This window comes from Lutra lutra, chromosome 15, assembly GCF_902655055.1.
Source record: "Lutra lutra chromosome 15, mLutLut1.2, whole genome shotgun sequence".
NCBI lineage: Eukaryota > Metazoa > Chordata > Mammalia > Carnivora > Mustelidae > Lutra > Lutra lutra.
Window position 1 is genome coordinate 16,978,975 of NC_062292.1, and position 56,299 is coordinate 17,035,273.

General features: G+C 54.0%; 1 protein-coding gene across 10 annotated transcripts; it reads left to right on the forward strand.

Moving 5' to 3' along the window:
- The first annotated feature begins 2,941 nt into the window (after window positions 1-2,941).
- KIAA1614 (KIAA1614 ortholog) lies at window positions 2,942-52,255 on the forward strand. 10 transcript variants are annotated; one of them, XM_047705178.1, is made up of 10 exons: window positions 2,942-2,970; window positions 17,059-18,002; window positions 18,735-18,798; window positions 28,612-28,755; window positions 35,965-37,508; window positions 39,251-39,407; window positions 40,840-41,098; window positions 46,006-46,133; window positions 46,777-46,961; window positions 51,049-52,255. In XM_047705178.1, the coding sequence occupies exons 2-10, from the start codon at window positions 17,093-17,095 to the stop codon at window positions 51,240-51,242; spliced, it is 3,585 nt and encodes a 1,194-aa protein (XP_047561134.1). In that variant the 5' UTR covers window positions 2,942-2,970; window positions 17,059-17,092; the 3' UTR covers window positions 51,243-52,255. The 10 variants fall into 10 exon arrangements, 9 of the variants coding, with proteins under 9 accessions (XP_047561134.1, XP_047561129.1, XP_047561132.1 ...); XM_047705173.1 differs by lacking the exon at window positions 2,942-2,970 and adding an exon at window positions 8,255-8,327; XM_047705176.1 differs by lacking the exon at window positions 2,942-2,970 and adding an exon at window positions 13,191-13,291.
- Window positions 52,256-56,299: the final 4,044 nt, after the last annotated feature.

A 56,299-nucleotide genomic window follows, 5' to 3' on the forward strand; every position in this document is an offset into this window, starting at 1 on the left:
GGAATCTGAGCCATCTGCTAGTCCTCATCTCTGTCTGTCCTCAAAATGGAAGCACCAGGAAGGTTCCAGCATGAGGCTGATACTCCAGAGAATTCTCCCCTCTTGCTCTTCACCTGCACAGGCAGGGCCAGGAAGCATTACTTCCTCGCTCCTTCAAGAAGACTCAGACTAAGGCCACCAGTAACCCCCTCCACCTTTAGAGTTCTCCTCATCTCTTTTTTCTTCCTTTTTTAAATTGAAGTTTGGTCAACACACAACGTTGCGTTAGTTTCAAGTGTGTAACACAGTGATTCAGCAACTCTACACGTTATGCTAAGCTCCCTACCAGTGTAGCCGCCATCTGTCACCATACAATGTCATCACATTACCATTGGCTATATGCCTTATCTACACCTTTCATCCCTATGACTCATTGAGGCCATAACCGGAAGACTGTAGTTCCCACTCTCCTCCCCCATTTTGCCCATCTCCCTACCCCTTCTTCTCTGGCAACCATCCGTTTGTTCTCTGTATGTATGGGTCTGCTTCTACTTTTTTGTTTCTTCACTTTTTAATGTGTTTTATATTCCACACAGGAGAAAAGTCATGGTATTTTTTCTTTCTCTGACTTATTCCACTTAGTCTAATACCTTCTGGGTCCAACCGTGTTGTTGCAAATGGCAAGATCTCATCCTTTTTTAAATTGCTGAGTAATAGAGCACTCCTTATCTTTACTGAATCTGGTCACTTGTCATTTTACCCACCGCTGCTAATTCCCCACACTAGCCTGTTCTCAAGGGATAAAATGCTGTCTATTTTCCTATCTTGGGTGTCCAACCATAATGTCTGGTTTACATTAGGAAATATTAGTTGGACAAATTCATCAAAAGATCATTTTTTGTATATTCCTAACTGCCAAAAACAGAAAACAAGAAAATATCCACCAATAAGTGAATGGATGAACAAATTGGGTATACAGTCTTAGTCTGGTAAGGCTACCATAAAAAAATAGTACACACTATGTAGCTTAAACCACAGAAATTTATTCTTCCTTGTTCTGGAAGCTGGAAGTCCAGGATTAAAGTATCAGCAGATTAGGTGTCTGCAGAGGCCTTTCTCCTTGGCTTGCTGATGACTACCTTCTCACTCTCTCCTCACATGGCCCTTTCTCTGTGGATGTGTCAAAAGATAATTTTTAGGGGCACCTGGGTGGCTCAGTGGGTTAAGCCTCTGCCTTCGGCTCAGGTCATGATCTCAGGGTCCTGGGATCGAGCCCCTCATTGGGCTCTCTGCTCAGCAGGGAGCCTGCTCCCCCCCCACTCTCTCTGCCTGCCTCTCTGCCTACTTGTGATCTCTGTCTGTCAAATAAAATAAATAAAATCTTTAAAAAAAAAAGAATTTTTAAAAGAGGGCATGATCGTGCCTCTCATGTAGCTGTAATAGCTGTAAGAGGAACACATGTCAGAGATGTGATTTAAGTCATTAATGAAGGAGAGAACCAGTACCATGGTACCACCTAGGCAAAAGAGAATCCAAAACACAAATATACAGACATCTGGAAAGCTGAGAAACATTTACAAATAAATGCAAAATCAGCAATATCTTGCTGGTCAGTATCCATGGGAATATCCACTAAATACAACTGGCTTTTGGGTGGACAAAAGTCCTTTGCGTGACTATCCATTTTTCTACAACTTAGAGAATTATAAAATAGCTTAGACAATCTGGAAGGATGCAGTAGACAGTGCCCCCAATGATCTTCTTAGTCCAATGTCTTTCCCGTCTTCCCCTACAGTTTAATTAATGTCTAACTCTTCCACCCCAAATTATGCATTTAATTATGCAGTCATTTAACATAATTTAAAAAAAAACACACACACAGCATAATGCTTTGTTCTCAGATACGCTAGAGAACAATCCTTTCCGGCTTTAGTCAGTTAGCTAAAAGCCAGCAGTCTGGTTTGGGTCCTGGGGCAGATGGAATCCCCCGTCCCCTGTCCTCTCGTTTCCTCTAAATTTTCACAGATACGGCCCAATTCTTAGCAAGAGATATTATTAACAATATCAATTTTAGCCAGAGAAAGACTTTGTTGTCTTAGCTGCTCCGAAGAGTTAGAAAAAGCTAACCGCCTTTCTGGTGGTGTGTAGGGCTCTACCAACCGTGATTTTCACCATGGCTTTCCTGGGGGGGGGAGAGAAAAGTCACATGGGCCCAGCTCCCAAGGCAGGTACAGAAATGGAGCTGGATGCTGGGGGAGAAAGGCTGGGGGAAGGAGCCCAAGGGGAAGAAAGGAGAACAGGAGTCTAGTGAGGCTGTTCCGAGTGAACGGCATCTAGGAGGGAAGTTAACAGCCGTGAACCACACAGACTGCGTCTCTAGACGTAGCAGCTTGTGAAGAGGTGACTCAGGCGGCTCAAAGGGCAGGACTTTGCTCGTGTTCAGTCAGAACTTTCAAGTGCTTGAAAACCCTCAGACACCGGTGCTGGCAGAAGGCCTTCTAAGAAGCTGCATAGAGCCCACGTTGGCCGGACCCCTGAGCCCACCTGAATGGGCTCTGCTCCCTCCACTCAGGGAAGGGAGTGCTCCACGCCCTGTCTCGGCCCGCAGAGACCTCTCCCAGGATGCCCTGAAAAGCAACTGTGTGACAGGCATGTCACACCCTCGACACACACTCTCCCACACAACCCTGAGTCTCCCCCAGGGACTCCCTGGGGACGCCCTTACCTCCCCTGGGTCCCCTCCACCCCTTTGCTCTCCCCCATAGCGCTTTTAAACCTGTCGGGGGCCCACACTCTTGAGTCAGGAGCTCTTTACCTTTTCTTACCAGCTGATCTGTTTATTACTTTCAAGACACTAAGTTTGTTAAAGAAAAAAAAAATTGCCTAACAAACCAACCATTTCTATTGCATAATAATCCTTGTCCCCGTGACAACCGATGCTGCCATACTGAGTTGATACAATATCAGTCAAAAGCAAAGACACTTCTCATGGTAAATGTATAATTTCCATTCGGCTTCTTTAAATATTAGAAATAGCCTCTGCTTTTCTCCCCATTTGGTGTCTGGGGACCCCAGGTTGGGAACTTCTGAGGGCTAGTGTTGAGCGGGTGCCGATCAAGCTGCCCTAGCTCTCCCTTTTCACAGATGGGCAAACTGAGGCTGTTAATTTTAAGGTGAATTGGCATAATCAAATTGGCAAAGAATCAGAGTATAAACTGAGTTTGTTTTTTTTTTTAAGTCTCCCCTTTTTGGTCTCTGACTCCTAGCACTAAGTTTTCTTTCTTTTTTTTTTTTTAAGATTTTATTTATTTATTTGACAGACACAAGTAGGCAGAGGGGCAGGCAGAGAGAGAGGAGGAAGCAGGCTCCCTGCTGAGCAGAGAACCTGATGTGGGGCTTGATCCCAGAACTCTGGGATCATGACCTGAGCCGAAGGCAGAGGCTTTAACCCACTGAACCACCCAGGTGCCCCAGCATTAGGTTTTCTTAAAAACAAAAACAAAACAAAACAAAAACAATAAACAATAAAATAGAGCTGGGAGGGACTGCCACTTGCCCCCGAGGGAGACTTTTCTACTTGCAGATAGACCTCTCTGGGATCTTGGATTTTCTGTATAGCCGCTGCCTGCTCCTTCCCTGGGGTGGAGAGGTCTCGCCTACCCCGGGAAGAAGGAACTTGAGACATTATCTGGTTGGGTCGTCCCAAGTGGGTGTCCAGGATGTTGACTCTTATTTTGAGGGAAAGGGCTTCTGGGGTCAGTTACTTTTGAGAAAGGCAGGGTTAGACTAATGTAAGCTGGTTTAGTTCAGTCTAGTTTAGTTTTCACTGTGGGACTTCCTTCGAAATGATTCTGGGCCTAATGACCTGGCAGGAGAATGACATAGCATGTATTATCACCCAAACTTACAGGACCTGAATTCTCTTTTTCATAGGAGACCTATTAATACCTCATGGAACTCTGGGGTTCCAGGGAACATTAGTTTGGGACCTGTGAGCCCCATCCACCATTTCCAGAAGAAGAAACTGAACTCCATGGAGTGACCAGGCCAAGCTGCTCACAGGTTGCTAGAGTCCAATTCTGTGCTTTTCAAATCTGGGTCCATACCTCACCCACCATGTCCCTTAATTTAACCCCAGGAAAAAGTTAGCAGGAGATCACAGACATGGAGGGAATTCTGCTCAGAGAGAAGCTGCTTCTGAGGCTCATGGGTGTCCTCAGCAAAAGCGCCCAGGCTGGAGGGGGCAGGAGGGACCTGGGAGGCAGGGACCCCACAGGACCACAGGACGAGCAATTGCATGGCCAGGGGGTCTAGAAAGGGCTTCCCTCTGGAGGCCCCAGATAATCCTAGTTCTAAGGCAGCCCCCCGCAGCACAGAGGGAGACCCCAAAGGCAGCTGCCACTCGGGAAGCACAGGCTTCCCCAGGTCCCACAGGAAGCCTCTCCCCAGAGTGCCCCTGCAAGCCCGCATCTCCCGGCCAGGGTGGGAGAGACCCGGGCCAGGGACTCCCAGGGGCCTCCGGGGAGGGTGTCTCGGGGAGGAAGAGAGGAATCCGAGGCCAGGAGTGAGGGCTCCGAGGGGCTCCAGGCCGACTTGCCACTTGCCTGAGGCCGTGTTCCAGGAGCTGCAGGCACCAAGATAAACAGGCACTGGGCCCCTTCGAGAACAGGCTCGGGTACTCGCTCCAGACACTGGAGGCCACAATGAGCAATGACGAGCTGCAGCTTTCCGGGGGGCCGTGGTGCTGCCATGGCTCAGATGTCCCAAAGCAGCTTTTGAGATTCGGGGAGCCCTCTCCCACCCAACACCTGAGCCACTCTGCTTGGCCAGGTTAGACCTCCATTGGCCAAGCCAGGTCCTCTTCCCTCCCTGCCTACCCCCCCACCCAAGTGTGGGAGGGACGCACTGAGCAGCTGTCCTCATGCCTAGGTGACCACCCCCGTCGAGCCCTGGAGACGGGACTCTGATTCGAGAGGAAAGCATTCTTGGGGGGTGCTGATCTGAGAACAGCAGTCTGGTGGGGCCGGGGTGGGACTCTCCCTGATACACGACACAGCCAGGTGTGTGGTTTCCAAGCCTGGCTGGGGCTGGGGCGGGGTCGCTCCCCAGCCTTGTTAACTGTGGGCAAATTCCTAGGCCTCCTTGGGTCTTGGCATCCTCCTCTGCAAGATCAGATTTGGGAGTCTTGCTGGGGGGTGACTTATCGGCCCCGCAGTGCTGCCCCAGTGCACTTGCAGGCATCCGCCTTCCACAAGAGGAGGATGGAGGTGAAGGACAGTGTTTAACCCACATCCCTGTGGACGTGGGAGGGGCGATGTGGGGAGCGGCGCCCACAATCCAGGACCCGAGCCCATCAGCCCTGAGAACCTCCTTAGAAAGTCTCTTCAACAAGTACATGCATTTCCACCACCCTCATTGCCTTTGTCTCATTCGATCAAGCTTATTCCGAGACCTGAGCTTGACCCTCTGCCCAACTGGTCCCCAGACAATCTGTGACGTCTTGGGGCCACCACGTACCAGCTAGGGAACCTTGAGCAAAGTTGTTAGTCTCTTTGAGCCTTGATGTACTCATCTATAAAACGGGAATGATAATACCAGTTCCTGGGGTTGCCAGTGAATTAGACTAAGTGACAAAGGCAAAGTGGGCTGATTCCAAAGCTTAGGCCTTAGCCACTGCTTAGAGCTTAAGGACACACAGAAGTGACAAAAAGATGAACCCACCCAAAAGGCACCGCAATGAGAGGTGTTAGGACACAAGGAGGGGGTATTTACTCTGGCTGGGGCCCCCCAGGTTGGGCAGGAAGGACCCTCCAGGTGGGGAGTACGCAGACGTGTTCATGGAACGTGAACTCCAGGGTGACGTGAACGGTGTGTGGGGTGCGTACAGGAGTTGAGGATATGAGACGAGGTAGGAGAAGGTGGGTTGAGGGGCTATCAGGGGTGTGAGCCTGCTAGGGACCACTTTTCACTGGTCATGAGGACTCTGGTCACAAGGTTTTAGGATCAGCAGGTAGCTGTAGCAAGCCACGGTACTGGAGCAGGGGGGCCAGGCCGGAGGCAGGTTCAGGTCTGTGATGGCGATCCCAGTGCCCCAGACTGAGATAGAGGCAAGGGAGATGGGAGAGGAGATGCCTCCACGAGAAGGGAAAGGGGCAGCTTTGTTGTCTTGGAAGGTGAAGGAGAGAAAACTTCTCAGTTGCTGGCGTGGGTGACTGATGATGCCACTCTCCGCAGTAAGACTCAGGGAAGGGGAAGATGATCCGCTCAGATGCCACCGTGTCAAGTTAAAGTGTCTGAGCAGGTGGAGGTGTCCCCCGGCCGGTTGTGGAGCACGTGGTAGGAACGTGAGCATGGAGGCGCCCGGCAGAGGGGGCACCTCATGAGGGTGTGGAGTAGGGGTCTACAGCATGCAGAGGTGGATGCTTGGATGGCTTGGATTAAGATGATGTCCCTCTGGAAACCCAAACAACACAAGACTGGAGAGACGAGCTCCAGGGGACAGACCAGGGGCGGGAAGAAGAGTCAAGGAGGAGCAATTAGAAATGAGTGAGGAGGGGCGCTGGGGTGGCCCAGTGGGTTAAGCCTCTGCCTTCGGCTCAGGTCATGATCTCAGGGTCCTGGGATGGAGCCCAGCTCAGTGGGGAGCCTGCTTCTCCCTCTTTCTCTGCCCCTCACTCCCACCTCCTGGCTTGTGCTCCGTGCTCTCTGTCTCTATTGAAATAGTATCTTTTTAAAAAAAATGTTAACTACGGGGTGCCTGGGTGGCTCGGTGGGTTAGGCCTCTGCCTTCAGCTCGGGTCATGATCTCAGGGTCCTGGGATTGAGCCCCGCATCAGGCTCTCTGCTCGGCGGGGAGCCTGCTTCCCCCTCTCTCTGCCTGCCTCTCTGCCTACTTGTGATCTCTCTCTGTCAAATAGATAAATAAAATCTTTAAAAAAAATGTTAACTACAAAAATAACATAATAATAATTATTTTTAATCTGGTCAACAAATATTTATTGAGTGCTACTATGTGCCAGGCAATATGCTAGGAGAGAGCTGTCCAGCAGAAATACAATGCAAGTCCTAATGGTTATTAGCTGTTTGTACTTCCTCTTCTCCTGTAAACTCTTTACGTGCTTTGCTCATGTTTCCTCTGTTCTTCAATGCAGTGGTATTACATCATGACTTAAATTTGTACTGGTCTAATGACAAGTGATTTCGAACACCTAGTCACATATTTGTTGATCATTTGGATATCCTTTTTGGGAAATGCCTACTCAAGCCTTTTGTCCATTTTTAAACTTCATTTCTGTCTTCTCGTGATTTTAAGAATTTCAGGTATCTGTTTGGCAGACAGATATTGCAAACATCTTCTCCAAGTCTGTGATTTGCCTTTTCACTATCTTAAAGGTGTTTTCTGATAAACAGAGATTCCTAATTCTAACGAAGCCCAGTTTATCATTTCTGTCTTTTAAAGTTGGTACTTTTTGTCCCCCTTTAGGAAAGATTTCCCTAACCCAACATCATAAAGATCTTCTCCTGTTTTCTCCTAGGAGCTTGACTGGCTTTCATATTTTGTTCTATGATCAATCTCTCATTAGTTCTTGTGAATGGTAAGAGGTAGGGGTCAAGGGGTCAAGATTTACTTCCTTTCCAGGATGGATATACAATTGACCCAGCACTGGTTATTGAAAAGATCATCGTCTCTTGCACTGCCTTGCTGTGGAGCTTTGGTTGTAAATTGGGAGCTTGCACATGTGCGAGTCTGTTTCTGGACACTCTAGTCTATTCTATTTGTCTATACTTTTACTACTGCCACATTGTCTGAATTAGAGTCACTTTATTGTAAGTTTTGGTATTTACTAGCTAAGTCATCCAGCGCTGTTCTTTTTGAAAATTGTCTTAACTATTCTATATCCTTTACACGTCCATATAAACTTTAGAACCAGCTTGTCAATTGCTACCAGAAAGAAAAACTGTTGTAATATAGATCAGAATGCATTGAATACTATTATGGGTTGAGCTATGCCCCCCCTGCAAAAATTCATATGTTGGAAGTTCTAACCCTCAGTACCTCAGAACGTGACCTTGTTTGGAAATGGGATTGTTGCAGATGTAATTAGTTAAGATGAGGTCCTACTAGAGTAGGGTGAGTCCCTAATCCAATATGACTGATGTCCTTATAAGAAGAGGAAACTTGGACACAGACACGCACAGAGTGAGAACGCCACATGAAGACTGAAGTTGAATTGCCATAAGCCAACTACCAGAGCTGGAAGAGAGGCCTGAAACATCCTTCTCTAGAACCTTCAGATGGAACATGGCCCTGCTGAGACCTCAATTTTGGACTTCTGGCCTCCAGAACCGTGAGACAATACATTTTCATTGTGTCAGCCCCCCAGTTTGTAGTACTTCATCACCACAGCTCCATAGAACTGAAACAAATACATTGAACAATTCAGGAGAAATTGACATCTTAACGATAATTTTTCTGATCTATGAACATGGTATATTCCTCCGCTTATTCACATGATATTTAATTTCAGTAATGTTTTGCAGTTTTCTTTTTTTTTTAAGATTTATTTACTTATTTTAGAGAAAGAAAGAGAGAGTATGTGAGCAAGGGGAGGGACAGAGAGGGAGGGAGACAAGCAGACTCCCCACTGAGCAGGGAGCCTGACGTGGGGCTTGATCTCATGATCCTGAGTTCATGAACAGAGCTGAAATCAAGAGTCGGACACTTAACTGACTGAGCCACCCAGGCATTCCTGTTTTGTAGTTTTCAATGCAAAAGTCTTGCATTGATCTTTGTCAGATTTTATTCCTAGGCAAGTGATGTTTTTTGATGCTTTTCTTCATGGTACTTTTTATAAATATCACTTTCAACTTGTTCATTGCTAAGTATATAGAAATGCAATAGATTTTTATATATTGATATTGTAGCCAGAAGCCTTGTTAAATTTACTTCTTAATTTTAAGAGTTTGTAGTTTCTTTGGATCTTTCTATAATAATAGAATCAGCAAATAATTTTATATGTTTCATGATTTATGCTTTGTTTTCTTTTTCTAGTTGTATCATACTATTCCATTACAACACTGAATAGGATAGAATAGTCTATTGTACTGGATAGACTTTCCTTGTTTTCTCAGGAAAAATGTCCCATATTTCACTACTGAGCATCATATTAGTTATATATATTTTTTGTAAATATCCTTTATTAGAGAAAGAAAATGTAGGATCCATTTTTATACTATGTGTATATACTATGTATAGTAGGTACGTATACTAATACGTACTATATATATACTATATTCATTACGTTACATTACTCTGTTTATTTTGGCATCAGTTCCTCTCTATTTTAATTATTATAAACTTATAATACAATTCTGTATTTTGTAGAATAAACTTCCTCTCCTCCTTTTCTTCTTTCCTTTCTTTTATAATTTTTTTCTTAAATATTCTTGCCTAAATATAGAGTCTTGACTGAACTCACACTTGACTCTTTAAATTCAATGAATATTTTCATCTTTATAATATACAGTAAATGTTGTGAGCACTAAGTAAGTATTTCTCCATTCACCCAGATCTTCTTTGACATATATAGTAAAATGGGGGTTTTTTCATGTAGTTTCTATATTTTTAAAAATTATGAAATATGTTTATGTACATTATATATACTATATTATTACACACATTCTACATATGATACGATATGTGTATACATATAATGTTCATTGTAAAGAATAATAAACATCCATTATTCACCACCCAATTCAATAAAACATTACTCTGCCTCTGAAACTCTTCTCCCCAATTGTCATCCACCATTCTGTTCCCACACCGAGGAGGCCATTATATAATCATCTGTGTTAATAATTCTCTTGCTCCCCATTAGTGTGACCCCATAGGCATGGCATGTGTCCCTACAGAATGTATGGTTTAGTTTCATCTGTTTCTTTTCCTTGCTCTGTTTGCTCTACAACCCGTAAGAATCAGCCACGTTGTTCCACGTAGTTACCATTTTTCAATATCGTTGATCTCTAATGTTCCATTTTACAAATACACTAAATCATCCCTTCTACTATCGATAAACATGTGGATTATTTTCAGTTACCTTGTATTGTGAACAATGTTGCCATCAATGGGCTATTGCTCTTCTGGATTCTACTCCTATATTTCTTCATAGCCTCTCATATGTCTTAAGCAAATGACTACTCTATTTCTGAGCACTTTTCTGTCTTTTCTCAAGATGGAAAACTGTCACAAACATGACTTCAGGTCTCAGTCATGCTCCGGCACCTTTCTCCCTGAATCTGCTTTCATTCTGTAGGTGAGAAAAGTGACTCGGCCCAGATAGTAGTGATCACTGATAGGCAGGTGAAAGCCAGGTGTCCTCGCCTCATGCTGATGCCGCCCCCCGCAGAGCAGGCGTGGTAGAATAGGAGGGAGAGCACAAATAGTTTCCTAATCCCAGTCACTTCCTGTGATTAGGATTATGAAATGAAAAGTCGTGGTTTGGACTCGGGCATAGGAACAGATGCCTGGCAGTGAGGGCAGAGGTGGAGTGAGGGGCATCAAAGGCAGGGAAGTCTGAAGTCCTTATCTCCAGAGGAGGTCCTTGTCCCATCATCCTGGGGGACGCCCTGTCCAGCCGCCTGGGGGAGTGGTTCAGGCTAACGCCGGCAAGGTAAGAACCATGTTTCTCTTCTCCTTGGGACTTGGACAATTCAGGCAGGTGTGACATAGGAGAGCGTGTGTGCGTGTGTGTGTACGTGCATGTGCACGCCTGTGTGCTGGAGTGTGCAGAGACGCATAGCAAGGTGGCTGCTCCCTGGAGGTGCCCTGCTGTCCTGTTGCCTGAATAGGTGAGCCTCGGCCACCCTGCCTGTGCTAGTGCCTCGTTGTCTGCTCTCTCCTCCCCCATCCGTTTCTTCTTCTGAGAACTATGTTATCTCCTGATTTCCAGGCTCAAAATGGAAGCTTAATGCCCCTTCCACTGTCTGTGATGCGTGAGCACTGGGGGAGGCGGGAGGAAGGGCATGGCAAGCAGGTCTGGGCGTCAGGGGGAAACCAGAGGCAGTTAGGAAGCCTGGGTGCTGGGCCTGGCCCTGCCAGGGACCGACTTTCTCACAGACCCTGAGGCAGGACTGGCCATGTCAAGCGAATGAACCAAATCCTTCAGAAATGACCTTGATCCTTGTAGCAAGCAGTGGCCCCTCTTCTCCTGTCAGGCAGCCTTACTTGATAGGGACTTTTTCTTTCTTTCTTTGAGCTGCTTGGCATTTAGTCAATGCCTTTCATGCGGCAGGCACGTGGTAGGGGCCGGGGACACAGATCCAGATCAGGAAGTGCTCTGTGTCCATCAGTGTGATAAACGGTCTGGCCGCAGTGGTTAGGAGGCCTGTGGAAGGAACTGGGGAAGACGTCCCTGAGGGGGGCCATTTGAGCTGTGCGGAAGGTCTCCTCGGAGACAGCCAAACTGCATGTGAGGGGAAGCAGCGTGTTTCGGGCTGAAGGAAAGCCTGGGAAAGGCAAGGAGATCGGAATCAGCAAGGCCGGTCGGGGGAGCTGGAAGCAGTTCTGTGTGGCAGGTGTGCGGGACGGGCTGTCGGGCTGGGAGCTGAAGCCGGAGGTCCACAGGCCTTACGAAGGGGCTAGAGTCTGAACATAGGACACTTCTCCAACCTGTCTGGGCCTGAAAGCACTTGGGCCGCTAGAAGGCTGACTCCGGGCCTTACTCCAGCCGAGAGAGTCGGAATCTCCATGAGCAGGCCTTGGACTCAGCCGCTCACCAGTGTCCCAGGAGGGTCCACACAGGCCCTTGGCGAGTGGCAGGAGAGTAAGCAGGGGAGAGGCGGGCAGGGAAGAGGCAGGTCCCAGGGCTCTCTTGAGCCTCTGCTGGAAGGAAAAGGGAAGAGCCTGAGGGCAGACCCTGGAGCTATGAACAGCATCCCAAAGAGCTGACAGGCTCAGTGGCCTCTGCGTGCTCCTCAGATCATGTACCCCATGTCCAAGACAGGGGTGACCAGCTCCTCCAGGCGGTACAGTGGAGGGATGGCAGAGGCGCCCTCCCACCTCATTCCCACTCCACCCACCTCTAAGGGTGTGACCTGAAGGACCATCTCTCACCCATCCCTTTATCCTAAGTGAAACTTGATTTCCACATCCAACATGGCTCCTCGTTCAAAGCTGTGTGTTCAGAGCATGTTGAGGGAAGGCGGGGAGGAGGCGTGAGAGGCTGTGTTTCCATCCAAGCTAAGTGGAGGGAGGCTTCTTGGGATGGTGGGTTTCCCTCATTGTTCAAACGGAAGAAGAAGGCTATGTGATTGCTACTTACCCTGTATTTTTGTTCCTCCAAAACATGGTAATGAAGGATTCTGATACACAGGACATAAGGGGCCGTGCTCGAGGTAGCCCACCTTCCAGGGAGGGCCACTTCACAGGACAGCGTCCAAGCCCCTCACCCGGACCCCAGATGCCCTCCAGCAGGCCACGTCACCCCTGCTTTGCAGTGCCAGCCCTGCCCTTGCCTTCTCCAGTGTAACTTTTACACGTAGTAACAGGGGAACCAGTCAGTTTCACGCCGGCTGCCTGCGTTTATGCTAATTCTCCCCCTGCCCCAGCCCCGTCTGGCTGGCACCTGCTCTTTGTCCAAGACGCTGCGCTCCGTGATACCCCTCCCCACCCAACACACACCTCAGTCACACACCTCAGCTGCTCCTGCCAGCAGACCTTCACCACCACCCCTGTGCTAGCCTGACTGGGGAGAGCTTACATGGAAAGTTTCTGTTTCCCTCCCCTGCCCAGCTTGACCAGAAATTCCTCAAGGACAGGGCCTGTGGGTATTATATTTTGCCTTTCCTGTGCCTGGCATGTAGTAGAAACTCAATGCATGTTTGCTGAACCAAACAGAATCCAGATGAATGAGAAATACCTTCCCACGTGTGACTGTTGTGGTAGTTTAATAGCTTCTGAGGATAGGCTTCCTGGTACTTGTAGATGGCTTTTAAAACCTCTGTAGGGTTTAAAAACCCATCCCCCTATATTAAGTGTAAAGTAAGAAATGTAATGAGTAAACTGAAGGTGATTATTTACATCTCAAAAGGGGAGGCAGGTTTCCTTTAAACATTAAGCTTTTGCTGGAACTTTCAGAAACTTGCCTTACAGATCATTAACTTCTGGGGGTGGGGAATAGGAGTCCTGAAGTTACTTACCTCTTGGAGTCTGGGCTCTGAGATGCCTCTGAAAAGAGGAAAGAAGGCAGAAGATCTGGGAGCCCCACGGGACTGGATTCAGATTCTGAGTAGACTAGCCGTGTGGCCTCAGGCAAGTCCCTTAACCTCTCTATACCCCGATTCCCTTATCTCTAAAGAGACACACTACACTCACTTGGTGGGATTATTGTAAAGATCTAAGGGATCCTATATGGAATCTCTTAGAAGTTCCACAATAGGTAAGAGTATTGTTGTTGGGTTTGACATTGCCAATGGATGCGAGGAAGAGGTCTTAACAGGTTTCCAGAACTTTACCTTGGATTGCAGGAGTAAGGAAGGCAGAAAGTATCTAGACTGGAAAGGCTAGACCAGGGCGGCAAGCGTATTTTTGCTCTCACAGCACTTGACAATGTTTTGATTTTTCAGACTGACTCTTTCCATGCTCAACTCGCACAGGCACAGTGCCAGCCACACTCTGTGGTGTGGTTGAGGTTAAGGTCTCAAACGCTAGAAAGCCTACCACTTACGAGCTCCGTGATCTTGGGAAGATCACTTAACTCAGTTTCATAATCTGTAGAAAAGAGACAATAACAGTACCCATCTTTTACGGTTACTGTATGAGATAAAGAACATAAAGTGCTTAGCCCAATGCCAGGTGCACGGTGCCTCCATAAATCTCCATAAATGGCACATGACTGTGTTACGAAGGGATCCGTACTAATAAACGGCGGTTAAGTGCCCTGCTGGAAGAACAGCTTGATCTGGGAATATGGAAGGAAGTAGGGATTCACTTGCAAGATTGCAGACTTTGGAGACCACCCAACAGGAGAACTGTGTGACCTGGGGCCTGTTCTGTAACATAGAGGATTTGCCCTAGATAATCTCTCAGGTTCCTAAATCAGCCCAAGGCCAATATAGCCCATCTCCCCAGATAGCTGCTCTCGGTTCTGGGGCAGGGGTGGGGGGGGCTCGTGCCTTGCCCAGATGCCCCCACCTACTACAGGGTAAGGCCTCCTCACTCAATAGCCAGGCCTTGCCTGGAAACCATCCATCCCCTCCACCCCGGTTCAGGCACTTAGCCCATTGTGTGGTCTTGTTGCTGTGCCTGTCATCTAGAGGGTGACAGGACCACACAAGTACAAACAGGAGCGCAATCCATACTTGAGCGAGAAGCCTGTCTGGCTGAAGGAACAATGAATGAGCGCTTTTCCCTTTGCAAAGATTTCTGGAATCTCCTGGGTCCAAACTCTCTTACTATTTCCTGTCCTTTGTTGACAAATGTTTGGAAACAGGTGAGATTCGTTACCTCCCTCTGGGTGGAAAAAGACAGAAAGCTCCGTTGGCAGGTGAAGCCCTTTGCGGCTACTTCCTCCCAGGTGTGGAGAAAGTGGCAAAGTCCCTTCAGGAGTCCCCAGGGCTCTGAGAACCCGTCCCTATCCCTGGGGCTGGCAAGGCAGGTACCAGGCTCTCCCGCTGGCAGGGCAGGATGAGGGAACCCGCCTCCACTCCGGGTACCCTCGAGCCTCTGAAAGGCAGAAACGAATGACCTTGACCTCCGAGACAAGGGCACCTCGGAGAGAAGGGCCGGAGTTCTCTGGAAAAGTTGTCTAAACAAAGGGCATTCCTTAGCTTCCACCCGGACAGCCGAGCCTCCTCCCCAGCGCCGGGGGTAGAGTTACACGCACTGCCGCGGAGCCGGCAGGAACGCCGCGTTTCCTAGCCTTGGCTCGCCGGCGGCCGGGTCCCACGCCGCGCGCGCCCCGAAGCCTCGCCGGGCCAGCCCCGCGCGAAGGCGGTCGGTCCCGCGGGGTCCTCCGAGCGCCCCGAGTCCCCTCGGTCCCCGCGCCCCGGCCCAGCTCGTCCTCCTTTCCCCGGGACGGGGGAGCCCGCGGCCGCCCGCGCCGGGAGCAGGAGGGAGCGGAGGGCGGCGGAGGCCGGGGTGGGGGCCCGGCCCCGCTCCTCCAGCCCCTTCCGCTGCTCCGCCTTTCTGCCCTCCGCGCTCCCTCTCTCCGCTCCGGCCCGGGGCGCGCCGGGCTTGGCCTCTCCCGGCGCTGGCAGAGCCCATGCCGCTGCCTGCCAGCCCGGGCCGCGCCCGCTTCCCTCCGCGGACCCGCAGGCAGCCGGCGGCCCGCACCCCACCGCGCGGCCGGAGCGCAGGCCGCAGGGCCGGAGAAGGGCCGCGCCGCGCGGCGGGATGGAGGCGGTGCCCGAGGCGGCGGCGGCCCGGCCCGCGGGCGGCGGCCCCCAGTGAGTACGCGGGAGCGAGGCGCCGGGCCGGCCGGGGCGGCGGGGGACGGGGGGGCCTCGGGGAGCGGAGGGGAGGCCGGGAGGGGGAGCCCGGCCTCGGAGCGGGCCGGGGCTCGGGGACGCCGCCCTGCGCGTCCTTCCCGCGTCAGCCTGTGGGAGTCGGAGGCGACCCCGGGCTCGGCCGGCTGCCCGGGAGGCTCTGGTGCCCCGGGGAGCCCCGCGCAAGGCTCGCGGGCTCGCGGGCTCCGGCGGTGCGGGTCCAGGGCTGGCCCGTCAGGAAGTTCTTTTCCGCTCACTGGCATCGCCCCGAATCCCCTGCTTTCCGAACCGAACTTGAGAGGATCCGGTGGCTGCGAAGAGAAAGTTGGTAGATTCTAGACCAGCTGGTGGAGGAAACCATCTCGCCCTCCCGAAGATACTCCTTACACTTCGCAGGCTTAAGGCTGATGTGACATTTGCACTATGTGCGTATTGTGCCTTTTGAACCACGTACATTCCAGAAACACGTATACATCGAATTGTAGTGAGCGACGATGGAGGGACCTGCCATGTCAGAGAATCCCGTGGTGAACTTTAGTTCCTATCCGAAGTGAAAAATTCACTCCTAATTTGTAATTCATGTAAATATGAATTTTTATACATGCAGTTTACTTCAAATGAGACCCATCTAAATGTACGGTGTTTAAGGAGCATTTTCTCTGGGAGTGGGGTAAATATTAGTGCACTGAACCACTTGGTGAGTAAAATCCCGTGCTCACTTTCACTCTCTGTGAAGACACTGACTTCAGCTCTGCCACCAAGGAGCCGTGTAATTCTGGCGAGTCACTTAACCTCTCCCGACTGGATATTCTCATCGACAGAATAAGGGGAGCTGGGGGGAGGGTTAATAATCATCCCATCGCTGAGTGCTTTAAAGAGCCCTGGCCTTAGAAGGAGACTTGCATTCCAAATCCAGCCTCCTTTCAGCCCGTGTGACCAGATCTCTGTGTGCCTCAGTTTCTCTGTGAAAGTGAGGAGGATAATCCCCTTCTGGCAGAGTGTGTGGGGATCATCTGAAAGAGGGTGTTTGAAAGCTCTTGCAGGCCTGCCTGGCACAGAGCAGATGTGGCTAGGAGCTGGTGGCTGGTCGTGGCCACCCTTGGAGCACAGCCCTGTGCTACTGTCCTGTGGCTTATACACAGGGAGGCACCTTCGACCAAGGGGTCAGATCCTGTGTGGTATCTTCCTGAAGTCCCTCATCCCTTCTGGTTCCCCTTAAAAAGGGAAGAGCCTGTTAGCTTTTAGCAGATCTGACATTCTCCCCTGAGACTGCCTGTCAGCAAAGATGGGGGCCAGGGATTGGGAAATCTGGCCCCTGTTGTCACTCTGGTCCACATTTGTCTGTTGTTTGAAGCTTCATTGTGCCCCATCTGTAAAATGGGGATAGAAAAACTAGGACACTGCTGAGAATTGGCAGAAAGACCCCAATAACTTATTTGTGCCATCTAGCGATTTGCACTTTTCAAAGTTCTGTCCCCAGGTTGTTCGCATCTGCACAGGCCTTGATACCAAGACACTTTGGGGACCTAGGAGGTTGTTAGAGCTATTAGCCACATGCTGGGTCTCAGGAGCTCTGTCTGTTTTCTCCCCCAGAGGGACCCAAATAGGGAGCAGAACAGCCAGCTCCATGGAGATGACCTCAGCTGTGGAGAGAAGTAGCCGTGAGCCACAGCTGCATAATGGACACCTTCCAAGACCCTGGTCCTGCTCTCTGGAAGACAGAACCCCCAGCCTGATGGCCCCCCAGCATGCCAGGGCATGGGGCATGCAGCTCCAAGGCCCCTCTGTGCTGGAGTCCAAAGTGAGGGCCTTGAAGGAAAAAATGTCCGCAGGCAAACAGGGGGTGAGCCCCTGCCTCACTTCTCATGAGCGGCTGTCCAAGAAACCCAAATGCAGGCGAGTCAAGGGGGGCACATCTGGGATTCTGTCGGAGCGGTCTTCCTTGACCGATGCAGAGGAGGGCCTCCCTACTCAGAATCTGCCCGATGGGCAGCTGGACAACGGTATCAACAAGGAGGAGCCTGCCCAGAACGGGGGTCCCAGACCTCCCAGGCCACCTTCTAATGGGCTGGAGTGCTGGAACGGGAGGAGCCCGTGGCCTCCAGAAGCAGTACAGGCCTTGTCGGACAATGAGGGGAGTCTGCCGCCAGGGCCTGGCTCTTTGCAAGAGAGCCCTGTTCACAGAGTCACCCCAGGCCGGCCTGGGGGCCCTGGGCCTTGTAACAAGGTCGCCCACATGACCAACCTGAGGAAAGGAAGGTCATACGCCCTTCAGGATGGTCTAGGTTCAGGCGGAGACCTGGACAGCTTGTCTCTGACCTGTGAGGAGGACTTTGCTCCCAGGCCAGCCCTGCTGGGGGGGCTCTGGCGAGCTGCAGAGCTGGGGGCTCTGGGCACTGGGGGCAGTGCCTTATCCCTGTCTGACCAGGTGGAGAGGAACCGCCTTTTGCTGCAAGAGATGTTAAATGTTGGAGGTCAAGGCCCGCCCAGGGTGAGAATCCCAGCCTGGACTCCATCCTGGGACAGACGCCCACCAGGTGAGGCTCACTCTGTAGGTCTGGGTGGTAGGGGCAAAAGGAGGGAGTCCGGGAGGAGACGAGGGGCCAGAGGGTACGCGTGGGGGTGGTGTGTGGCAGGAAAGGCAGAAGAGCACAGCCGCCGGCCACCTCGTTCCACAAGATGTCCTCTTATTCTGGGCTTTGACACAGACTCCTTACCACCTCCCAGCTAGCCTGCCTGCTGAAGACCCCCATGAGCCCCCAGACCAGTTGGAGGCCACCCTCTGAGCTTGGGGTGGAGGCGACCATGATTTCTTCCCTGTGGCTTACAGCCCTTTCTGGAGGGCCTTTCTGGACCTTCCTCTGATGACTTGCCCCCAGCCCCAGTGGACCTCATCGCCCCCTGGTGGAGACCCCCCCTCCACAGAAAGCGCAGGCATTCTCTCAGGAGGCCGCCCTGCTGGGATGGGATGTGTAACTGTTCAGGCCAGGGAGAGCCTTCTTACACGTCCTTCCTGCCACTCCAGAAGTCTGTTCCTCACCCACACCTGAGAGGACCCACACGGTCCCCTTGGTCTATGGCAGTGCTCACCAGCGGTCACTGTGACAGGCTGCGCCTCCACTTCCTAGGCTGAGACCCAGAGTAGAGTTGAATTTATCTCGGGAGTAAGCCACTCCTGGAGAAAACTTTCTTCTCCGTGTTCATGAAGTGGCAGCTGAGAGCCCGGTTTCTGGCTCCGCCCTGATCTCTGCTTCTGTTCTGTGTCCTAGAGCGGCCAGCAGGGGACGTGGACTGGGACTCCGGTGTCTCCCTCCAGGACTCAGACCAGAGCAGGTGAGAGCCCAGGATGCACGCGTCCTCTCCCTCCATCCTCGCTGGGCTCCCCCTCGTTTTCCCAGCACCAGGAGAGTGGGAGGGCTCAGGAAAGCCAGGGGCAGGCAGGACCCCACACCAGCAGACCGGTGACAGTGGGCCACTGTGGATCCTCATATCTGAGACCCTATAGAAGCTGTCCATCCCCCCCCCCCCCAGGCCCCATGGGTGCCTGGCTACTACTCGAGTAAAACCACTGGGCACAGGACGCAGTGTCAGAGCACTACCAATGACCCGCTTTACGTCCCTGGGCATCCTTTCCCGGCCCTGGGCTCGGTCTCTTGATCTTTAAGTTGGCCCATATAGCATCTGTCTGGCTTCCTTCCCAGGACTGTGGTGGGGCCATCAGGAGACAATTGTTGTGAAAATCCTTAGGGCAAGTCCACAGATTGCAAAGCTTGTCCCCCACAGCTCCTTCCCCAACCAGAGAGCTGTGGTTCTGTAAAGGGGTTTGCCTCCTCCGACCTCACCTGTGATATCCCACAGGCGTGCTGCAACCCTGCCACCAGCGTCCCCAGGCAACTGTACTCTGGGTGGTCGGGACAGTGGGGCCACACTCCAGAGTGTAGTGTCCTGGCAGGATATGGGCTCAGTGGTGCTGAGCGGCCACCCCTAGTGCCTGCTCAGAGGTTGGCCTCCGTCTTCAGTGAGCTCCTGGCTCTGGGCTCACCGGGCTCTGTGTCTCTGGCTGCACAGTGACGTCCCTTGGTGAGGGTCTCCCAGCTTCTGTGGAGGGCAGAGGTCAGCATTGGTGCTGCTTCATTCCCAGGCCACTCCCTACATAAATTCCACTTCCGTTGACCTGCCTTCCAGAAAATGTGGAAGAGGTCCCCCCCTCACAAATCAAGGCTGCCCCCGTTCAGGCGATCCAGCTTTTGCTTGGCGATTGGCCTTTGCTATGGCCTTGGCCAAGGGCCTGGTGGAGAGGGGCCTTTCTGACTCCTGCGTTGCTCATTATTTATGACTTGGAAGCATCACTGACTCCCCTCTGCCAGGTCCCCACATAGCCGGGCCACCGTATGGAGGAGTGTGGCTGCAGAAAGGACTGGTCCTCAGGGACTCCCTGTCCTCCTCCCCATCCCCTCCTCCTTCCCTGGGGAGCCACAGAGGAGGCAGCTGGGGCAGACGAACCTCGAGTCCTGTGAGTTGGGGCCTTCTCTTCCTGCACCTGCTCCGGCGTGCCACTTCTCACACGCCCCCAGCCCCGTGGTGTGCACCCCCCGCAGGGTGTCGCCCCTGGGGGTTTTGTCCAGAGCTCACTGTTGAAAGGAGAACGTGGATAATAAGTACTAAGAATATCTGTTTTAGAGGAGGAGAAACTCAACTGTGGGGAAGGAAGGGACGCCCCCACCCCCGGTCCTGTGCGGCGATGGTGTTTGTGTGGAACCCTCGGGATGGGGATTTCTGGACGGTTGCTTCAACCCCAGGCCACCTGCAGCATTTGAGGGTTCAGGTTGGGTGTAGGTGTGCCGGGGTAAGGTGTGTAGGTGTGTGCAGATGTGTGTGTAGTGTGATGGGCGTGTGTGTGTAGAAAGAAGTTGTCTTAGTGAACTCTAGGACTGTGCCCAGCATATATCTGGGCATGGAGTTGGCCTGGGGAAAACTTTGGCCTCTGGGGTGACCCACTGACCTGCGGTGCACAGTCAGGCCCCTCCTGAGCAGACACCCAGGCCCAAGGGCCAGGGAACATGCCTAGTTCAGGGATGAGAGAAACATCAGCCTTGTCGGGAGGCCCCCTTGGACAGAGCTCCTCTTTGGTTCTCTTCCTGAGTCTCCTGGGCAGAAATTGAAGCTGTCCCTAAGACACCACAGGCTCCCTCTGTTCCCTCAGGGGGATGGATTTATTGACACCTTTTCCTTATAGCTGAACTTCCCCCGAGACCTTGGAAATAAGGCCTGCTTCTCTCCACTCTGTAATCCAGCAGTGCCAGTGGGACCAGCATCCTGGGGACTTAGTATCTGTACGGAGGTGCCTAGGGCCCTGGGCAGGGGGGTGTTCTGCCGCAGTGGCCGTGCTTCTCGGTGGCCATCCTTCAGGGGGTCAGAACAGACTCTGGCAGTGAGTCCTCTGATCTCCTCTGCAGGTGTGACGCAGAGAAGGTCCGGCCTCACACTCTGGTCCGGCATCAGTATCTTTCAGAATTGCAATCAAATAATCATGGACCATATTAATCCAACCCGCACTTAATTATAATTGTCTGTAGTTGTTATCGCTTTGCATGGCGATCAGAAACGGTGGCCACTGCAGAGCCTGAGACAGTCATCACGGTGTGCACAGGATGCGGGCTGGCCTATTGGGGGGTAGTCTCCGAGACAGTTGACCTTGCAGGTGGGACACCTGAGATGCTACGAGAACACTAGAAGTGCTCCGGGACCCTGAAGGCTAAGAGCCAAATGCAGAGGAGACCTCCATCCCCTGATCCCAGGGCAGCCCCCTCTACTGGGAGGGTTGAGTCCTAGAGAGCTGGAATGTGCCAGTGCCTGTCCTTCCTTCTGGAAGACCGTGCCAGCCCCGCCCTTTCCCAGCCCCTGTTGTGTGCCAGGCTTGTGCCAAGTCTCTGCCCACATCCTCACTTTATCCTAATAACTAACTGTGGCAGCTGTTCCTGGTCCCTGACAAAGAGGCCCCTCTGGGGAGAGGTTAAGTGACTTGCCTAGGGTCATACAGCTAGTAAGTGTGAGAACCAGGGTTTGCCGGCAGAGCTGCCTGGTGCCACGGTCTGGGCGCTCACCCACACGCCACACTGCCCCAGCTGTCCTCTCTGGGCCCCACAGGCTGCTCCTCAAGTTAGGGATCTGGGGGTCTTCTGCCTCCCCCAGTGCTGGCGAGGTGTTCTCAGGGAAGGGCAAAGAAGGGGAGGTGCCAGGCTCCATGGGCTAATCTTGTTTCTCACCCAAGCACTGTTGAGATGATTTGGGGGGTGGGGTTCTGGTTTGGGGAGAGGAGGACGTGGCAGGCAAGCACTTCCGAGAGGGCAGGTGGGGGCCAGTGCTGTTGGCCACCTGTTCACAGGCTGAGGGGGAACCGGTCCCATCCGAGACAGGCGCGGGGAGGAGAGTGAGGTGGGCACTCTGCTCAGGGCTGGCCTGCCCTCTTCCATGCTTAGCAGCCCATGGGCATCCCACCCTCACTGATAAAATGGCCTGGACCAGCTTGGCCTCTTCCCTATCTGGAGGCACTGAGAGAGCAGATCAGGATTACAGATTGCCTTAGGATCCCAAGTTAACCCGGCTTGAAACATCGGTGAAACAAAACATCCGTGAAGCCAGGGGGGCAGTGTAGTCAAGGCAATCCTCATCCCAGGCCTGGGCCCCAAAGAGAGTATGAGCTGAAAGCAACCGGCCTTGGGCGGCGGCAGGTGCCAAGCGCCCCCTTGAGGCCGACTCCGGCTCCATCAGGACCTTCCGCGCGCCATCCATGCGCTGCAGGACTGTAGTGATTGTTCAGCCTTGGGGAAAATGGAGAGAAGAGGGTCTTTGGGGTTGTGTTTTATTTGTGCTCTAATGATGAAGGAAACTCAGAGGATTCCCAGGTTGTTGATTTCCCCCATCCCTGTGGCAGAATCGTGCCCATTTCAGAAGCTGAGGCCCGAGGGAAGCCCAGCCCCCCCACACACCTCTTCATGAGAAGAGAAGGCAGAGGACCAGCCTGCAGCGGCCCATACCCTAGTGGGTTCCAGTTTTCTGGCCCCTGCTGGGGTGGCTGAAGGTCAAAACTCCCTGCCCCAAAGCAGCTCATAGACTCCAGTGCAAAGGGAGGCAGGCAGGGATTCCCCCAAGGATTTCAGAGGCCTGGCTTGTGGCTCAAGGGGTCAGGCCCACAGCTGCTAAATCTCTGGCTTTTTAAAAATTAACATATTAACTAGCATTTTCAGAGAGCATCCTGTGAACCAACCGCTGTGTATGATTTCGGAGGGAATTGCCCATTTTTGCGCTCACTGCCATCCTCACTTCTATCAGCTTTGGCCATAGATGCTGCTGCTGGGTCTCCTCCTGGAGCTCCTTGGGGACAAAAACTGTGCCGATCTTATCTCCAGGGCCCTGTGCCTGCCAAGCAGCGGCACGGAACAGGCCCTCAGAAAACGTATGGCAGGGACGCCTGGGTGGCTCAGTTGGTTGAGCGGCTGCCTTTGACTCAGGTCATGATCCCGGCGTCCTGGGATCGAGTCCCACATAGGGCTCCTTGTTCTGTGGGGAGCCTGCTTCTCCCTCTGCCTGTGCTCACTCTCTCTCACTTTCTGACAAATAAATAAATAAAATCTTTAAAAAAAAAAAAAAGAAAAAAAAAGAAAACGTATGGCAGAGACTCAGAAGCAGGAGTGTAGGTGGGCTTGGTAGGAGTGGGATGGACACAGGACAGGACGCCCCGTGTGTGTAGGGCCTGCAGGAGGGCTTTTGAGAAGGCTGAAGCGGGATGCGTGAATACTACAGGATACAAGACGGGAAGGCTGGCTCTCCATTTACGGAGAGGTATGCAACTGAGATTTTAAGTAGGGCAGTAAGAAGCAGACTGACATTCTCTGTCTTCCTTCTGCCGCACCCACTGCCGTCCATTGTCCGACGACCTTGTCTTTAGACTGCGGGGCTGTTGCCATGGCCTGTGGCCTGGCACCCGTGCTCCACAGCTGGTGAGAGGGTTTGAAGATCATTCTGGCTGACTGGTCAGGTTCTGGATCTTCTGAGCCCCTAGGATTGGGGGGGCATGATGAGTCCTGGGGGTGAGCATGGGAGAAGAGGCGTTCTAGCACATTCCCAGGATTCTCCCGGCTGTAGGGCTACCAAGGCAAGGGAGCGGGGAAGGATGGCACAGCCACGGCCTGTCCTTCATATCCCCAGCCACCCCCAATCCTGCCCGCAGACTCAGATATACAGACGCAAAGGAAAACTGGGGGACGGCCCCCTTGGTGCTCCCAAGCCCACCAAGAGCACACCTAAAAAGAAAAGAAAAAACCACTCACCAGTGTTCCAATCCTGTGTTCTGGATTATGTAGGGTTCTAAGTGCTGGGTGGAGAAGGAGGAACCCTAAGGCTTGAAGCCTTGACGCACAGCTCGTGCCTCCTGGAGCGCTCATGCCACATCATGACCACACTCGCCCACACGCCACACATGGAAACCTCACGACGGTCCCGGTCTCTGTGAATACAGAGGCTGCAGAAAGCTGCTTTGCCCCAGACCACCTGTGGGCTTGGGCTGACATTCAAGAAGAGGAAACCCTCCTTCCTGGCCTCTGGAGTTGAGCCGGCCACTCTCCCTCCCGTCGGTGGGGGGCGGGGGTCTTGGGCACCTGGCTCTGCACACGGAGGCCAGGCGGTGCTGCCCAGAGGGGCCGCCCCCTAGGGAACTTGTTAGCCTTCAAGATGCAAGAACAAAGCCAGCCGCCCTACTCTCCCCAAGTAAGAAGTTGGCGTCTTAAGGAAGCTCTGTTCGCCTCCACCCAGATCCTTTCCAAGGTGTTCAGTGAGACAGCAACCATTCTTAAGGACGCCCGCTCTTCCTTCTCTGGTCAGAAGTTGCCTGTTAATTCTCTGGGCAACAGCTTCCCTCTGCTACCAGTCTCCTCGGGCTCCCCATTCGACGGGCATCACCTTCTCGGTGAGCCCTGTCAAGAGTGGTCCAGAGCAAAACCACCAAGCCTTCTTGAGTTTCAGAACAGGTTCCCTTCCAAACGTACCTTCCCCTTGCAGACGAGGACAATGTCATCTCTGGGATTTCAGTTCACAGTTGGGATTCCATCCTTTGTTCCTAAGGAGAGAGTAACTTAAAATAAATAACCCCAATAATATCAGCAGTAGGAGTAGCAAATGCTAACCTGATTGAAAGTTACCCAGTAGCCGGCTTCTTTTAAAAGGAGCTCAGTCTCTCTTCTCAGCTGAGCCCTTAGTTAGCAGATGAAGAAACTTTGGCTTAACCCCAGAGTAACCTGCCAGGGTGACCCAATTGTAAGGGGCAGCCCAGAATTAGGACCTGGTTAAGCTGCTCCAGAACCACACTTGGAACCTGCGCTCTGCTCCAGCCTGGCCGTGTCCTGCCGCCCACGACGGGGAAGGCGCCAATGATAACGTCCCCAGGATAGCATCCCACCGTCAGGCCACATGGAGTCAGGACTCAATTTCAGGCCCGCCTTTTCTCTTCCCCTCACTCGGGGAAACTGTGCACAGTGGGACAGAAGGAGAGCTCGGCCCTCGGTCATCTAAAAGCTTTATCGAATACAAAGATGAAACAAATGCCAGGCAAGAAGGTTTATATATGTCCTGTATGTGATACATTTCCCCTTTGCCCATGGGTCCTGGAATCTAGGAAATGTCAGATCTCCTTATAGTCCAAATTATTTCCCTAATTCGTGTTCCTGGGATCAAAGGGTGAGATCCAGACTTGCTGGAGCTTATTATTTTAATCCAGGATTATAATGGCTGTAGGAAGAGCCTACTCTGTCCTGTTGACCTCCCTCCTTTGCTAGGAGAGGTGAGGTAGCTGTCCGACTGGCGATCTCCACCTGTCTGGCCATTAGGGGAGCTGAGGTCAGAGCTAAGCCTGTCTCTCCACCAGGAAACTGGCTTAGAGGGAGAGACCAGACGGGGGCACAGGCCACCCTTGTCCTTGCAATCAGCTTGGGACACTAGTGGTTGGAGGGACAGAGGGAACAGCCAGAGTACTCCTGTGGTACTCTAGCTGTCCCCAACAATTAGTTCCTTAAAAAAAAAAAAAAAGAGAAAAGATTTTATTTATTTATTTGAGAGAGAGAACATGGGCAGAATGGGGGGTGGTGATGCAGAGGGAGAGGGAGAAGCAGGCTCCTCACTGAGCAGGGAACCTGTCACGGGGCTCAACCCCATCATGACCTGATCCAAAGGCAGATGCTTAACTGACTCTGAGCCACGCAGGCGCCCCAACAATTAGTTCCTTGTAGGTGTTGTAGCTCCTTGGTAACTAAAGCTCTGTGATGTGAACCCCCCAGGGAGAGGACCTCAAAATCCCCCACCCCAGCCCGTGGGGTCCACCAGACCACCTGGCCAAGACCTGGGCTCCCAGGGTAGCAGCGCGAGTCTCTGCGGCTGTCCAAGTCCCACTGTTTGCAGATGGGGGTGGCTAAGGCCCAGGGAGGAACAGCACTCAGCCATGTTATCCCTGTGCCCTACCCGCTGGAGCTGATGAGTCCCAGACGGGCAAAGCTTTCGGGAGAGTAGCAACGCTGTCTGTTCTGAGATGAAATTGCCTAAGGTTAGCCATGCACTGACGACCCCAGCCCTTCCAGTAAATTTCCACAAATGTGGGAGCTGAGATGGCGGGGTATAGGCCGTAACGGGAAGGGGTTGGCTCTAGGGCTGCATGCCCTGGGCAGAGGCCAGGGCCAGACTAGACAGGAAAGCCTTGCTCGGATGGAAGAGTCTGGACCTGTCAGGCTGGCAGGGCCAGCACCCCTGGGGCAGACGGGCAAGAGGCAGCGATGGTTCCAGAGTGGGTAGTTGGGCTGGGAGAGGCTCAACGTCCCCCGGCACTGCAGCCGTTGGCCCCCACCTCCCACGAGAAGGAGCCCTTTCCCCCTCCATGGGGCTGGCCAGGGCCAGGAGTGCCTGCCCTGCTGACCTTGACTGCCCCCTGTGAAGGGGGCTGCCACTCCTCTCCCTGCTCAGCTTGTCACTGCACGGATGCCTTCAGGAGCCTAAAAAGACTTACTTTTCCAATCAGTGGAGAAAGCAGCTTTGTTTCAGGAACCAAAGCAGGGTAGCTGATGAAAAAAGAAAAAAAAAAAAAAAAAAGAATTAACAGCTCCAAGTAGAGGGAGCAGAAAGGAAGCAACAAAGCTGGAAAATGGCTTAAAAACCTGGGGGGCAAGGCCGGTCCTGGCAGCATCTGGCCAGCTGCCTGGGGGCCCTCCTGCCTGCCCACCAGATCTTGTGACAAATGCCCTCCGACAGCCGGGGAAGCACAGCTGTCACCGGAAGGCTCGGGGCGTGTGGGCGGGCAGCCAGCGGCCCGCGGCTGCAGGGGCGTCTCTCGGGCTGGTAACCTCATTATCTCTGCTGTCGGAGCAGGAGCCCCAGGGAGCACAGCTGCTCTCAGCAGCACATCGGAGGGGCCGCCTGCCTGGGAAGCCTGCAGAGCAAGGTCTCCCCTGCCAAAGGAGGCTTCACGGGGCCTCAGGCCTGGAGATTCACTTTCACGTCCCTCCAGTAAACCTGCCTCGTTCCAAAACTGTGCCTGGGCCTTGCCAGGGTTCGTATGCACAGATGGTGCCTTTATTCTAGCAGTTCTTTTTTTTTTTTTTTTTTTTCCCTTGGGCCCCAAAGCAAGGTTAGGTGCAAAGCATGAGCAACAAAGAAAGAAACAAAAGCAAGCAAGAAGAGAAAAGAATAGGCAAGAAAAGAGAAAAAGAAAGAACCATAGACTGCCCGAGCTTGTCCAAGGATGTCCCAGGGAAGCCCCAGAGTTATGCCATTTCCCACTCACGTCTGTCATCTGTCATCCAGGAAACTGTTTGCTGCCTTCCCCCAGTCAGGCCCCTTTCTTGGGGTCACCCATGCAGTGGGCAAGACACAGGATTTGGGGGGCTTTCATCTGAGACCTAAGCCTGGCTGAGCCTCTACCTGCTAGGGTTCTCTTTTAGTGGACCCTCCCTGGTGAGGACAGCCCAGCGTCTGTGACAGTGAGGACAGGGGCAGCCGCAGGGGATGCTGAAGTCACATCAAAGAGTGTGACTCCAGCCACAAGCCCTCTCAGCCTGCCCTGGGATCCAGGGATGGGAGGAAGGAGATGACAGAGGGTGTGGGAAGGAGACTGGAGGCAGGGGGGTTGGCGATCGTCTGCTTTGCTCTCCACTGATGTTCGACCTTGAGCCATGTGCCAAATGTTCGTGTCTGCTGCAGAACGTCCTCATCTGTCAAGCAGAGAGCACACCTGCCCTGGGCCAGCCTGGCTGGGGAGAGGGAGCTCGGCGGAGAGAAATGGCTTGTCAGTGGGAGGTTGTGGGGCTGCCGTTATTCTGTACCCCAGTGTGGGCTGTATGTCACTGTCTGCCAGACAGCTTTGAAAGAGGGCCATAGCTCTGGACTGTGGCTCTGGACCGGCCCGGGAGGCCACACATCTGGTAGGTGGGAAGGGCTGGTAGAGGACCTTTATTACAAAATTCGAGCCATTGGCTGACTTGGTGTGGGTCTAGCTTAACTTCTCTCAGCCCTGAGCTGATGCCTGATGGGTTTGGATGGGGACTGAGGCGAGCAAGCACCAAGATTTACAGAAATGTCATTCCCCCCAAGGAGCAGAATGCGACGGGCTGAGGCCTGACTCCTCGTGTCTGCGGTGGGGGCTTGCATGGGTACATGTGGGTGCAAAGAGAGGCAGAAGGAGAGAGGGAGGTGATGTGTGTAAAGACCATCTGGCTGGGCACAGGCCCAGTCCGACAATGCCAGGCCCTTCCCCCGTCCTCCCGGATAACTCCCGTTGCCTGCCCAGGGAAGGAACAATAGAATAATCTGGAGATTTCCCTGCCCTTCTTAGATCCTCCTGGGATCTCTGCATCCGATCCCTGAGCAGATGTCCAAGGCGGGCCAGCTCCCCGGCCATGTCCAGAGATACTCAGAGCCATTGCCCAGACCCTAGGCCCAGGACCCCAGGCCCTGGGCTGGCACCCTCTGTGCAGGAGCTGAACAAGGAAGGCTGCACACGCAGGGCATTTTCTGGCACAGCCGAGCTCAATGCTGTGAAAGCCCTTCTAATCCATGTTATTTTCTTCTAATCCCTCCCCTGCCTGCTCTGGCCCGTGTGTCACCCTGCAGGACCTTTGGTCCCAAGCCGGAGTCTGTGCTGAGCCCCAGGCATGAGGAAGCCAAGCACCTGCTGCAGCGAGCCCGCATGAAGGCCCGGACTCGGCCCCTCCGTGCCAGCCATGAGATCGCGCCCGTCGTTGCCCAGGGTGGACGGTGAGTGGGGCCCCGGCCAGGCTGGCTGAGGAGGGCTGTGGCAGGGAGGAGAGGTAGGATCTGGCCGAAAGGCCGCCGCTCACTCCTCCCTCTGTCTGTGTGCATGGTTCCCATGTCAGGGACTTGATCTGAATCATTTAGTCTCTCAACGCACCTTGACCGGGTGTCAAGTGTCAAACATCAAGTCGTCAAATGTGAGTGACATAATCCAAGCTCCCTGGGGGGACAAATGTCATGGTCTCCAGGGAGAAAGACAGGCGCACGGATTAGTACAAGTCTGCGTTGTGGCGTAGGAGAAGCGAGACAGGTGTGCAGGGCAGGAAACCCGTACCTCCACCTGGGAAGGACAGCAGAGGCTCGAGAGGCTGGGGCTGCAAAGTCGGGACTTGACGGAGGTGTAGACCTTCACTGGACACATGCTGGGGGCTGGGGTGAGCATCGCAGGGCAGAGACCCTGAGTAGAAGTACCACGCTCATGGGGGATGGAGGGAGTGGCTCGAAGGCCAGAGAGCTCAGTGGAAGCGCGTTGTGGAAGTCAAGTTGAACAGTGTGGAAGAAATCTCCAGGATCTGAAGCAGGTAGAGAGCATGACCACACGTGCATCTTAGTAAAGCTGTTCTGGCTCCGATCCAGGGGCCCCAGGGGAGTGAGCGTGCTGCGCTGTGGTCCTGGTGAGATGGGACAGGGAGGAGGCTGTGGAGACAAGGCATTGCCAAGAGCCAGAAGCAGGCAGGTTTACTGAGGCAGCAGAGAAGGGAGACGGGTTGAGACTCTGGAACCAGACCAGTGGGTTCATACTGGCTGTATGCCATTAGGGAAGCCTCCGTGCCTCAGTTTTGTCATCTGCACAGTGGGAATTGTCACAACGCTCATCTTACGGGGTTGTTGTGAGGGTTACATGAAGTCCCATGTGTCAGGTGTGTAGAACTGAGCCCGGCGCACAGTGGACACTGTGTGAGTTAGCTACCCGTAGCCCTTGAGTTAACTGGACGTGGGAAGTGTGAGGCGGGCAAGCATCCCAGGTGAAGTCCAGGGTCTGACTGGGTATCTGGAGGTTTGGTGGTGCCTCAGCCTGGGGGTGAAGTCTAGGCGCAGGGTCGGGCTTTGGTGGGGGCTGCCCGTGGACCTCGCTCTGGACTTGCTTATCGGGCAGTTAGATACGGGATCCGTAGAGGAGGAGAGAGGTCAGAATGGCCAAATTGGGCATTACCCTGCTTTCACGATGTTAGGGTCATGGGTGGGGGTGAGCCGACTGGACATGAACAAGTTCAAGGACATTCAGACCAGCACTTCACCTAGGTGACCACTCCTTGGGTGACTTTGATCCCGTCATCGCGCCGTTTCGTGTGCTGTGCCCCTCCAGGAACCATTTACACATGGAGTTCACACACCCGAGCCGGTGCACCTGGGTGGGCCTGACTCGGAGCTGCCAGCCCGTGCCACACTGGGCCAGCCCCAAAGCAGGACGTCTGCGCTGTTGACAAAGCCTGTGCTTTGGTCACCATGATGGGCACACTGGCTGTGCTGGTTTCCATCACGTGGTACTAGCGGGAGCGGGGATTCTCAGTGGAACTGAACCATATGCTCTTTGATGGGGAGCGCTAAGCCCGCTCATGGAAGGTCATGGCACCGCTGAGATGACTCCAGCATGTGCAGAAGGCTGAGGCCTGCCTCCGGGTTCAGTGTCACTGTGACACCTAGGAGGGGCTCCAGAGATCCTAACCCGGCAAGCAAGCTACCCTTTTATTTCTGCGTCTGCGCCTTGTCTCACTCTGCTTGGAGGACACTAGCTGGGAATGGGCATGGCTTCTTGGGAGCATCCAAACTACTCTCCTCTGCACGTATGTGGCACCCAGAGCCATAAAGTTTCACAGAGCCCTCCGTTCCACTTTCTATAGATCCTTGGGCTAGGTTTTGTAGCCACAAAACAGTCAAGAGGATGATCTGCAAAACAGACGTGACTGTATGGTGGTCCTGTTGGACACCTTCTGTTCCCCAGATCCCCCAAGCAGCTCATAACAATCCCAGTCACTGACCTTAAAGTACGTTTCCTTTCATCAGGCTGTCCTCTGGCCATCGAAATGCTATGGAAATGCAAGGTGACCCACTTTAACAGCTGCTGTGTCCAGAAAAGAATTACTTCGACTTGGCAGCCCTGGTGAATCCTCAGAGGGGGTAGCTGAAAAATCAACGCCAGATGGCTTGCTGCAGATGCTTCTAAAGGTTATGCTTGTCAGATCACCCTGGAGAGCCATGCTGAGTTCACATGGAGATGCCACACGGGCCCCAGGCCTGAGTCAGATGCACGAGCACCCCCGTGCCCTCCCCCGCCCTTGGCCCAGAGGCATCCCTCCTTCCAAAGAGCAGTTCAGTGAAAGATGGATGAGAGAGTGGGGGAAGTCTCCAGAAGGCCTTCTCTGTCCTAGGTCTGGCTGGAGGTGGCTGGGGCAGGCCCGAACAGACAGGCTTTTCCAGCAGGTGAAGAGGTGGCAGTAGCTGCCTTATCTGGAAGCAAATCAGTGTAGAAACCCAGTAGCTCCTGGAAACACAGGCTTTTGCCATTTGGGGCACAGGCACACTGAGGTTGCTATTTCTAATACCAGGAGGGCAGAACATGCCAGAAAGATGCAGGGCCCGGGAGGAGGATGCACCATGAGAGCTCTTGTCCTGTGTCAGGTCATGGCTCCGTTAAGACTCTAGAACATGTGTGGGTTGCATGGATCGTGTGGTTGGAAACGCACTGTTATAGGAAGTGGGCCTCCAGAAAGGGCTTCTGCTCACCTCTTGTTCCGGGGGGGTGGGGACAGGATGTGGATTCTCTGGCCAGAGCCTTCCCTTCCTGGGCAAGAGGGCTCTAGAGAGCTGACCCAGAAACCCCCACATGGACGGCAACCCCTTAGATCCTGAGCAGTGGAAGAAACACAGGTGCAGGTGGGGTCCTCAGGGGCCAGAGCTCGGGGCTCCAGGGGCTTCACAGGTACCAACAGAGAACCGTCCCCAGCTCAGGGATCCCAGGGACCTCCCTGGCCATGCGGAGACAGGCAGGGAGACCCTGAACCACCAAGGGGGCGATCTAGCGAAGAACTTCACATCTCAGCCGCGAACCCCTCTCTGAATGCAGACCCACATTACGACTTTTGGGGGTCCCGAGGCACTCTGGCCTTGTCTGCCTTCCTCCATAATAAAAGTTAAAAGTTACAGTTTATGACCATGCTGGTTTAAAGGTATCACATATTAGAATGTTTTCTTAGACTTTAAAGTCTGTTTTCTTCTGATTTGAAAAGAAATTGAAACATTTTCATGGGTCCCTGGAAGTATCGTGGCCTGTAGGTGTTGCGACTTCTGTGCGCTGTGGGTAGATAGGGCCCGGCTGAGTGTGAGCTCCAGACAACAGGAGGACTGACAGCTCTGCAGAATTCCTCCAAGCAGAGCTTTTAAGCACAGGTTCCACTCAGGCCTCAAAGCAGGCAGACCCACTTGCTTGACAGTAGTTTAAAAAAAAAAATTTCCTCCTGGAGCAGTGCTCATTGAGAGAAGATACTGGAGTCAGGATTAGCAGTCGGTGTGCAGGCCCCCAGGACCCATTGCATCCCAGGGCAGGGAAATATTTAGCCAACACCTATTCCTGGCCTCCAGGGAGGCCTCTGTGCTTGCCCTGTGGCACTTGAAGCTGCATGATTTAGGAAGTGTTCGCGCCCCCCCTCCACCCTTAGTGTGGCAGGCAGGACCCTGGCTGTCACTTTCCTCTGCCCGCTCAGCATTCCTGGTTAGGTAACCAGCAGGCCTGTGGGACCGGAGGCCTGGGCTCCAAGGTTTGAGCTGGTAGTCTGCCTGACAAGGCCCGGGTGAGGAAGGGCCCTAAGCTCCCAGCCGTAGCTGGCTCCCGTGGAGCTTTGCAGAGACTCAGTCTTGAGCAATGTCTCTCTGACCTCACAGCCCACCCCCTGATTCCCAAGGGTGGTAGCCTTTATACACCATATTGGACCCCCTCAGCCATCCAGACCATTCCAACCCATCAGGACTGGGAGGTCAGCCAGTGGCTTTGCTGTCAAGACACAGAGATAGGGGTGGATAGGGATGGCCAGTGACACCCCCAGGGCACCAGTCACATTCACCTGAGCCACACAGGCAATGCCATTTATTCAGACAGAAAGGACAGCTGGGACGGACAGCCTGCCCAGTCCAGTGGATGCTGTGTCTGCGTCTGGGCCGCTCTCCCCACTGGCTGGCATGCTTTAACAGTAACCGTGAAGCATGTATGGTTTCTTCCCGCTGCTATCTGAACTCCTTTCCTTTTAATTGTGTATCAGAGTTGTCCTTCTGTTGGGTAGCCGTAAGCTTGGTGAAGGAGAAACTCACATTAAGGCAGCCTTTTCGAAAGCATTGGCATCCTTCTTCCAGAGTCACTGGAGCATCCAGTTAGGGGAAGAATTAGTAAATCCACTAATCGCCCACAGACATTTCATTATAATAAGTTGCTGGCATCTCCAGGCAGCTTGAGCCAATTGTGCTCTGTACACAATGCTACTGGAGAAGAGTCTACTTCTCTGTTGGGGGAGGTGGGGGGTAGGGGGGCCAGAGGAAGGTAACATTAGGGAAGGCTTCGGAGACACTTTGAGGACTAAAAACAGTAACATAACACATGGACTATACCAGTATAGATAATTGCGTATGTGGGCACATTTCTAAGCAATTGGAAAGAAGTAGCAGGTCTCCAAAATGCAGGCTCCTGTCTCCAGGCAGGACTAGACCACCAGCTCAGTCAGGGTCTAGTTCTATTTTTGTGGCCCTGTCTGGGGGAGAAAACATACCCACAGCTTGCCTTTGCAGCCACTCAGGTGCCCGTCAGCCTGGGAGCTGGTCCTGTGTGGCCTCTCCTTTCTAGGAATGAGGCCGGACCACGTGGCCACGGAAGAGCCTTCCAGCACTAACATCCTGGGAGTCTGTGATGACAAATGAGTGGGGCAGGTGGTGCAGGTGTTCAGAGGAGGAGATACGATCACGGTGCATTAGGTTTCTTCAGAGGAAGAACCAACAGGGGTGTGTGTGTGTGTGTGTGTGTGTGTGTGTGTGTGAGCGAGAGAGAGAGAGTGTGTGTGTGTGTGTGTGTGTGTGAGAGAGAGAGAGAGAGAGAGTGTGTGTGTGTGTATGGAGAGAGACAGGGACTGAGATTTATTTTAAGAAATTGACTCATGTGATCATAGAGGCATGATAAGTCCAAAATCTGCAGGGCAGGCTGGCAGGCTTCAAACTCAGGGCAGAGTAGCAACTCCAATCTAGAGGCATTTAGTCTATTGGCAGAATTCCTTCTTGCTCCAGGAAGATCCGTATCTATGCTGTTCAGGCCTCCAGTGGGTTGGATGAGGTCAGCCACATTGTGGATGGTAATCAGCCTTATTCAAAGTCCACCCACCTAAATTTTTAAAAAATTTTATTTAATTTATTTATTTGACAGACAGAGATCACAAGCAGGCAGAGAGGCAGGCAGAGAGAGAGGAGGAAGCAGGCTCCCCGCTGAGCAGAGAGCCCGTTGCGGGGCTCAATCCCAGGACCCTGGGATCATGACCTGAGCTGAAGGCAGAGGGTCAACCCACCGAGCCACCCAGGTGCCCCCGCCCACCTAAATTTAACCTTACCCAAAAAATGTCTCCACAGGGGGCGCCTGGGTGGCTCAGTGGGTTAAAGCCTCTGCCTTCGGCTCGGGTCATGGTCCCAGGGTCCTGGGATCGAGCCCCGCGTCGGGCTCTCTGCTTAGTGGGGAGCCTGCTTCCTCCTCTCTCTCTCTCTGCCTGCCTCTCTGCCTCCTTGTGATCTCTGTCTGTCAAATGAATAAATAAAATCTTTAAAAAAAATGTCTCCACAAAAACATCCATAATACTGTTTCACCAAGTAGCTGGGCACCATGGTACCCATCAAGTAGATGCATGAAAGTAACCATCACACATGGGATGTCGATACAGCAGGTAACATGTAACAGATAGGATTCTGATGCAGGCAGGTTAAGAAAAAAGACCGCCCCCTCCAAAAAAAATACCCAGGAAATGGGACAAGCGGGCTGCATGAGGGGGATAAGGTAGGAAGCCTGGGGGTCCTTTAGAGTGGTTGGTGGGGGGTAGAGCTGGGGAGGAAAACATTGTGGAAGGTGGAGGCACGGTGTTTTTACCACAAAGACTGGGAGCTGAATCTTATACCCCCTTGGGGGACAGTGTGACAAGGCTGCGCTCCAGAAGGACCAGCAGACAGGAGGCAAGGAGTCTGGGTAAAAGGCAGGAGTCCAGTGTGAGTGATAGAGAAGTGATAAATGAGAAAGATGGTGTGAATGTCAAACACTGAGCAGTGCATTGACAGGGACGCCACTGCAGGGGAAAGGAAGGGAACATTTAGTCCTTCCTTTGGCAGCCTTTGATAGGAAATGCCTGGAAACTCCCCCGGCTCCGGGGGGCCCTGGTGTGAGATTTATGTAGTGTTTTCTTGAGCGGAGCAGGACTTGACCACCAGCACAGTGTCTCCTGGAGCAAAGGCTGGTGACAGGATGACTATTCCTAGCACAGTCCTTGTCCTCACAGCTTTTCAGAGTGTGGGGAAGGGGCTGAGGAGGGCAGGTAGGTGGGTGCTGGAACAGACAAGATGCAGGGCCCAAGGAGAAACATTGGTAGCATTCTGTCTAAATTTTGTCTGAGCAAGATGGTTAGAAACCCTGAGTGGGCACCTGTGGGAGCAAGAATGCTTAGAAACCCTGACTTCAGGTCACCACATGCTCTGTAGAGACTTACAATTTCCTTTCCCATTAAACCTTTATCGCAAATACAGCACTGGGAGAGTTCATCCCTACCCGATGCCCACGAATGCCAGGCTCGCCTCCTAAGTGTGCATGCACACACGCATGTGCACACACGTGCACACACGCACGCACACAGACACGCACACCCCACTACGAGGATTTTGCTGCCATCCTTCTGTACATCCCCTGTTCCTATATAACGTTTCATCTTGAATCAGGCTGCGCCACGCTACAGAGGGAAAAGCCAAAAGTAGGGAAGCGCATATCGATTTTCTGCAGTGCTGGGTCTCAGAATCGGGATGGGCTCGGAAGCCACTCGGAACCTACGTGGGGTAACTTTGCAATTGCGGTTATCACGGAGCTGTCCCCCGGGGTACCTTCCTCCGGGTCTCCTGCCTGTGACCTGGCTCCCCCTGTCTCCCCACCAGAGACGGCCGGAGAAGCCCCGCCCCGGACGCGAGGATGCCCTTTGCCTGCAGAGACACGCCGCAGAACGGAAACACGAGCGACTCCTCCAGCGGGGAGTCCAGCAGCGGGCAGTGGCCGAAGCGGGGCGCCTCCCCGTCCCGCGTGCGCTTCGAGGACGAGTCGGCCCGAGACGCCGAGTCCCGCTACCTGGAGCGGCTGCGGCAGCGCCCGGCGCGGGGCGGCGCGGGGCAGACGGCGGCGCAGGGCCCGCTGCGCTCCAAGCCCGAGCTCGCCCACTACGTCCGCGGGGCCTCCGCGCGCACCGACGCCGGCGAGGGCGCGCTCTGCCGGCTCGTGGGGCGGCTGGAGCAGAGGGGCTTCCCCGCGCCGCCGCCCGCGCGGGGCAGCGACAGGAAGTGCCAGGCCTGCGGCAGCTGCCTCGACGACCGGCGCCCCGGCGCGGACCCCAGGGACCTCCGGGAGCGCGAGGGGACGAGTGGGGGGCCGGGGGTGCGGTCGGAGCCCCTCAGCGCTCGGGGCCCGAGCCCCCCCTCCAGGCCCCTCCCTGCCAAGCCGGGGGGCCACACCGAGTGGATCCGGGAAACGCACATCGGAGACGCGGTGCGCCCCGAGGAGGCGGACTCCGCGCTGGACAGCACGGACACCTCCGACAGCTGCAGGACCGACAGCGAGGAGGCTGGGACCTCGCAGCCCAGCAGGGCTCGGGGCCCGGCCCGCGGCAACAGCCCCGGTCCGCGGGGCTCCAGGCCCCGAGGAGGCCCCAGGTGGTTCCGGAAGGCCGGATTGGAGCTGCCGGGGAGCCCTCAGGCCCCTCACTACCTGCCGGGGGTTGAGCACATGGAGGGCGTCGCGGAGGTGAAAGAGGGCAGGGGACACCTGCCCGAGGGGACTCAGTTTCCCAGAGAAGATGCTTTCACCAAGCCTCCTACCCTGGAATCCATAAAAGCTTCCCTGGGCTCCCAGCGGCCGCCTGGACCAGGGCCGGGAAACCACTGGGTCCACGCTGTGGATTCCCGGGCTCTGAGCAGGACAGCCTGTCCCCTGGCCTCTTCCACGAAGCTGGGGTCCTCCGTGCCAGGCAGACAAACCCAGGATGGAGGAAGCCATGAGTCTCTCCAGACTGTGTCTGCTTCCTCCCTGCAACAGAGTCACGCAGAGCCCTCTGCCCTGCACCAGGCCCAGAAGCCGACTTCCTTCTCCGCCGATGGCTGGGTGCCAACCCCTCCATCTTCAAGGAAAACCACTTCACCTGTGTCTCACAGGAAGGCAACCCTGGCTAGACCCCACAGGCAGGGAGAGCCTGTGGACCCGCCTCTGCCTCCTCCGAGAAGTGGAGTTCCCAGGACCTGTGAGCTCTCCCCTGCCCAGACCCAGCCCTGCGGCCCTCCAGTCAGGCATCCTCTGCTGGCCCTGTCCACCAACAACTGCAACAACAGCTCGCCTCTGGGGCTGCAGGAGCCCCCCAGAGGGGCTGGCCTCGAGGGCAAGGTAGAGGAGGGCCCCTGCAGCCAGGAGCTGCCCCCAGAGAACGGCAGCAGCCACGGTAAGCAGAGACCCCAGGCCAGGCGCTCTGAGCCCTTCCTTACCTTACATCTGACTCAATGGCACAGCTGTGCACACTCCCAGCGGCCTCTTGGAGCCCTTCAGAGCAGTGGCAGGTGTTTCCAGAACCTGCGGGGTCTGTGGGTTGGGTATAAGACTCGGCAATCAGCCTGGACGCAAATTAGCCACCTCCTGGGTGGGTAGGGGGAGGCAGAAGTCAGGGAGGCAGGGGTGATTCCCTCCGACTGTGGGGGACCCTGAGGTGTGTACAGAAGCAGCAAACTCTGGCTGCTGGAGGCCTGGACTTTAAGGGAGATTTACTACTAACAGAGCAGGAATGGTGGAACAACTCTAGGTTTGCTGTTTGCTTAGAGCAGTCGGTGCCTACAATCACATGGTTGAGGCCCTTTCCTTCAACATCTTCATTTCATTCATTCCCTCATTCATTCGTTCAGCACTGATGGAGCACCTTTTACATGCCAGGCATCGTAGCAGGCACTGTGGGGAGTACATAAGTGAATGAATTCAGCAGGAGTCCTGCCCTCCAGACCTTCTGTGGCCAGGCAGACATGCCATCTGGTCACGCAGCGGCCAGCAGGCAGAGCCCTCCCAGACCCGCAGTCCTCCTGGACAGGCTCCTGGGTTTCAGCAGGAAGGGCTAGAAAGGGGTGAAGGGCATCACCACCGCCCTTGGAAGATGTCCTTATATTGTGGACCGATCCTGGGCATCACTGGTCATGGGCTCTGATCCCTGGTGCTGTGATCTGAGGGGAGCAACTCGGCCATTTCACTCTTAGGCAGAGATAACAGGTCTGCCCCCCACAGCCTTGCCTTCGCCTGTCCAGAACTGTGACAGCCCTGGAGTTGGGGTGGCTTGGGAGGGATCCAGGGCTTGGAAACACAGTGAAAGAGGGCAGAGAGCTGGTAGACTGGGCTGACATTACTGAAGATATGACGGCCAAGAGCCCTCCTCGCCACCCCCTCTGCTGCACACGGGGACACAGACATTTTCCCTCTCCTTCCCCTGCTGACAGGAGCCTGTAGAAGGCAGGCACTCCCCTGAGCTGCCTGCTGCCCACCCTCTTCTAAGATCTGGTTTCTTCTGTGGGGTGGGCTCTAGGCCGGCTGCTGGCTGCCCCCAGCCACTTCCTGAGAGGCTCCTGTCCTACAGCCGCTGGCCTTTCTGGGCAGCCTGGCCTTCTCCGGCTCGGACTCCTCCTCTCATTAGCCAGGAGGTCCTGGCTAGGCCACTCCAGCCCTCCATGCTCCAGGCTCTTCCTCTGTAACCTGGGGTCCTAGGAGAGCCTGTCTCCTGGAAACCCATGACATCATCTCTGTAGAAGGTTTAATTCATTGCCGAGCACCTCAGACATGCTCCAGAAAGGTGCCTATCATTACAGCTGTTAGACCTCACAACCAACAAGACTGTGGTTTGCGTCCCAGGAATGCAGAAGTTCCCCATTCCCGACCATGTCTCTTGTTATAGGAAGGGCATGACTTCTCACCAGCAGCCCCCTCATCGTACAGACATTTATTAATCACTGGCTGTGTACCAGTTGCGGTGCTGCGGGTGGGGAACTATAGCAGTAAACAGCCCCTCATTCCCGTCCTGCTGTGTGGGGGGCTCTCCACTGCCTCTGTTTCTCTCCTGGGGCTCCCGCCTTTCTTATTGGGCATGTCCCCTCCCCTGACCGTGACCTTCGGGGACGGCTCAGCGACACGGGAGGGCTGTGGTCGTTGCAGGAGGAGTGCAGGGCTTTCCCGATCCCGCAGCTGCTGGCACGGTCAGCTCCGTGAGCATCACCCTCTCCCTGGCCTCGGAGGAGCCAGAGTCCAGCCAGGAGCTAGAAGGAGGTCTGCAGAGGCCAGAGATGAGTCCTGGAGGGCAGGTGTTATCCCGGTGAGTGACGGGAGCAAGGGCCATGACTGTGGGAGGTGGGGGGCTGGGTGGAGAAAGAGACCCCCTTCCGTGGCGTGACTGGCCTCACTACTCCAAAATCCGTAGAGGGTTCCTAGACTTCTTCCGGGCATGGCACCGTAAGACTCCTTTCCCTGCCACTCTGAGTGTGTTGCACGCGCTTGCTCTTTCTCAAGCTCCTGGTACTGTGCTCGGCACACTTGAGCAGACAGTCCCGACCCTCGGGGTGCTCCCCAGGCAGGGTGGCCTGAGAGCACTCGTTTCTGACTCAGGGCTTGGAAACAAGCCTGGCATTCACCTTTCCATTCATTCTCTCCTTCCACGCGGAGGGGCTGAGTCCTCGCCCCAAGTCCTCGAAGTCTTGGTGAGCCAGTGCTGTGGCCACGACGTTCTTTCCTGCACTACACCACATTCCTGGTGACCGAGAGCCAGGTCCCCATCTCTGGCCCCCTGTTCTCTCCAGAACCCCAGCCCCATATATCCGCTTTCCCCTGACTTCTACACTAGGGTGTCTGAGAGGCCCCTGACCGAACCCCTTCCCCAGACCTTCTTCCGGCAAACACACCATCCACGCGGTGCTCATTCCCATTCACCTCCTCCCCGCCTCTCTGACCCCCTGGCATGCCCTTCCAGCTGCTTTCTCCCGGTCTGAACTGCATGACTTCTTTCTGACAGCTCCAGCAGCCCCAGTGGCTCTTGCCTTCACGGTCGCCCCTACATTCCTTCTCGGCAGAGCAGCCATTAAATAATGTCATTTTTCCTGCTGAAAACCCCCAGTGGTTTTTTTCTCCCACTTGGAATAGAATCCAAGCCCCTTACCTTGGCTTCCGTGCTTGGTGGAATCCAGCCCACCTGCCTGCCTTGCGGGCTCCAGCCCGGTACTAGTGGCCTACATGGGGCCTCTTCCTGCCCGGGAGCTGTGGCCTCCCTCTGCCCCGGGTTCTCCCCTGCGGCCTTGGCAGGACGGCTCCTCCTTACCGTACAGCTCCCAGCACGAAGCCATCTTCTCAGAAAGAGCTGGCCATCCTCTCTCTCGGCTTGGCATGTCTTGATACTTGCTATGGGTTTTTCTCCTTCATTTACTAGTCTGAGAGTAAGGACTTTGTCTGTGCTGTGTCACATACCCCTGTTGTTTCTAGAAAGCACAGAGGCTCTGAAGAAATGCTGAATGAATGAATGGAATGAATGGGTGGGTGAGCCCGTAGTTGGGGGTGAGGGGCAGGGTCTTGCCTGAGCTCTTGTCGGGAAAAGCTGCCCAAGCAGAGCATCCTGAGGATGTCCTCCCAGCCTTTCTGTAGCCACCTGTCACGTCGTCCACAAGGCTGGCCGTCCTGGGGCCCGCAGGACCCGGAGGGACGGTCCGCCCTCCCCCCAGCCGCCTGCCGCCCGCTTCACGTCCACCCTTGCATTGCAGAGCACCCCCGGGGGTGAGCGCAGGACCTGGGCCGCGCTCCGCTGCCCCTTCTGACGGCAGCAAGAAAAGCAGCACCAGCCTGGCCTCCACCCTGGGGCTGAGAAAGCTCTTCCAGGCCCTCGGCCACGGTGCCAGGCCCAAGCTGGGCAAGGCCCGCAGCCACAGTGTGGAGCAGCTGCAGCCCCCCGCGCTGGGCCCGGCGCCCCACACCAGCACCCCCAGAGTGAAGAAAGCCCCGTCGTTACAGTCCCTGCATCTGGTGAGTCTGAAGGGCCCAGCCAAGGGCTGAGTGGCACCAGTGCCACTGGAATGGAAGGTGACATGATGGGAAGGGCTGAGGATGCCCCCCGAAGAGCCCGGGTGGAAAAACGGAAGCTACTGGCCTCCGCACACTTGATCCACGAGACCCGGCTCCCCGCCGGGGTAGGCAGCACCCCATGGTTCTGTTCTTCCACGCAGCTACCCCAGATGGGTTCATCCTAAGCTTCTCTTCCTCCCTTTGTCTCTCCCTCAACTCTGACACCTCTGCCAAGTCCTCGAGTCTATTGCCTGATCATTCTGGAACCTTCTTCATGACCACAGTGACTCTGTTAGTCTGCCCAGCTCACTTCACACCCAGACTAGCGCGAGAGCCTCCCGACTGACATCCCTGTGGTGTCTTTCTCCACCTGGTTTCCACAGTGGTCCTTCTGATACGCAGATCTGGTTATCTACCCCCTTGCCAAACATCTGCCATTGGACCCTTATCACCCACAGGGTAAAGTTCAGATCACCTGACATGGCCAGAGGGCTTCTGTGATCTGCCTTCATCTCTCCTCACTCTCCTTCTAATGCCCTCTCTGTTATCCTTGACCTTGCTGTTCTGTCATTAGGCCACACACTGTCTGACTTTGAACCTTCACCTGAAATGTTTCTCGCACCTTCTCTCCCTGCTAATGTCTGTTCATCTGGCAACTTTTCAGAAATTGCCTCCTCCATGAAGCCGCTTCCAATCCTTTCTTGGGCTGAGCTGGGCGGGGGGTGGGGGTGGGGGGGCTCTGCTCTATGTTCCCATCCTATCCTGTGCTTCCCTCTTTCAGGGAACTTGCCATGTAGTATTTTAATGGATTTTTGTCTGCCTCCCCTCACTGGAGTGTAAATTCTTTGAGGAAACACCCCTTGATCTTTATATTCCCGATACAGGTTCCCCTTGTGTCCAAAATTAGAGAGTTCCTACGAAAACATCCATAAGCCAAAATGGTATAAATTGAAGAAGCAGTCACCGTTAATTAATATGGAAAAATTTTTGAACACTCTCAGACCCCCAAAATAACCTCTCTCTGGCTTTTCTGAAACCCCAGGACACCTCTGGCTAGCGGATGCCCACATAAACCAAGCTGGAGCCCAGACACTCACGGATGCAGTGGTGTGGCGGCTTGATATGAAAACGCTGACAATTGCTGTATCTTCTTATTGGATTGTCACCTTAATGATTATATAGTGTCCTTTGTCTCTTGTTCAGTCTTTGTTTTAAAGTATATTTTGTCCAATATAAGTATGGTTACCCCGGCTTTCTTTTCATATCTTTCTACATGACAAGTGTTTCTCCATCCCCTCGCTTTCAACCTGCATGTGTCCTTAGGTCTGAAATGAATCTCCTGTAGGCAGTGGGTGTTGCCCTTTTCTCCATCCCACCAGCTTGTGTCTTTTGATTGGAGCATTTAGTCCATTTATAGTCAAAGTAATTATTGATACACATGTACTTATTGCCATCATGTTACTTGTTTTAGGGTTGTTTTTGTAGTTCTTTTCTGTTCCTTTCCTCTCTTGCTCTTTTCTCTCACAGTTCGTTGTCTTTCTTTAGTGATATACTTGGATTCCTTTCTCTTTGTTTTTTTGCGTATCTATGACTGGCTCTTGATTTGTGGCTAGTGTTGGGTTTATAAATTACATCTTCTGCATATAACAGACTACATTAAGTTGATGGTCACTTCAGTTCAAATCCATTCTTTACTTCTCTCCTCCCCACTCCACATTTTAAGTATATGGTGTCCTACTTTACATTTTTTTTTTTTTTTTTTTACTTTGTGAATCCTTGGACTTATTTTTATAGATGTACTTGACTTTACTGCCTTTGGGCTTCCTAATTTTCTTACTCATACTTATGGTCTTTCCTTTCCATTCAAAAAGTTCCCTTCAATATTTCTTGTATGGCTGGCTTAGTGGTCATGAATTCCTTTAACTTTTGGCTCAGAAGCTCTTTATCTCTCCTATTCTGAATGACAGCCTCGCTGGATAGAGTACTCTTGGCTGCAGGTTTTCTTCCTTTGGATGTATCATGCCTCTCCCTTCTGGCCTATAAAGTTTTTGCTGAAAAATCAGCTGATGGCCTTATGGGGTTTCCCCTGTATGTAACTGTTCTCTTTTGCTGCTTTTAAAATTCTCTTTGTCACTAGTTTTTACCTTTTTAGTTACTATATATCTTAGTGTGGACTTCCTTGGGTTGATTTTGTTCAGGGCTCTTTATGCCTCCTGGCTCTGGATCTCTGTTTCCTTCCCCAGATTCAGTAAGTTTTCTGCCCCCTTTTCTCTCTCTTTTCCTTCTGGGATCCCTATAACAAGAATGTTTTTATGCTTGATGATGTCACTGAGTTCCCTAAGTCATTTTCATTTCTTCTTATTATTTTTCTTTCTGCTTTGCAGCTTGATTGCTGTCCAATACTCTATCTCTAGGTCACTGATCCATTTTTCTGCTTCCTCTAGTCTACTAGTTATTCCATCTAGTATATTATTTTTCATTTTAGTTTTTGAGTTCTTTATCTCTGATTAGTTCTTTTTCATGCTTTGGTAAGGGTCTCACTGAGGCTCTCCACTCTTTTCTCAAGTCCAGTGAATATCTTTATGACCATTATTTATATTATTATTATTATTATTATTATTATTACAGAGAGGGAGAGAAAGGGGGCAGGAGGGACAGAGGGAGAGAGAGAGGGAGAGAGAGAATCCAAAGTAGGCTCCATGCCCAAAGTGGAGCCTGACATGGGGCTTGATTTCACAACCTGGAGATCATGACCTGAGCTGAAATCAAGAGTCTGATGCTTAACCAACTGATCCACCCAGGTGCCCCTGACCATTACTTTAAATTCTCTGTCAGGCATATTGCTTATCCCTGTTTCATTTAGCTCTCTTGCTCTGATTTTGTCCTGTTCTTTCATTTGGGACATATTCCTCTGTCTTCTCATTTTGTCTAACTCTGTGTCTGTTTCTATGTGTTAGGGAAATCAGCTATGTCTCCTCTTGAAAATAGTGACCTTATGAGCAAGAGCTCCTGTCATGCCCTGCAGGGCAGTGTGCTCTGTTCATCAGAACCTGGTGCTTGAGTGGTGTCCCCTATGTGTGTTGTATGTGCTTTGCTGTTGTGCCTTCAGTCTAGTCATCTGCAGTGGCTCTCTTTGCCTTTTACGGGCAATGTTTGTTCCCTGTGGTGTTAATGGGCCACTGTTGGGCTGGCTTAGACTTGACTCACACCAGGAGTTTGCCAGAGATGCAGTAGTATTGAACTACAGGATGTTTTCTCTACGTTGCTCCCCAAGAAGTTTTTGTTGGTAGGCAGGGCCTGCAGTCAGACTGGATGTCTGCCCCCAGTCCCCTGCTGGGGCCACAGTCTCAGACCGATGTTTATGGTCATCATCCCCTCTCTTCAGGGCAGGAATCACTGTTGGGGCTTCTTTGCACACTCAGGCTTGTAGCACCACTTTGAATGGGCTCTGGCCAAGGGCATATTGGAGGGGCCACATGCACAAGAGAATGAGGGTATGGGCCATGCTGTTAGCAAGTTAGGTGATAAGTGTTGGTGCTGTGCTTGTTTCCCTAGCTATCCATGTGTCTAGGCTGAGGGGCAGGGGAGGGAAATGGTGCCTACCAGCTCCTTTGTTCCTAGAAAAGTCTCACAAAGATCCCTGCCCTTCCAGCACAGGCTCTATTAGTAAAGAAATCTCCCTCCCATATATCCCAGTTGTTTTTCATACTGCTGCTTCTCTCTGCTCTATCTCCATGGGGCCCTTTGTTGTGCTATCTCTTTAAGTGCAGGGATTCAGTTTCCTATCATCTTGCCAGGTCTCCCAGAGCCAAGGCCACTGAATTTTAAAGTTCCGGTGTTAAGCCCCATTGATTTTAAGAACTCCTGAAATGAAGCCTCTCTGGTTTTCTTTGTCTTTTTTTAAAATTTATTTTCTTTTCTTTTTTTGTTTAAAAGACTTTATTTATTTGTCAGAGAGAGAGTGAGAGAGCACACAAAGCAAGGGGACTGGCAGGCAGAGGGAGAAGCAGACTCCCAGCCAAGCCAGGAGCCTGATGCAGGACTAGATCCCAGGACCCTGGGATTATAACCTGAGCCAGAGGCAGAGGCTTAACTGACTGAGCCGCCCAGGCGTCCCAGGCCTCTCTGGTTTTCAAAGCCAGGTGTTATGAGGGTTCATCTTCCATGTCAGGTTGCTCATGCCTGGTATGCCTGGCGCGAGGGTTTGGTCCTCTCCTCTCTCTGCACCCAGTGTCTCTCCCTCCCTCCAATGGTCTGTCAGGTCCAGTTAGCTCCCAGTCTCTGCTCCTCCTACCCTCTTCAATGTGGACTCTTCTCTACGTTCAGGTGCAGAGAGTCTGTTCTGCCAGTCTTTGGGTTGTTTTATGGGTTACTTACACTGATATGCATGTTATCTCATTGTATCCATGGGACGAGGATTGTTGTACTCAGCCATCTTTCCTAGAAATCCTCAGATAAAAAATTTTTAATGTAAACAATCATAAAAGCGATACTAAAGAATCACAAAGTGATTATTAACAAAGTGTTAATATTTTAACTCTAAAGCCATGTTTATTATTCTTCAATTAATTTGCTTTCACTCTTATTTCTTAATGAGAAAATTAGATTTTCTTTATAAATGAAATTATTAGTATCCTAGCGCTAAGTTTTTTGCCCAAAATAAAAATTGAAACTTCAGATCACCTGTATAGACCCATCTACTTGAGTAAATTATGGTGATTCCAGACGGGCACTTTGAAGTAGTGACAAAAGCTTGTATCCCCACTTTCATAAAAAACCCTCGACTGAGTTCACGGTTGGGGTCAGGTCTTTGCCAAACCCTGGCCCCGTGGCTTTTCTTACCTGCAATATTGGGCTCTTACCACCAGGTGTCGCCATCCCACCAACATCGGAAAGCTGCCTCCTTTCAGAACCTCCATTCTCTGCTGAGTGGCAAGGGAGACCGGTCCAGCCTCTACGTGGTAGGGGAGCCAGGGGACTACAGTGCAGCTGGCCGGTAAGAGTGGGCAAGTGGCATGGGGGGCAAATCCAGAGCGTGGTCAGTAGAGGGGTAAGCTTAACTTGGTCCTTCATCAGGTGCCATGGGAGTCTTGGAGCCCACACCTCAGAGCCTTGCCCTGTGCACCTGAGCTCTGAAAAGGTGTGGAGTTGGTGGAATGGGGGGAGTTGGAAGGTTTGATTCCTCCATCCCTCTGCTGTCTGATGACATGCTAAAATTAGAATGTTCAGAGAGCTTCCTGAGCCCAGCTGAAGATCTGATTAGAGATCCAGAGAGAGGGTTCCCAAAGAGGCACCTGACTTGTGTCCCTGTCTAGAGGACTCCCACCCCCCTGACAGGACCCTCTGGGGTAGCTGCTCTTCCCTGCAGCTCCATGGCAGCACCTCAAGTGGCCTGTTCCCTCCTGGAAGTGTTCTATAACATTATAGCTTTTCTTAGATTCTCAGAGAGGTCTATGCACCCACAAAGATCTAAAATTGTGTGGAGGGGGTGGGCAGGGGGGAAGTAGGGGGCCTGTGGTTCAGAGCGGGCTTTGCAGAGCCTCAGAGAGAAGAGGTGTCTGTCATCTTTAAGGTGGGGAGTGATTGGGCCCCAGGGCCCAGCCCTCTCTGCGCTCACTGTATCTCTGGTCCCCTGGCAGAGCAGCCAAGGCCTCACCCCGGCGTGCCCTCAGTGTGGAGGACGTGAGCACCCCCAGCCAGGCGCGCACGGTGGGCCGTGTGGTGGAGGTGTTCCCAGATGGCACAACCCAGCTGCAGCTACAACGCTCCCCAGAGGGCTCTTTTGGCTTCTGCGTGGCCTCCGGAGATGGGCGCCGCGACACAGGTATGGCCCCTCCCCTCCTCTGGGCTCCATATCCCTGGGGCCTTAGCAAACCACTTTTGGCTGTGGGCATTTCCAGAATGTGGCTGAGACGTGGAGCTCCAGACTCAGACAGCCTCATAGCCAAAGAGCTGGAATTCTCCCTTCAGGGGTTCTTCGGGAAGAGTCAGGTGCAGGGCTGCTGGGGTGGGTAGGGAGGGCGAGGCGGACTCCGCTGCCCTTGTGCTGTCCGCTGACATCCTGAAACCGGAACCTTGAAGGCGTTTTGCTGGAGCGCCCAAGGGAGACGGTGCTTGCTGGGTCTCAGGAGCCCTTTGATGTGGCTGATGTGTGTAATGGCTCCCTTCCTCCTGCGGCTGAGTGTGTCGGGGCATGTGGAGCACGCCCGCCTGGCTGGGCGTCTGAGCCCCTCCCGCAGCCCTGGCCCCAGAGGGCGACGTTCTCAGGGATCCTGCCCTGGCCGGGCTCTGCTGAGTGACCGCCTTGGTCAGAGTCGTGTCACCTGGAAAAAAAAAAAATCTGCCTCTGCTGCCAGGTTTGCCAGACGCAGCGAGCTCTTACCTCTGTTCCATCCTTCATTGTTTCAACACGTTTGCACTGAGCTCCAGCCAGGTGTTCTAGATACAGGGTAGGGCAGGAACGGAACAGAAAAAGACCCGGTCCTCAGGAGCCCACGTTCCAGGGAGGGAGGCAGCTGTACCTACAAAAAAGTATACACGTCTATATATTCTCCAAATGAGGTGCCAGTTAGCAGAGAGTTTGAAGACACAAATCCAGGCAAAGCCGGGTAAGGGCTGGAGTGTGGGAGGATGGGTGTGCGGGTGGGGCAGCCTGTCCCAGCGGAGGATGCTGGAGCAAGTTGTGTGCGGAGGAAGAGCCCTCCAGGCCGAGGCTGGAGGGATCTGCACAGAGCAGCAAAGCAGCAAGGGGGATAGAGTCTGAGCCCGGGAGGTCGTTGCCCCCCCCCCCCCCCACTGAGCTGGAAGGCTACGGGACTTGGAGCCCCACCATCGTGCTCTGATTTGCGCTTGGAACTGTGTCGCTGCCCAGCGGCCGGACCTCAAACAGACGCTAGCGAGCCGAAGGTGGACCAGAGAGACCCTTTGTAAAGATACTTTGGTGGAAAGACTTGACAGTGGTGGCTGGGGCTGAGGAGGCGGTGGGGATGTGGGAAGGGCTAGACTTGAAGGTGGTGTGACTCAGTTTGCTGATGGATCTTACCTGAGCATGAAAGGAAGAGGATGAGCTACCCCCACGCTGGACCTCAGCACGGTTACGGTGTCTGTCCTCACAGGCAGATGGTGTTTGTGAAGCTGGGCTGGTCTTCCCAAAGTGCTAGCAGGTTGTTAGCCACTCCACCTCCCCTTTCCTCAGGTGAGAGGCGGCAGGCCTTCCAGAGGGGCAGAGAGGTAGGTGACGTGGCACGGTTTGTACTCCAGAACCTCTGCTCTGCTGTGTGGCCCCAGCAGGTTACTTACCCTCTTTGAGCCTCAGTTCTCCCGTCTCTAAGCTGAAGATATGCTCAGACCTGCCTGGAAGAGTCAGGAGCTTCCCATGAGGTCCATGGGACAGTGCCTGGCACTTTTCATCCCTTCTCTCTTCACAAAGGGCATTTGTATTTGGGAAGCAGAACTCTGCCAGGGACTTCCATGATCTGCCCTGTCTCTCCGTGTGAGGTCACACACACCCAGGCAGTATGCTCCACCCTTCAGCCTCCCCCGGAGTCTTGCTGGGCCACGTTGCAGACGGTCACGGAGTTGATGTCTGCTGGGCAGGGGTCTCTAGTGACCAGGGCTCCTTGGGCTCTGCCTTGGTCCACCCCCAGGGCACCCCTCACCTGGGTTGGTACGAGCTCTTCCCTGTCCTCCCAGGGGGTGCCCTGCTCCTGCTGCTGCTGTTGGCCATTGGACACCTCACAGAGACCCCCAGGCATGCGGGACGTGACTGGTGCTGGTGCCTGTGGGCCACAGACTATCCTCTGACTGCCAGGGGTCGCTTCTGCTGTGCCTCAGGGGGGCCATGAGCTGGGGCCGGTCCGCATTCCTCGCCAAAACATCAAGGTGCTGGGGTGAACTTGCTGGCTGTCCCACCAGAGAGCACATGAGAACAGCAGGCTTGGCCTCCCACTTCTGAGTGCCACAGAGAGATCAGACGTGCCTAACAGAGGCCCTTTCCAGCAAACAATAAATACCTACGACAGCCATCTCTCCGTCCTATTTTTGTCATGACGTTCTATGGTGAAGCCTACCCCAGAGTCTCCCCAGAATGAGTGGCACGACATCAGAGTCTGGTCCAGCCCTGGCTACATGCTTTTGGGGTTTCTCATGGCTCCCCACATGCACCTCCTGCTTACAGCGGCTGCTTCTGTAGGCCCCCCTCTCCCCTCCTTACCTTCCTTCTCTCCCTGCCACCAACATGCAGACGGGACGAGTAAGCGGTTAGAGCCCCCGGACGGAAGGGGTCAGAGAGAGGCCAGGGGTTGAGAGAAAGGCCTTGAACCCCTGAGATGGTCGGCGTCCCTCATCAGGAGGGAGGCAGCCTGGAGGCCAAGGCTCGGCTTGGCTGAGAAGCCCCTGTGCTGAGAGAGAGTTCCACAAGTCAGACCCGGGCCGGGCTGTGTCAGAGGCTGCTTTGGCTGGCCTCCAGCGACTGACCTTCAGGTGCCTTGAGGGAGAGTTCAGTGCTTCCAGACCCCCTTTCAGAGGGTGGCTCTGCAAGGCTTGCTGGAAGCTGGGCCGAACAAAGCTCGTGTGGGGCAGGTGGCGGGGGTGGGGGGGGAGTAGAGGCAGGACATCCCACTATGGTTCAAGTGTGTTAAATGCCCTCAGGCCGGAGACCGAGCTACCAGAGGAGAGGCCCCTGCAGGCCCTTTCTAAGGAAGCGGATTCTAGGACGCAGAAGTAGAGTGGAGTGTGCGGCCTGGGCTGGGGAGCTGCGAGGTCGTCTCAGGCAGCGCTGAGTGATGCCCCTGAACTCTGCACAGCCCGGCCTTGTGCTCTCAGATCACCCGTGTTCGCTCAGTGTGTGAGGGGGTGTGGGCTGGTGCCCAGCTTTCCCCGTAAGACTCTTCACTCTCTTAACTGAAGGGGAGTCTGGAAGGTTTTCAGAGGAAGTTGAGATGAGAGGGGTCCCTCAGCAGGACTGGCTTGCACTGTGCACCCAGGAGAGTCCCAGGGAGCTCAGGCTCGCCAGCCTCAAGGCCCCACAGAGCCTGCTCCTCTGATGTGGGCTCCCCGAGTCAGACGAAGGGAAAGGGGAAGAAGTGGGCTCTGCCTAGACTCACTCTGCACCCAAGAGACCTGGGGACTGTCACACAGGCCAGGCAGGGCCTTCCTAGGGGGCAGTGTGGGGGACAAGATGTGTGTGAATAAGGGACAAATGAGCCAGCATGTTTTTTTTAAATAGGGGGTGGAATTTCTATGTTTCCTGGGCTTTTGCCCAGATGCTTCCAAATCCCAGAGAGGAATCACTCTGAGGAAAACTGAGGCCAAGGCTGGTCCTAACAGGAATATGAAGCAAACCAGGTTTGGGGTTGACCTCAGCCATGTTCCTTACTCCAGTGATACCTTCCCATGGCCCCACCTACCTGAAAGCAGCAACTGGATGGTGTTTGTGAACCCCAACCAGTGGCAGGCGTGAAGTTGGTCTTTTTCTTAACTTTTAAACATCAGTTTCCTTCCTAGTCTACAATCAAAGCTCACCTCAGGAAAATGTAAGATTACCTCATTCACACTGGGGTATACACAAATAATAACAGCTTAAAGCATTATTTGCTGAAAGTGTTCTTTCATTAAAGCCTTATTTGTGCAGCTTTTTAAAAGAGAAAAATGAAATGTTACCCTCAGGTATCATTTCACACTGTATCTATGTAGAAAGCCAGTTGTGGTTGTGAGGTAGACTAATGAGGGTGTGTACGTGTGTGTGTGTGTGTGCATGCGTGCGTGCGCGTGTGCACTCATGGAGCAGTGTGCTGTATGAGCACCTGCACCCGCCCCCCAACCCCCGCCTGGGACAGCGCCCACCTGGTCAGGGTCCCACAGAGCTGCCTCTTTGGATTTCATGTGCTCAGTTGTTCTGTTTTCCTTTGCAGGGTTCTACGTGCAGGAGATGGCTGATGCGAGCATGGCCAAGCTGTACTCGGGGCTGCTGGGGGTAGGGGATGAGATCCTTGAGGTGAATGGGGCCAAGGTTGCAGGGCTGGGCTTGGCTCACGTTAAGGAGCTCCTGGCCCACGCAGAGAGCTTGTCAGTCCGTGTGCTGAGGCAGAGACCTTTCCCTCGGTGACCCAGGGCTGCTCTTGCCCTCACTGTCGCCCCTTCGGCTGCCCTGACCTGCCCCGGGAAGGATGGCTGGAAATGCACTGCATGAAGCTGCTTCGTGGACAGGAAACAGGTCACGGTGGCGTGCAGCCCCTTGGCTGTGGCGGGGCTCCTGGGATGGAGCACCTTCAGGGGAGGGCGGGATGGTGTGTTCTGTTTAAGGATGTTAATTGATGCTGAACTGGGGACAGAAAACATGGCTCTCCTTCCATGCCGGGAGTGGCGTCAGTGTCCTTCTGTACCTTTGTTGGCAGGAGGAGGAAAGAGATTCAGGGGTACTTGGGTGAGCCCCCAATTGTCTCCTCACTCCCAAGTCTCATCCCACTCCCGAGCAGGGGCTCTCCCAGCCTCCACACTGCAGAACCAAAGAAAGTGCTTGGCCCTATTGGCCGTGAACTTGCCTTTAAAGTCTCAAGTTCTCCATGTCCCATTTGACACTTTGCTCTTTTTCCAGAAATGGGTGAAGTGTCCTTATGTAACAGCCTTACAGCCATTGGCCATATATTCCAAACCCAAAATTGGAACATGTGGTCTGGCATGAGAGCTTATATGGTAGCCAGAATATTAAGAATCTCTGGGAAATTTTTGTGATATATAAAGTTAAGGGGGAAAAAATGAACCAGAGACCAAGGTCAGGGAAAGGCAGCTGTGGCCAGTAGGTCTGGCCAGCCGCTCCCCACAGCCCCCTGCCCTCTGCCTTTGCCCAGGGCGGGCGCTGGCGAGCAGGGCCTGCCTGCCTTCTCTGGTGGAGTGTGGACTCCAGCTGCAGCTGGTGCCAGAGTGTCCCCAGCACATGCTCTCTGCCCAGATTCCCTGGTGGCCTCTGTGGGTGGGCCGGCAGGGAGTGCAAGGACAATGTACCGGCAGGGGGATGGGCTCTCCACCTGGGTGCTTCCCAGCTCTCAGCCCAAAGGGTTGGGACTCTCTGGGAGTAGATGGCTGTGTGTCAGTCTTAAATTATTAAAAAGCAAAGCTGAAGCTTCTCTTGCTCTGAGTCTCTAAATTCTGGGCTGGATGCTCACTTGATCTTGAATGGCCTAGAGTAGGGGTCTGGGGTGGGGGAAGAGGGAGGGAGGATGCGGGCACAGCAGTGAGCTATGTTGGGCCTGCCAGAGGGGAAGGCCGGCGTTGTCCCCTGGGGTTGGGGTGACAGCCAAGGTAGATGCAGAAGCTTCCAGAGACAGTCCTTCGGCTGGGAGAGGAGCCTTGGGCAAGGTACATTTCTGAGAAGACAAAATGGAGCTAGGGGCTTTGGGTAGGTGATACTGGGGGTTGGGGAGGGGCAGGGATTGCAGAGGACAGCTTCAGGGCTGTTGGTAAAACACACAGCCTTTGCTAAAATGAGTGTCATAGCAGCTCTCAGTGGGCAAGGTCACTGAAAGGCACATGTGGCCTGAGGGAAAGGTGATGAGGGAGGAGGCAGACAATCCTGTAGAGTGTGCTGTGAGTGATCTTGCTGCAGGCCTAACCTGCAGGAGCCAGTTAAAACCCCTCTTTACTGCCCCCGGAGGCTAGGGGTTGAGGCGTGCTCCCAGAGCCCCTCCGCACTATAGAATGGGGAGACTGAGTGGGGGAGGGCGGAGGCAGGTGTGTGGGAAGAATGGGGAGGCTCCAGCAGGGGAGCAGGGGAGCCAGCAGACAGGGGCCTGCAGGGTGTGAAGAGGGTGCTGGGACAGCTTAGAGAGCAACCTGGCCCCCAAAACTTGGGAATGGCCCCATGTCAGAAACTACAGTCATGGGGAAACGCTGGCAGCTCCTGTACCCCAATTTCTGGCCTGGAGGTCATGAAGTTTCATGTTGAATTAAAGCTTCTAGGGACGAAGGCACTTCTCTTTTCTCTGTATGGTGATCGTGGACAGCATGCCCTTCCGGCTCCAGCTGGGAAGAAAGGGAAGAAGAGAACTCCAGCCGGGTCGAGGCCCAGGAAGGTCTCTAAGGCATCCCGAGCCGCTGCTTCTATTACTTCCTGGGGACAGGGCCAGGTTCTCAACATATCCTACTCAGTTCTTAAAAAACAGACCTGCCAGAAATGCTCTGTGTCCTCTTCCTTTACACAGATGGAGATCCTTTACACAACGACGGGACGTTCAGACCTGGGATCTCTGACGAAGGCCCACTCCTCCCGCTGCTACCCCTCCCACACACACCCCCACTCCGGGAAAGCCTTGAAGAGGGGAGTAGACACTCTGGACCGTGTGGGAAGTAGATGTGTACTTCTTGACTAAAGTAGTGCCAGGGGCCCTGAACTGTGTGGGTGGGAGGGCACTCGGATTCCTCTGGACCCCTGTCTGACCGTCCCCATCTGCTCTGTCTGGGGAGCTGCTCGCCAGGTCAGCCTGTGTCACCCACACAAGCATCAGAATGTTCCTTCTTGGAACCAAGTGCATTAACTAGGCGCCAGGCCCTAGGACAGCAGTTGCTCAGGATGATGAGAAAACGGCTTCCATTGGCCGCCGTCTAGGGTAGATGCAAACACTAGGCCTGGTGTAGGCAGCTGAGCAGGTGAGGCTGGCCCCTGACGCAGCCTGGGGTGATCAGCCACCTGGGGGTAGGGAGGCTTACCCAGGAAGGGCACCCATGCAGGGTTTTGTAACAGGAGTAGGAACTTACAGGAAGGATGAGGGAAAGGACACAAAATAGCACGTGCAAAGGAGTGGTCTTTTCCTGTGTCTGACCTGTGTCCCCGCTGCTGGCAGGTGATTGGTAGTGTCCGGAGCTCGCTCCCCAGAAGGCAGCAGACCCTGGGACTACACGGAACAGAAAGAGGCTCCAACTTGGCCACATGACAACATCCTTAGGGTGACATGCTCCTTTATGGGGAGCAAGGGGAGAAGCCGAAGCTGCGGGGTGCGCTGGCCTGGGAGGGAAGCGTCGTCGTGGGCCGGCTGGCTCCCGCAGTCGCCTGTCACAGCATTTCGTCTGGGCACCTTGTCTGGTGGCCAAGGGGCCGGTGGGGGGGGGGGGGCGAGTGCACATCTCGCAGGGCGCGGCCTGCGCCAGGAGCCCTGGGAGTGGGGACAGAACCCGGTCGCTGGCGAGTGACCAGGAGGCCACTGTGCATGGGCAACCGCCCCGCGCCCTCCCCACCAGGGTTCTCTGCTCGGAAGTGCGGTGCGTGTGGCCTCCAACCCCGCGGGTCCCGACAGTTCGAAGGCGGCCGGCTCCCCCTCCGTGCGCCCTCCCTGCCACCCGGCCGCCCGGGAGGTGCCCTCCTCGCCCGCCTCCCGGCCTCTCTCGCGTACCTCCCGCTCTTCCGCCGTGGTCCCTGGTCCCCGTGCTGTCCCTCCTGCCCTCGGCGGGGGTCCGGGCGGGAGACGGGGCTCCGGGCGCAATGCCCCGCTAGCGCGGGCTCGCTTAGAGCCGCAGGGTGACTGCAGCTGGAAGTTTGCCAGAGGCTGGGGGCTTCTGTGTGTGTGTGGGTTTTGGGGGGGTTACCCGCCCCCAGCCATCAACACACACAAGACACCTTACTGGGCACCGGAGGCCAGGTAGAGGCTGGTTCCCCCTTTGCCCTCGAGGGACGCAGGGCCGGAGGGGGTTGGGGAGGGGGGGGGGAGGGACCGGAGGACCGCATGGTGACCTGGTGACCGCGCTTGGCTGGAGCTGGCGGGTGGGATGGGACAGGAAACCAGGTGACTCCGGACCCGCAAGCTTGGTGGGGGCGCTGGGAGGGAGGGAGCAGGAATGGCGACTGGTGCATGCAGTGTCCCCAGTCTCAGGCAAGATGGAGAAACCGCAGGCAAAGCTCAATTTTTGAAGTCAAGGTTAATTCAAGGGCATGCAGTCCCTATGCCATCTCCCAGCCTGCTCTGTCTGCTCGTCAAATACTCCAGAGCTCTGTTGGGGACATCAGGATTCAATTCTGAATCCTTCCAGCAGCTCTTCGAGGGAGGGAATACTTATCTCCGGGTTACAAACTAGGGGCCTGAGATCCAGGTTAAATTACTTATCCAAGCTCACACTGCAAACTAATGGATGTTGGATTTGAACTCAGCCCTCTGCCTCTCCCAGCCTTCATGCGTCCTCCCTCCTGGGACCTTGTGGGGGCTCATGTTATCCCGAGGCCCTCCAGCACCCCTCCTGGCCCTCACAGACGGCCCCGGCACCTGGCTGGGCCCACCCCATCGCTGACCTTCACCAGGGCCGGGCTGAGGGGTTCGCTTCAGCTTTTCTTCAGGGAACTGGCATTAGCGCACCCACCTTTCCACAGGGGAACAGATCGCTTTTCAGAACAGTGTTTCTGAGATGCAGGTGTAACCCACTCATGGGTCACAAAATTGGTCGAGACCAACATTTAAAAGAACATCAGTGCTTTGCACAAGCAAGTGTAGGTTTTGTTTGGGAACTGCCTCTGCCAGGGATGGGGGTGTCCTGAGTTGTAATTTTTTTTTTTTAAGATTTTATTTATTTATTTGTCAGAGAGAGAGAGAGGGAGAGAGAGAGAAATCACAAGTAGGCAGAGTGACAGGCAGAGACAGAGGGAGAAGCAGGTTCCCTGCTGAGCAAGGAGCCCGATGTGGGACTCTATCCCAGGACGCTGGGATCATGACCTGAGCCAAAGGTAGCTTAACCCACTGAGCCACCCAGGCATCCCCTGAGTTGTAATTCAAAGGGTCGTTAAGACCCTGTTCCAGAGGACTCGAAAAACATGCCCTCAGGGCTAAGCCTGAGGAGGCTGCCTCCACCCTCTGATACTCCACACTCCACGCGTGAACCTCTTTGGGGGGCAGGCTGCCTCAAGAGGCTGCAGAAACAAACCTTCCTGGACTGAGTGTGCCTGGCCCCCAGGGGAAGAGGCATCCCCGATCCTACATCCTGGTCGCCGAGAGGCCCATGTCCCAGGGGCATGGTATGATGATGTGACTGGACTTCCCGCTCCTCCAGACTGGCCTCGGTGTGGTGGGATTCGCCGGTCGTATGTATCGGCAGGAGCTCGGGCTGTTGGTGCCCTGATCTGGCCACACCCAGACCCGTACACTCACCCACTTCGGGCTGCATATTCATGTGCCCTTGTCCACGATG

Bases quoted from the DNA above. Each gene is read 5' to 3' on its own strand.
- KIAA1614 (XM_047705173.1), top strand. From the start codon at position 8,275: ATGGAACATGGCCCTGCTGAGACCTCAATTTTGGACTTCTGGCCTCCA. The intron at 18,799-28,611 runs GTGAGAGCCCAG...GTCACCCTGCAG, and splicing joins CAGGACTCAGACCAGAGCAG to GACCTTTGGTCCCAAGCCGG. The intron at 28,756-35,964 runs GTGAGTGGGGCC...TCTCCCCACCAG, and splicing joins GTCGTTGCCCAGGGTGGACG to AGACGGCCGGAGAAGCCCCG.